The sequence below is a fragment of the Triticum aestivum genome, chromosome 2D, assembly GCF_018294505.1.
Source record: "Triticum aestivum cultivar Chinese Spring chromosome 2D, IWGSC CS RefSeq v2.1, whole genome shotgun sequence".
NCBI classification, from domain to species: Eukaryota; Viridiplantae; Streptophyta; class Magnoliopsida; order Poales; family Poaceae; genus Triticum; species Triticum aestivum.
Genome location: NC_057799.1, coordinates 301,525,611 through 301,597,699, shown reverse-complemented (window position 1 = coordinate 301,597,699; position 72,089 = coordinate 301,525,611). Strand labels below are relative to the sequence as shown.

Here is a 72,089-nt window from a genome sequence, read left to right as displayed (position 1 = left end):
TCACTGAAAGGGAATATTTGAATAAGCTCAGAAGAGAAGAGAGGTAAAAGATCTTTCTGAAAATGAAGTTTGAAGAGAAAATCTTTCCTATGGGCTTGCCAATTTCTAGGGGTCACGTCCTACAGTCAACATCTGCTCTGATACCATCTTGTAGCGACCCGACCTCAGACGGTCAAGTCTCTGTGCTTAAGTGTCATCCCTGGATCGGTATGCTGACACAAACAGTACTCGAGGGTTTATAACAGAGGTAAATCACATGTATAAAGTAACGTAAATACTATTACCTCAATCCAAATAGCGGAAGTAACAACAAGGTTGTGGATTCCCATCAACACCAACGGCAAAGTTGAGTGTAGAAATCGTAACCCTAACATATCACTTACTCGTCGTAAGAATCTTGCAACATGAGACGTTGCAGCCACAAAGGGTCAGTACATTGAATGTACTGGCAAATTCACACTATAGAGCAATGATGAATAAAGGCTATCACTACATGCATATTTGGCTGGTGGAGGCTCTATGGTTATAATGTTTTTGCGAAAAGCCAATTTTTTCCTACAACAAAAGAATATGTTTTATTTAACTATCATGGTGGTTGAAACATCATTGAGAAGGTTCCTCCAACTCAATCCCAATTAAAGTAATCATTAACATCCCAACAAATTAATTTAGAGTGATGAGATCAATATGATAATCCAAGAACCAGATACTCAAGATGTCCATAATCGGGGACACGGCTAACCATGATTAGTTTGTACACTCTGCAGAGGTTTGCGCACTTTTCCCCACAAGACTCGATCTCCTCTGTTGGATTTCTCGCACTACATTGTGTTTGAGAAACGGATGACCGAGACACAGTCTTTCAGAAACATTAACTCTTTACTCTGGGTGGACAGTTACACCTACTTTCCCCTACATCTGCTAGCCCACCACTGAAAGAGGTCATGCAATATACTCAACTATGCTAGAGCCCATAATAGCTTGTGGCTGCACACGGAAGTTTCTAGCATGAATAATGTTATGATCCCTTTGAGCCTAGGTGGCATTCCATAGGGTGATCACACGGGTCCTTCGGGATCCCCTTGGGCAAGCACTGGGTTCTCCAGGTGCCCGGTCAGACCACTGGGTGCTCCAGGGTGCCCCTACCATTCCACTCAGATGTGTATTAAAGTAGCCACCTTAAGTTAACCATTAAATAATAACTCTCACATCTGTCATGAATCACTCAACCAATCCACGTCTACGAGCTTAGCAGAATATTTTGAGCATAACGTAGAAGTAACTCCCAAGGTTTGAATGCAGGACAATAGGTTCCTACCTCATCAACTACTTCCCAATAACCACATGTTATGAAGTCCTAACCATGCAGTGTTCGAGGGTTGAAACTAATGCATAAAAGTTGGGTATGAAAGAGATATGATCAAAGTGTGAACTTGCCTTGTATTGTTGATGAAGATGATTCGCACTTATAACTCCTAATAGTTCTACTCGTCTCACTTCGGTCAATCTAGCGTAAGCAAGCAATAATAACCACACATAAGCAATCACTCAAAAGATGGGAAAGAACGAAGAAGACAGTTCGGAAAACATCAAAACCTAGCAAATAACTCTTGCAACATAAAACAATTTCTAAAAGTACCAAAATTATGTGAATTTGGTCTTATCAAAAAGTTTAGGTCAAGAGCTTCGATTTGCAAAAAGAATCAACTCAAACGGAGTTATAAAACTCAAGTTATGATCAAACGAAGTTCAAATTCAAATCTGATCTAATTCAAATTTTAAAATTTTAAAAACATGTTTAAGTTGTTTTATAGATAGAGGGGATCGTAACAAAGAAGCGGGCGTTGGTTTCGTTGGATTTGGTTAAACGAGCAAAAAGTTGCGAGGGTTTGAAGATAAGGGACTAATTAGTAAATAAAATATTCATGGATGGGTCCCTTGCCAAAATCTAAAATAAAAAGAAAAATCCTATCGAACGAACGTTCGCTACAGAGACTAACCTAGCGAAAACTGTTCGTTACAAACCTAAACTAGTGAGTGTTCGCTATATAACTAAACCTAATAATAAACCGATCAAAAAACTAAACCGAACAAAAATAAAACCGGACGGACCTAGCAGTTGTTTGTCGAAAACCGGCAGAGACGAACGGCGAGCTCCGGCGATGGCGCGACGCCAGTGAGGCAGCGGCGGTGCTGGCAGAGGGGTGGCGCGGCGTGGCAGCGGCAGTTAGCGGCGGCGCGGGCGGCGTCGGCAGCGAGGCGGGGCGGCGGACTAGGCAGCGGTGCGGCGCGCTTGCGGCGGTGGCGGTTGTGGCAGATCTCGCCGGCGGAGGCGAGGCGAGGAGAGGCGAGGGGAGAGGAGGGAGGCCGGGGTGGGCTATTTATGGAGGGGGCGGCCTCGGAGGCGTGGGAGAGGGGCAAGAGAGAGGCGGCGCGAGGAGACCGTGGCGAGGACGGCGTCCATGGCGGCGGCGGACTCCCGAGCGGAGTCCCGCTCGGGGACGGTGGCAACGGGCGACATGGGCTGGGTCGTGGCCTGGCCTGGGAGCTGGGCCGGCCCAGTCGGTCCGCGAGGATTTTGTTGTTTTTTAAATTTTTGCAGACAAAAGAAATAATAAAACGATATAAAATAAATATACTATAGGCATATAGTATATCAGAATTTTCAGAAAAAGCTTTTCTACGACATGAACATTTTTCTAAAGTCAAATAAAATCCACACAAATTTAAATAAAGCAAAGAGTGCTACTTTTGCAATAAAATCCAATAAAAATCATTTTAAAAATACCAAAATTATTTCAAATTTATTTCTCTCCAATTTTCTGATGTAGGGAATCATTTTACCATATTTTCCATATATTTTATTTTTGGAGAAAAATAATTTGAATAAAAACCAAATAACCCCAAATTGAAAAAATTCCAATGGGACTTTAAATTTAATTCTTTTAAAACTTCCAACTCATATTTCATATGTTTTGAAGAAGTCATTTTATCCTCTCTCGTGAAAATCATTGAGTTGCTTAAAGTTTCTGAATTTGAAAATAGTTCCAAATGAAATTCAAATATTTTCAAATACCCTTTTCATTTAATTAAATGGAAGAAGTCATATCATCTTCACTCAAGGGATTTGTGATGAAAAGAATTTGAATTCATGGAGATCATAAATGCAAAAATGAAAGTTTGGGGAAGTCCTTTTATTCCCTCTCATTTAACTTTCAAAAAGTTTCGAATTTCACTCACTTTCAGTCAATCAATCAAGCAAACAATCAAAACTATCTATCTAATATAACATTCCAAAATTTAGAATTTTGGGATGTTACAATCCAATATACTCACGTGTTGGATGAATTAAGATCTTATATTATGGGGCGGAGGGAGTATATATAGGCCATGGGATGAAACTAACCTCGATGGAAAACAACAGGCGTTCCCAATATTGTCCTATGTAAGTACATCGAAAGGCATGTTAAGCACAACAGCCTAAGCCGACCGATCTCGGGTAGGGGGTCCTGAACTGTGCGCCTGAGGATCCAAGGTAACAGGAGACAAAGGGGACACGATGTTTACCCAGGTTTGGGCCCTCTTAATGGAGGTAAAACCCTACTTCCTGCTTGATTGTCTTTGATGAGTATAGGGGTTACAAGAGTTGATCTACCTCGAGATCGTAATGGGTAAACCCTAGAAGTCTAGCCTATATGAATTATGATGATTGCTACCTCTTGAGCACTGCGTTGGTTTTCCCTTGAAGAGGAAAGGGTGATGCAGTAAAGTAGCGTAAGTATTTCCCTCAGTTTTTGAGAACCAAGGTATCAATCCAGTAGGAGACCACGCTCAAGTCCCACGCACCTACACAAACAAATAAGAACCTTGCAACCAACGCGATAAAGGGGTTGTCAATCCCTTCACGGCCACTTGCAAAAGTGAGATCTGATAGAGATGATAAGATAATATTTTTGGTATTTTTATGATAAAGACTAAAAGTAAAGAAAGCAAAATAAACGGTAATAGAAATAACTTGTTGACGGGAGATTAATATGATGGAAAATAGACCCAGGGGCCATAGGTTTCACTAGTGGCTTCTCTCAAGATAGCATAAGTATTACGGTGGGTGAACAAATTACTGTCGAGCAATTGATAGAATTGAGCATAGTTATGAGAGTATCTAGGTATGATCATGTATATAGGCATCACGTCCGTGACAAGTAGACCGACTCCTGCCTGCATCTACTACTATTACTCCACACATCGACCGCTATCCAGCATGCATCTAGAGTATTAAGTTCATAAGAACGGAATAACGCTTTAAGCAAGATGACATGATGTAGAGGGATAAACTCATGCAATATGATATAAACCCCATATTTTTATCCTCGATGGCAACAATACAATACATGTCGTTTCCCCTACTGTCACTGGGATCGAGCACCGCAAGATTGAACCCAAAGCTAAGCACTTCTCCCATTGCAAGAGAGATCAATCTAGTAGGCCAAACCAAACTGATAATTCGAAGAGACTTGCAAAGATAACCAAGCATACATAAAAGAATTCAGAGGAGATTCAAATATTGTTCATAGATAATCTTGATCATAAACCCACAATTCATCGGATCTCGACAAACACACCACAAAAGAAGATTACATCAAATAGATCTCCAAGAGAATCGAGGAGAACTTTGTATTGAGATCCAAAGAGAGAGAAGAAGCCATCTAGCTAATAACTATGGACCCGAAGGTCTGAGGTAAACTACTCACACATCATCGGAGAGGTTATGGTGTTGATGTAGAAGCCCTCCATGATCGATGCCCCCTTCGGCGGAGCGCCGGAAAAGGCCCCAAGATGGGATCTCACGGGTATAGAAGGTTGCGGCGGTGGAAATAGGGTTTTTGCTCCGTATCTGATGTTTTCGGGGTACGTAGGTATATATAGGAGGAAGAAGTAGGTCGGTGGAGCTACGAGGGCCCCACGAGGGTGGAGGGCACGCCTAGGGGGGTAGGTGCGCCCCCCTGCCTCGTGGCCTCCTCATTGATTGCTTGACGTCCACTCCAAGTCCTCTGGATCACGTTTGTTCAGAAAATCACGTTCCCGAAGGTTTCATTCTGTTTGGACTCCGTTTGATATTCCTTTCCTTCGAAACACTAAAATAGGCAAAAAACAGCAATTTGGGCTGGGCCTCCGGTTAATATGTTAGTCCCAAAAATAATATAAAAGTGTATAATAAAGCCCATTAAACGTCCAAAACAGAATATATAATAGCATGGAACAATAAAAAATTATAGATACGTTGGAGACGATCAAGCATCCCCAAGCTTAATTCCTGCTCGTCCTCGAGAAGGTAAATGATAAAAACAGAATTTTTGATGTGGAATGCTACTTAGCATAATTTTCAATGTAATTCTCTTAATTGTGGCATGAATATTCAGATCCGAAAGATTCAAGATAAAAGTTTAATATTGACATAAAAATAATAATACTTCAAGCATACTAACAAAGCAATCATGTCTTCTCAAAATAACATGGCCAAAGAAAATTATCCCTACAAAATCATATAGTCTCGCTATGCTCTATCTTCATCACACAAAGTATTTAATCATGCACAACCCCGATGACCAGCCAAGCAATTGTTTCATACTTTTGATGTTCTCAAACCTTTTCAATATTCACGCAATACATGAGCGTGAGCCATGGACATAGCACTATATGTGGAATAGAATGGTGGTTGTGGAGAAGACAAAAAAGAAGAAGATAGTCTCACATCAACTAGGCATATCAATGGGCTATGGAGATGCCCATCAATATATATCAATGTGAGTGAGTAGTGATTGCCATGCAACGGATGCACTAGAGCTATAAGTGTATGAAAGCTCAACAAAAGAAACTAAGAGGGTGTGCATCCAACTCGCTTGCTCACGAAGACCTAGGGCATTTTGAGGAAGCCCATCATTGGAATATACAAGCCAAGTTCTATAATGTAAAATTCCCACTAGTATATGAAAGTGACAACATAGGAGACTCTCTATCATGAAGATCATGGTGCTACTTTGAAGCACAAGTGTGGTAAATTGTCCCTTCTCTCTTTTTCTCTCATTTTTTTATTTGGGCCTTTTCTCTTTTTTTATGGCCTCTTTTTTCTCGTTTGGAGTCTCATCCCGACTTGTGGGGGAATCATAGTCTCCATCATCCTTTCCTCGCTGGGACAATGCTCTAATAATGATGATCATCACACTTTTATTTACTTACAACTCAAGAATGACAACTCAATACTTAGAACAAAGATATGACTCTATGTGAATGCCTCCGGCGGAGTACCGGGATATGCAATGAATCAAGAGTGACATGTATGAAAATTATGAACGGTGGCTTTGCCACAAATACGATGTCAACTACATGATCATGCAAAGCAATATGACAATGATGGAACGTATCATAGTAAACGGAACGGTGGTAAGTTGCATGGCAATATATCTCGGAATGGCTATGGAAATGCCATAATAGGTAGGTATGGTGGCTGTTTTGAGGAAGGTAATGGTGGGTGTATGGTACCGGCAAAAGTTGCGCGATACTAGAGAGGCTAGCAATGGTGGAAGAGTGAGAGTGCGTATAATCCATGGACTCAACACTAGTCATAAAGAACTCACATACTTATTGCAAAAATCTATTAGTTATCGAAACAAAGTACTACGCGCATGCTCCTAGGGGGATAGATTGGTAGGAAAATACCATCGCTCGTCCCCGACCGCCACTCATAAGGAAGACAATCAATAAATAAATCATGCTCCGACTTCATCACATAACGGTTCACCATACGTGCATGCTACGGGAATCACAAACTTCAACACAAGTATTTCTCAAATTCACAACTACTCAACTAGCATGACTCTAATATCACCATCTTCATATCTCAAAACAATTATCAAGTATCAAACTTCTCCTAGTATTCAACGCACTTATAAGAAAGTTTTTACTAATCTTGGATGCCTATCATATTAGGACTAATTTCAGAATTTAAGCAAATTACCATGCTGTTTTGTAGGACTCTCAAAATAATATAAGTGAAGCATGAGAGAACAATAATTTCTATAAAATAAAACCACCACCGTGCTCTAAAAGATATAAGTGAAGCACTAGAGCAAAAACTATATAGCTCAAAAGATATAAGTGAAGCACATAGAGTATTCTAATAAATTCCGAATCATGTGTGTGTCTCTCAAAAGGTGTGTACAGCGAGGATGATTGTGGTAAACTAAAAAGCAAATACTCAAATCATATAAGAAGCTCCAAGCAAAACACATATCATGTGGTGAATAAAAATATAGCCCCAAGTAAAGTTACCGATAGACGAAGACGAAAGAGGGGATGCCTTCCGGGGCATCCCCAAGCTTAGGATTTTGGTGGTCCTTGAATTTTACCTTGGAGTGCCTTGGTCATCCCCAAGCTTAGGCTCTCGCCAATCCTTGTTCCATAATCCATCAAATCTTTACCCAAAACTTGAAAACTTCACAACACAAAACTTAACAGAAAATTCGTGAGCTCCGTTAGCGAAAGAAAACAAAACACCACTTCAAGATACTGTTATTAACTCATTCTTTATTTATATTGGTGTTAAAACTACTGTATTCCAACTTCTCTATGGTTTATAAACTCTTTTACTAGCCATAGATTCATCAAAATAAGCAAACAACACGCGAAAAACAGAATCTGTCAAAAACAGAACAGTCTGTAGTAATATGTATCTAACGCAAACTTCTGTAACTCAGAAACATCTACCAAAATAGGACGACCTGGATAATTTGTTTATTGATCTACTGCAATTGTAATAGGTATTTTATCACGTTCTGGTGATTTTAAACAATTGTTTTCGTGAACAGAAAGTTTCTGGAATTTTCAGCAAGATCAAATAACTATCATCCAAGAAGATCCTATAGGTTTCACTTGGCACAAACACTAATTAAAACATAAAAACACATCTAACCAGAGGCTAGATCAAAGATTTATTACTAAACAGAACCAAAAATCAAGAAAATAAAATAAACTTGGGTTGCCTCCCAACAAGCGCTATCGTTTAACGCCCCTAGCTAGGCATAAAAGCAAGGATAGATCTAAGTATTGCCATCTTTGGTAGGCAATCCATAAGTGGCTCTCATAATAGATTCATAAGGTAATTTAATCTTATTTATAGGGAAGTGTTCCATGCCTTTCCTTAACGGAAATTGGAATCTAATATTCCCTTCGTTCATATCAATAATTGCACCAATCGTTCTAAGGAAAGGTCTACCAAGAATAATAGGACATGAAGGATTGCAATCTATATCAAGAACAATAAAATCTACGGGCACATAGTTCCTATTTGCAACAATAAGAACATCATTAATTATTCCCATAGGTTTCTTGATAGTGGAATCCGCAAGATGCAAGTTTAAAGAACAATAGTCAAAATCACGGAAGCCTAGCAAATCACACAAAATTTTTGGAATCGTGGAAACACTAGCACCCAAATCACACAAAGCATAGCATTCATGATCTTTAATTTTAATTTTAATTGTAGGTTCCCACTCATCATAAAGGTTTCTAGGGATAGAAACTTCCAACTCAAGTTTTTCTTCATAAGACTGCATCAAAGCATCAACGATATGTTTAGTAAAGGCTTTATTTTAGCTATAAGCATGAGGAGAATTTAGCACGGATTGCAACAAGGAAATACAATCTATCAAAGATCAATTATCATAATTAAATTCCTTTAAATCCAAAATAGTGGGTTCATTGCTATCTAAACTTTTAACCTCTTCAATCCCACTTTTACCAACTTTTGCATCAAGATCTAAAAACTCCGAATTTTTGGGACGCCTTTTAACTAAAGTTGACTCATCTCCAGTCCCATCATTATCAAGATTCATATTGCAAGACAAATATTTAATAGGATACACATCAATAACTTTTAGATCTTCATCTTTATTCTCATAAAAACTAGAAGAACACGCCTTCACAAAGCAATCTTTCTTAGCACGCATCCTAGCGGTTCTTTCTTTGCACTCATCAATGGAAATTCTCATGGCTTTGAGAGAATCATTGATATCATGCTTAGGTGGAATGGATCTAAGTTTCAAAGAATCAAAATCGAGAGAAATTCTATCCACGTTCCTAGCCAATTCGTCAACCTTAAGCATTTTTTCTTCAAGCAAAGCATTGAAATTCTTTTGTGAATTCATAAAATCTTTAACACTAGTCTTAAATTCAGAGGGCATCTTACTAAAATTTCCATAAGAATTGTTGTAGGAATTACCATAATTATTAGAGGAATTACTAGGGAACGGCCTAGGATTAAAGTTTCCTCAATACGCGTTGTTACCAAAATTATTCCTACCAACAAAATTCACATCCATAGATTCATTATTATTCTCAATAAAAGTAGATAAAGGCATATCATTAGGATCAGAAGAAACACTCTTATTAGCAAACAATTTCATAAGTTCATCCATCTTTCCACTCAAAACATTAATTTCTTCTATCGCATGCACTTTTTTACTAGTAGATCTTTCGGTGTGCCATTGAGAATAATTAACCATAATATTATCAGGAGTTTAGTAGCTTCTCCTAAAGTGATTTCCATAAAAGTGCCTCCCGCAGCCGAATCTAAAAGATTTCTAGAAGCAAAATTCAATCCGGCATAAAAATATTGTATAATAATCCACAAATTCAAACCATGAGTAGGGCAATTACGTATCATTAATTTCATCCTCTCCCAAGCTTGTGGAACATGTTCATGATCAAGTTGCTTAAAATTCATAATATCTTTTCTAAGAGAGATGATCTTAGCGGGAGGAAAATACTTAGAGATAAAAGCATCTTTGCATTTATTCCATGAATCAATACTATTTTTAGGCAAAGACGAAAACCAAGTTTTAGCACGATCTCTAAGAGAAAACAGAAATAGCTTTAATTTAACAATATCATTATCCACGTCTTTCTTCTTTTGCATATCACACAAATCAACAAAGCTATTTAGATGGGTAGCGGCATCTTCACTAGGAAGGTCGGCGAATTAATCTTTCATGACAAGATTCAGCAAAGCAACATTAATTTCACAAGATTCAGCTTCGGTAAGAGGAGCAACCGGAGCTAAGAAAATCATTGTTGTAGGTATTGGAAAAGTCACACAATTTAGTATTGTCTTGAGCCATCGTGACGAACGATCCAACAAACAAGCACACACAAGAAGCAAGCGAAAAGGGGGCGGACGGAAAAGAGGGCGAATAAAACGGCAAGGGTGGAGTGGGGGAGAGGCAAACGAGAGGCAAATGGCAAATAATGTAATGCAAGGGATAAGAGTTTGTGATGGGTACTTGGTATGAATTGACTTGTGCGTAGACTCCCCGGCAACGGCGGCAGAAATCCTTCTTGCTACCTCTTGAGCACTGCGTTGGTTTTCCCTTGAAGAGGAAAGGGTGATGCAGTAAAGTAGCGTAAGTATTTCCCTCAGTTTTTGAGAACCAAGGTATCAATCCAGTAGGAGACCACGCTCAAGTCCCACGCACCTACACAAACAAAATAAGAACCTTGCAACCAATGTGATAAAGGGGTTGTCAATCCCTTCACGGCCACTTGCAAAAGTGAGATCTGATAGAGATGATAAGATAATATTTTTGGTATTTTTGGTAATAGAAATAACTTGTTGACAGGAGATTAATATGATGGAAAATAGACCCGGGGGCCATAGGTTGCACTAGTGGCTTCTCTCAAGATAGCATATGTATTACGGTGGGTGAACAAATTACTGTCGAGCAGTTGATAGAATTGAGCATAGTTATGAGGATATCTAGGTATGATCATGTATATAGGCATCACGTCCATGACAAATAGACCGACTCCTACCTGCATCTACTACTATTACTCCACACATCGACCGCTATCCAACATGCATCTAGAGTATTAAGTTCATAAGAACGGAGTAATGCTTTAAGCAAGATGACATGATGTAGAGGGATAAACTCATGCAATATGATATAAACCCCATGTTTTTATCCTCGATGGCAACAATACAATACGTGTCGTTTCCCCTACTGTCACTGGGATCGAGCACCGCAAGATTGAACCCAAAGCTAAGCACTTCTCCCATTGCAAGAAAGATCAATCTAGTAGGCCAAACCAAACTGATAATTCGAAGAGACTTGCAAAGATAACCAAGCATACATAAAAGAATTCAGAGGAGATCCAAATATTGTTCATAGATAATCTTGATCATAAACCCACAATTCATCGGATCTCAACAAACACACCACAAAAGAAGATTACATCGAATAGATCTCCAAGAGAATCGAGGAGAACTTTGTATTGAGATCCAAAGAGAGAGAAGAAGCCATCTAGCTAATAACTATGGACCCGAAGGTCTGAGGTAAACTACTCACACATCATCGGAGAGGCTATGGTGTTGATGTAGAAGCCCTCCGTGATCGATGCCCCCTCCGACGGAGCGCCGGAAAAGGCCCCAAGATGGGATCTCACGGGTACAGAAGGTTACGGCGGTGGAAATAGGGTTTTTGCTCCATATCTGATGTTTTCGGGGGTACGTAGGTATATATAGGAGGAATAAGTAGGTCGGTGGAGCTACGAGGGGCCCACGAGGGTGGAGGGCACGCCCAGGGGGGTAGGCGCGCCCCCTGCCTCGTGGCCTCCTCGTTGATTGCTTGATGTCCACTCCAAGTCCTCTGGATCACCTTTTGTTTAGAAAATCACGTTCCCGAAGGTTTCATTCCGTTTGGACTCCGTTTGATATTCCTTTCCTTCGAAACACTGAAATAGGCAAAAAAACAGCAATTTGGGTTGGGCCTCTGGTTAATAGGTTAGTCCCAAAAATAATATAAAAGTGTATAATAAAGCCCATTAAACGTCCAAAACAGAATATATAATAGCATGGAACAATCAAAAATTATAGATACGTTGGAGACGTATCAATGATCTCTAGGGACTAAACCCTCCGGTTTATATATACACCGGAGGGGCCTAGGGTTGTACAGACTTGATGCGGCTTGAAGCTACGTCGGTATTTCCCCAAAGAGGAAGGGATGATGCAACATAGCAGTGGCAGGTATTTCCCTCAGATGTGAAACCAAGGTTATCGAACTAGTAGGAGAACCAAGCAAGACAACATAAACAGCCCCTGCACACAGATAACAAATCCTTGCAACCCGACGTGTTAAAGGGGTTGTCAATCCCTTCCGGGTACGGCGCCTCAAGATAGGCAAACGGACGTGAGATAAATTGTAGGAGATTGATAGATCTAACGCCAAATAAAATAAATAAGAATAAATTGCGGAAAGGTATTTTTGTATTTTTGGTTTAACAGATCTGAAAATAAAAGTAAACGAAAATAGATCGCAAAGGCAAATAATATGAGAAAGAGACCCGGGGGGCTTATGTTTCACTAGTAGCTTCTCTCGAGAAAAAGAGCAAACATGGGTGAACAAATTACTGTTGGGCAATTGATAGAACTTCAAATAATCATGACGATATCCAGGGAATGGTGATTACCTAGGTATCACGTCCGAGATTAGTAGACCGACTCCTGCCTGCATCTACTACTATTACTCCACACATCGACCGCTATCCATCATGCATCTAGTGTATTAAATTCATGGAGAAACGGAGTAATGCAATAAGAACGATGACATGATGTAGACAAGATCTGTCTATGTAGAGATAGACCCCATCGTTTTATCCTTAGTAGGAACGATACATACGTGTCCGCTCCCTTTCTGTCACTGGGATCAAGCACCGTAAGATCGAACCCACTACAAAGCACCTGTTCCCATTGCAAGATAAATAGATCAAGTTGGCCAAACAAAACCCAAATACCGGGGAAGAAATACGCGGCTATAAGTAATCATGCATAAAAGAGATGAAAGAAACTCAAATACTTTCATGGATATAAAAAGATAGATCTGATCATAAACTCAAAGTTCATTGATCCAACAAACACACCGCAAAAGAGTTACATCATATGGATCTCCAAAGGACAATTGTATTGAGAATTCAGGGAGAGAGAGAGGAAGCCATCTAGCTACTAACTACGGACCCTGAAGGTCTACAGAAAACTACTCGCGCATCATCGGAGAGGCACCAAAGGAGGTGGCGAACCCCATCCGAGATGGTCTCTAGATTGGATCTGGTGGTTCTGGACTCTACGGCGGCTGGATCAATATTTCGTCGACTCCCCTAGGGTTTTGGGAATATTGGGGTTTTTATAGAGCAAAGAGGCGGTCCGGGGGGCCCGAGGTGGGCACAACCCACCAGGGCGCGCCTGGGCCTCCTGGCGCACCCTGGTGGGTTGTGCTCTCCTCGGGGCACACCCCCAGGCGCAGCCAGGGCCCATTATGTTCCTTCTGGTCCAAAAAATCTCCGTAAAGTTTCGTTGCATTTGGACTCCGTTTGATATTGATTTCCTACGATGTAAAAAACATGCAGAAAACAGCAACTGGCACTTGGCACTATGTCAATAGGTTAGTACCAAAAAATGATATAAAATGATTATAAAACATCCATGATTGATAATATAATAGCATGGAACAATCAAAAATTATAGATACGTTGGAGACGTATCAAGAGTCGGCTTGTAGAAGAAGGAAATTACATATCCAGACGCCAATCTTGCCATCCACGCATAGGAGAGTCCTATCCGGACATGGAGAAAGGTCTTCTACCTTGTATCTTCACGGCCCATCAGTCCGGCCAATGTCACATAGCCCGGACACCCGAGGACCCCCTAATCCAGGACTCCCTCACACCCCTTGATCCATAGATTGATCTAGCCTGACCGGCTCTATTGTCCATGTCCTGGCGTAAGTCGTAGGTGTAGCCCGGAGCCGCTAACTCTTTGCCTCGATGGTGAGGTGACGAGGGCTGGTGTTCGGCATAAGCAGTCGCTTTGTCTCGTCCGCGTGGTGGTCGGTCTGGTTCATCAGCGTGATTATATCTTGACGGTATTGGCTCAAGGGCCTCGTCATTGAATTGTGGTAGTAGCCGACGCTTCGAATAACTCTTTTTTGGGCGCTCGAGGTCGTATTCCTCGGCAGCTAGGACCTGGGTCCATCTGTTGTTGAGCGTATCCTGTTCGGCTTGAAGTTGATGTTTCTTTTTTAGGCTCCTCGCAGTTGCGATTAGCTTTCGCTTCAAGTGCTCTTGATCGAGGGGTTCCTCTGGCACGATGAAGTATTCATTTCCGAGGATGACATCCTCCTCGGAGACCGGTAGATAGTTACTATCCTCCGAATCCTCATTCCCGACAGGCTCGTCGGTGTTAACATGTCCCTCCTCCCATTCATCCTGCTCGGACGCAGGCTCGGCGGGGTCTTCGGGATCTTCGGCATCATCCGGAGTGTTGTTGTATCCGGTGCCGGTATTGCTTTCCATTTCGCGATGCGATTTTGAGCGGCGCCACTGACGTCGACGTTTTGATAGTGCCTCGACGGGCTTGTCCTCAATCGGATCCTTCCTGCCGTCGTCGTCGTCCTTTTTAGGTGTATCCACCATATACACGTCGTATGTGGAGGTGGGCATCCAACGCCCGGTGATAGGAGGATTCTGGCCTGGTTCATCTCCGACATCGTCGTCCATACCGTCGATGTCTTCGGAGGTGTAATCTAGCATGTCGGTCAAGTCCTCAACTATGGCTATTAAGTGAGTGGTGGGTGGGACGTAAAATTCCCTGCTCTCAGCCCCTAGTCCGGGCTAGGCGTGGTTCGGAGGTGATACTTCCGTAATGGTGAGAGATCGCATTAAGTCCAGGGCTTCGTTTAGGAGCGAAGGCTGGACGGGGAACTGGGGACCTGCGGAGCTGGGCATGGTAGACTCTACCTGGCCGTGCTCACTGGACGCAGACCTTGAGAGTTCAGAGTTGGCGTCTAGAGGTGAGTTCGGCTCCCCGGTGATAGGGAGAGTCCTGTTTGATTCCAGGCTTGCCGAAAATACAGTCGCCTCTGAGTCTTCGGCAGAGAGCTCCATAGTAGGAGAGAGTCCGGTGGATTTCAAACTCCCATCTTCGGATGAGGTGGTTTGTTCTGGATCTAAGGATAGGGCAGGGATGACTCTTGACTCTTGAACGGAGCCAGATGGCGGATCCGACAGGTTTCCTTCTTGGGGGCGAGGAGCGGTCGGTACCGAGATCCCTTCGAAGATCAAGTCTCCTCGAACATCAGTGATGTAATTCAGATTTTCGAACCTGATCTGATGACCAGGGGTGTAACTATCGATCTGTTCGAGGTGGCCAATTGAATTGGCCCGCAGAGCGAAGCCGCCAAACACAAAAAGTTGACCGAGGAGAAAAGTTCCCCGGAAACAGCATCGTTGTTGATGATCGAACGGGCCATCGAACCTTCTGCCGACGACACAGTGGAACTCTCAATGAAAGCACCAATGTCGGTGTCAAAACCGGCCGATCTCGGATAGGGGGTCTCGAACTGTGCGTCTGAGGATCGAAGGTAACAAGGGACACAGGGAACACGACGTTTACCCAGGTTCGGGCCCTCTTAATGGAGGTAAAACCCTACGTCCTTCTTGATTGTATTTGACGAGTATAATGGTTACAAGAGTTCATCTACCTCGAGATTGTAATGGCTAAACCCTAGAAGTCTAGCTTGTATGAATTCTGATGATCCGTACAGACTAAACCCACCGGTTTATATATACACCGGAGGGGCCTATGCTTGTACAGAGTCGGCTTGCAGAAGAAGGAAATTACATATCCGGACGCCAATCTTGCCATCCACACATAGGAGAGTCCTATCCGGACATGGGGGAAGGTCTTCTACCTTGTATCTTCACGGCCCATCAGTCCGGCCCATATCACACAGCCCAGACACCCGAGGACCCCCTAATCTAGGACTCCCTCGATGGTCGTGATGGCGTGGTCGAACTCCCGCCCCCTTTTGTGCGCTGGCAAGTGCGCAAGCTGAACTGTGTGGCGTTTTTCTGAACTTGGCATTATATGCCAGCGCTGGCGTATGCCGGCATGAACTTCGGGCGACGACATGGCCACTGACATGACCTAAGGCCGCGAGTCTTTTTCAAAATTTGCGTGCGGACATTGTCGGGGTTTTGGTGCGACATATGCCAACGGGTGGCTTATCATGGTGGGGGATAGTAAGACGTCGCCGGTGCCAGGAAGCGGGATAAGGCGTAGGCACGTACGCCGGCGAACTTTACCCAGGTTCGGGGCTCTCCTAGGAGATAACACCCCTAGTCCTGCTCTGCAGGGTCTCCACATGATCACTATCTCAACAAGTAGCTACAGGTTGCTCCTTGAGCTATTTGCTAGAGGAGGAAGAAGGGCAAGGCTAGCTCTTTCCTCTCTCTACGTGTGTGGGTGTTTGCAGATCTGAACCCTTTGCATGGGTGCCCTGGGGGGTTTATATAGGCCTAGCCCCCAGGGGTACAATGGTAAACTAGCCGGGCGTAGGCCCAGGCCGTCAGCGTCTCTTGTGGCCGGCCTCTCCGCTGGCTGCTGGGGCCCGCCGACTGGTGGGCCCCGCCGGCTGTCTCGTACTTGGCTGACAGGCCGCGCCCGCCGCTCGCGGGCCTTGCCGGCTGCTCATCACTGTAGCCGTGCTTCTAATGACTCTTGCTTTGTCGGGGAAGGCGTGGCTACAGTCCCGCCGCCTGGCGAGCGTTCACTTTAGCCACCCCCCATCTCTTCTGGTTAATGGCACACAAACTCCTAGGACAGGGGAGGGCCGCCTTCTGGGTGCCGGCCTCCCCCTTGGCCGAATGGCCGAGGCTAGCCGCCTTCTGGTTACTCGCGGGCAGGTAGGGCCCGCCGTCTGCAGGCCGTACCGACAGCCCGTCGTGGGAGCATGGTCCCTTCTGACTTGGGTGATGTCACGGGCGGAGGGGCCACAGTGCCGCGCCGTGCGGGAGATCTCCGGCTGGTACGGCGCACTGTGGCCATGACCCGCCCCAGATTCGAGGGTGGCAGGCTTCGCTGTAGCCACGCCCCGTCCCGTCGTGCTTAAGAGGGTGCAGACTTTGAGGGCGCCTAGGGTCGCCTGCTAGGAGCCGGCCTCTCTGGTGGCCGCTTTCTAGGAGTCGGTCCGCTTCGTGGCCGTCTTCTGGGGTACTCCGCCTTCCGCCAGCCAGCCGTTGGACCAGCCGGCCACGAGAAGGCGGCGACCAAGCTTTGAGGCTTGAGGGGCGCAGTCGGCCCCGGTGTCTTGAAATGTCATGGGGGCAATTGAGGCAACCCATGGCCAATAACTCCAACAGTAGTCCCCGAAGCTGGTGGGTCGCCGCGGCTGACAAGGCGGGGTGCCCCTGCAGCTTCCTATTCTGAGTAGCCTTGTTTGCTCATCTTGACCGTCTTCTGATACGCCGACTGCTAGGAGTCGGATGCGGCAGATGGCCGCTTGATGAATTTTGAACCGTCAAGGCGGGAGCCAGGTGGAGCGCTAGCTAGGCATCTAGGCCTGCCGCCCGCCGCTCGCACGCCACACGGCGTCAGCCAGCCGGGCCGGCCTGCCAGCCCACGAGCGTGACGGGACATGCGGTAGGCCGGGCCCGCCACTACCAGGCCTCGGCACGCGCGCGGATCCGCTGCAGCCGAGGCGGGGCGGTTGGGATCCCTCGCGCCATTACCATGCGCCCTTACCGCGCGGTAAATGCTGGGTCATGGGGACATGGGCGCAGTTAATCCCATGACCCCACGCCCCGCCCCCTCGACTTCGCAGCCAGGGGCTATAAATCGGGGAAGGAGGGGAGCGGCCAAGGCACGCGTGCTCTCCTCTCCCTCGCCTCCTCTTGCTTCTTCCTCTTCTTCGCCACCGCCGCACTTGCGCTCCGTCGAAGTGCTACCGCGGCTCGCCGTCGCCTTCGAGCTTCTCCTCTCTAAGCCCTCTCTCTGCTTCGTTGCGGGCTCGCGCGCTCGTCACCGCCCCTCATCTTCGTCGAGCTCGAGTTACCCTAGCGCACCCCGGCGACTAGGACGGCTCCAACATCCACGAAGATCACCTCACGTTCCTCCGCGACACACGGCTGCCCGGAGAGGGCTACGTCGAGGCGCGCGTGCCGCCTGCCGCCGAGATCTCGCCGGCGCCGGAGGAAGGCGAACGCGTCATCTTCCGCTCGCATTTCCTCCGTGGCTTCGGCCTGCCGGCGAGCGGCTTCCTCCGCTCATTCATGACCTTCTGCCGACTCCAGCCGCACCACCTCACGCCAAACACGGTGGTGCTGCTGTCGGCCTTCGTCACCCTCTGCGAGGGGTATCTTGGCATCCTCCCCACCATCGAACTCTGGGGAGCCTTCTTCTACACCAAGCTCGGCACCGCCGTCAAGGAGGAGGCGGCCCAGTGCGGAGCATTCGTCGCTGTGCGGCGCCCATGTGCTAGAAACGCCTTTCCTGCCATCAAGCTGATACAGGTGGTCAAGCTATGGCTCCAACCTCCGATGGTGTCGGCATAAGTTTCCAACTTCTCTTGTGTCTTCTCTTATTCTTTTATCTTGATGACTCCTTCTGATACTCATTTTTACTTTTTCTTTTGAGCAGGGCCCCGCTCTCTCTTGAGCGATCAAACTCCGCCTCCGTCATCAGGCGGCAGAGGGCTCCACTAACAACCGCCGTATAGACCCGACTGCCGATCTCCGGGAGGCGCAGGAAAGGAATGCATGGGAGGTGTGGGAGGAGAAAGAAGCCGCCGCCAAGAAGGCGGAGGCCAACAAGGCGGCGCAAGCGGACGCGGACGCTGCGGCCAAGGCCCAAGAAGACGCTATGGCCAAGGAAGCGGCGGAAGATGCCTCATGCCAGCAGATCCCGCAGCTCATCACCCCCCCCCCCCGCGCGCTCTGCGCCACCAACGCCAGAGTTCTCGGCGCCAGCTGGGGGAGCCAGCGATGAGCAGCCAGTCATGGAGAGGGAAGGCGGCGATGCCATCTTGTCAGAGGTGGAGGTGCCTCCGCAACCGCCGACTGCGGATGCGCGGGGCAGCCAGCCGGCCGCCCCATTGGTGACGCCAGCCGGAGGCGAGCTGGTGGTGGGCTCGGCTCCCACGTCCCGCACTCTAGTGCGCCATTGTGTGGAGAAAGCGGCATCGGCGCCGAGGCCGATGGAGGTCGGGAGCGCCAGTTCGTCGGCCCCTGAAGCCGAAGCCACCAGAGCCACGCCGGTAGAGTGGGTGCGCGGGGGGCGGGACGAGCGCCTTGATCAAGGCAGCACAAGACGTCCAGGCCGATTTCAAGGCCGAAGCCGCTGCCCTCTCGCAGTGCATGAAGGCGTTCGTGAAGACACGGGCCATCGTCCGGGTACGTTATTTACTTCCTGCTTTTGATTCTTGTAATCTTTGGTGGGGGCGCGCCAGCGCACCCACTGGGTGTAGTCCCCGAGTTCTAGGCCGGCTGCTGAGCAGGCGGCCTGGAACTTCATAGTAGGTTCTGAGCTCTGGCTCACTTCTCTTTCTGTTGCTTCGTTGCAGGACTACCACAACATCCGCGCAGCCACCTTCAACGCCAATGTCCGGGAGCTGGACCGACGAACCGCCGACTTGACGGAAAGCCGGAGTAAGCATTCCATCTTCTCTCTCTGCGGGGGCGCGTCAGCGCACCCGCGGGCTGTAGTCCCCGAGATGCGGGCCGACTGCTGAGCAGTCGGGTCGGATCTTCCGGCAATTGTTTTTCTTTCTTCTCGATTGTTGATATCTTTTCTTTCTTGTTCTTGCAGGAACCAACGCCGTCTTGCAGCACCAACTGGGCGAAGCCAACACCGCACTGCGTGCCAAGGAGGATGAGTGCAACAGGGTGGCCCAGGAGCGCGACCGCTTGGCCAAGGAACTGAAGGACCAGGCGGAGCGTCACAAGACAGCCCTGAAGCAGGTAGAGGACAACGAAGCCATAATTCCTGGCTGAGTTTGAAACCGAGCGCTCTGGTTGGGTTGAGACGGAGGCGGCACTGACCGCTGGCTATGGCTAGATCGAAGACATAGTTGATGGTGAGCTTTCTTCTCTTCTCTCAGCTGCTGGCTGTCGAGCGAGCCAGTTTCTAGCTTCTGACTCCTGACTTCTTGTTTGCTTGTGCAGACTTCTTCCACGGCCATTCCGCCGTTGCTAATCAGGCCATTGAGGCTCACCGCTAGGCGCGAAGGGCGGAGGGCGCGAAGATTGCTGCCGACGCCCCTCGGACCCTTGGCGAGCAGTTCCTTAGCATTCAAGCTCGTCTCCAGTCGGCCCACAGGATGCTCCGCCGGCTGCAGCGTGCTGGGGCTCAGGCAGTCTCCGCCCTCTGGCCAGACAGGCAAGCCCCACGCACGCCCAGCCGGACCGCCGACTGGTTGGAAGTGGCCGCCGGCCGTCTTGAGGCGTGGAAGGGCTCCGCGGCCCAAGCAGGAGCGCGGCGGGCCTTGGAGTTCGCCAAGGCGTGGTATCCTGGGCTAGATCTAGCCTAGTTGGCCACGTTTTAGCAGGAAGCCGGCGCCGAGCTGGTGGCGGTGGAGCGTGACCTCACTATTCACGCAGCAGCGATTGCCGAGTACACCAACACTGCTGACTTCGTCCCTGAGCTGAACGAGAATGGCGCCGAGGCGCCGCCAGAATGGTTCGGACTGAACCCGGATGATGGCGAAGATTCGGCAGAGGAGATCGCCTCCAGCGACGAAGGGGAAGACGAGGAAGACGAGGATGATGAAGACGACGCGCCGGAGGTCGGAGCGGGCGGCCAGCCTCAACTCGACCGCGCCTCCAGCACCGAGCCGCGTGCAAGCACGCCGACTGTTGTTGAAAGCGGCCAAGCCGACACTCGCCAGCCGGCCACTCCACCAGCCGGCGCCCCCGACTCCACCAACCTGCCGGACTCGCCTGCTGCTCCTTTGGTCTAGGCCGCCAATTTATCGTGGCTTTTCCTGCTTAGTAGTCCTCTCAACAAACTTTTGTTAAATTGGCACAATTCCACCCGCGGGGTGTACTCAAACTATGTTGAATATTGGCCGAGGGCCTTTTGGTATGTAAATTATTTCCTGCACATGCTGTGCTTTTGCCGAGTTCTGACTTTTCTTGCTTTTTGTTCCTTGGCTTTTTCCTTTGCTGCCCTCCCATGGTCTCCTACTTGCCAGCCGGACAGCCACTCTGCGGACTGCGGCCTGGTCAAGTATTTCACCTTTGTGGGAGGACAAGTACTTTGGCCGATTGGAAAGTTGCAAGCTAAGTAGGAAGCCGGTCGGCCGGCTGCTGAGGCGAAGGGTCGGCTTGTCCAATGTCGATGTTTAGGTCCTTAGCCACTTTTCATTTGAGCACTATTTCTTGCCTTTAACTCTTGCCAAGCGAACAGCCGCTCTGCGAGCTGTGGCTTGTGGCAAGAGAGGGCTTAGGTGCTTGCACATTACTTGTCCGACTACAGGAAACATCGACATAGTACAAGGCGGCAAACCCCCGGGCCGACTAGTCGAACTCGGTTCCAGGCAGAGGAATGAAATAACACATTCATAGGCATAACACTTATCATATAGATAAAAAAGGGGTAGCCCTCGAGTGCTCCTCAAGGGGCCCAAAGTCTTTGTACTTAATACAAAAGGTAGCATGGTACATACTGCATCAACTGTAAAATCTTCGAAGGAGATTTGCATTACATGGGCGCTCTGTTTCCTTGCCGGAGTCGTCCCTCTTGCGTGCCCTGGGCTTCTGAGCATCGATCGGGTAGTAGGAGTCATTGCACAAGGCTTTGCTGATGATGAAAGGGCCTTCCCAAGGGGCCGAGAGCTTGTGCTGGTCGGCTGTTCGCTGGATCAGCCGGAGCACAAGGTCTCCCTCTTGGAAGGATCTTGGCTTGACCTTCCGGCTGTGGTAGCGGCGTAGACTCTGCTAGTAGATGGCGGACCGACTGAGTGCCAACAGCCGGCCCTCTTCCAGCAGATCGACACCGTCTTCTCGTGCTTCCTTTGCCTCTGCCTCCGTGTACATGGTGACGCGAGGTGAGTCGAACTCGATGTCAGTTGGGATGACAGCCTCGGCACCATATACAAGGAAGAAGGGTGTGGAGCCGGTTGACTTGTTCGGAGTGGTGCACAGACTCCAGAGGACAGCCGGCAGCTCATCGAGCCAGCAGCCGGCCGATCGCTCCAAAGGATCGCCCAGTCGGGGCTTGATTCCGGACAAAATGAGGCCATTTGCTCGCTCAACCTGGCCGTTTGACTGTGGGTGGGCAACGGACGCTAAGTCCAGTCGGATGCCCTGCGTCGCACAGAAACGGGCCAAGGCGCCCTTGGCAAAGTTTGTGCCATTGCCGGTGATGATGTTGTGAGGTACGCCGTACCGAGTGGTGATGTCTGCGATGAAAGTCACAGCAGTCGGACCGTTCAACTTCTTGATTGGCTTTGCTTCTATCCACTTGGTGAATTTGTCCATGGCAACGAGCAGATGAGTCATGCCGCCGCGTACTGTCTTGAACGGTCCCACCATGTCCAGTCCCCAGACGGCAAAAGGCCAGGCAAGGGGAATGGTCTTGAGTGCAGAAGCCGGCAAATGCTGCTTGGAACTGAACTTCTGGCATCCCTTACACCTCTTGACCAAGTCTTTGGCATCTTCTAGAGCAGTCGGCCAGAAGAAACCATGGCAGAAAGCTTTGGCGACAAGTGATCTTGAGGCCGCGTGGTGGCCGCACTCACCTTGATGGATATCCTTGAGGATTGCTTGGCCCTTCTCCGGCTCTACGCAGCGCGGGTACACACCAGTGACACTGCGCCTCACGAGTTCCCTGTTTACGATGGTGTATGTTGCTGCCCGACGTTGCACCTGTCGGGCCGAGATCTCATCGGTTGGTAGCTCTTTGTTCACCAGAAACTTGAGGATAGGCTCTGCCCGTGATGGTGCTTGAATTTCTTCTACCGCAACTATGGCCACTTGTACGAGGGAGGTTGGGTTGGGAGGTGGCGGGTTGGAGTCGGCCGCCGCTTGCGGTGTCGTTGAAGTCCCCGAGCCGACTGCTGAAGTCCCCGAGCCGACTGCTGCAGTCCCCGGGTCGGGGTCTGAAGTCCCTGGGCCGGGTGCGACTGCTGCAGTCCCCGAGCCGCCTGCCGAAGTCCCCGAGCCGACTGCTGCAGCCTTTGAGTCGGATCTGACTATTTCCGGAGCAGCCGGCACGAAGATAGACTCTGATTCTGGGGAAGGCTTGATCGACGGCTTGCGGAGGCACTAGAGGGAGATGCTGGCTGGTATTGCTTGTCGGGTGGAGCCGATCCGCGCCAGGGTGTCAGCTGGCTCATTTTTGTTCCATGGTACATGAAGGAACTCGCACCCTTCAAAATATCCGCTGAGTTGCTGGACGAGGAAGCGGTAGCTTGCCATGTTTGCATCCTTGGCGTCCCAGTCGCCAGATGACTGTTGGACCACCAAGTCGGAGTCACCGTAACACAGAATCCGGCGAATGCCGAGCTCTTTGGCAAGCCGGAGTCCGTGTACTAGTGCCTCATACTCGGCCACATTGTTGGAGGCGGCAAAATGGATCTGTAGTGTGTATCTGAGCTTGTCACATTTTGGGAGAAGTGAGGATGATGCCGGCTCCCAAACTGGTGCGCATCTTCGAACCATCAAAGTGCATTCGCCAATGGGTGGAGTCCGGCGCTGGCGGCAGGTACTGGGTCTCGGCCTAGTCGACGAGGAAGTCGGCCAGTGCTTGGGACTTAATGGTGGTGCGGGGCTGGTAGAAGATGGTGTGGGGAGCCAACTCGATGGCCCATTTGGCCACTCAGCCTGAAGCATCTCGGCTGCCTATGATCTCAGCAAGCGGGGCAGTGCAAACAACCGTGATGGGGTGCTCTTGAAAATAGGGTTTTAACTTCTTGGCGGTGAAGTGCACGCCGTAGCACATCTTCTGGTAGTGGGGGTAGTTCTACTTGGAAGCCGACGGCACTTCACTCAGATAATACACCGGTCTCTGGACCGACAGAACCTTGCCGTCTTCTTTGCGCTCAACTACTATGACTGTGCTGACCAAACGGCTGGTGGCGGCGATGTAGAGGAGCATGGGCTCTTTAGCAGCCGGCGCGGCCAGGACAGGCGGCATGGTCAACATCTTCTTCAGCTGGAGAAAAGCCTCATCCGCCTTGTCATTCCACTCGAAGTGAGTGGTTTTCTTCAGGAGTTGGTATAGGGGAAGGGCCTTCTCACCTAGCCGACTGATGAAGCGGCTGATGGATGCCAAGCAGCCGGTGAACTTCTGGACATATCTCAGTCGGGTAGGCTTCTCCATCCTCTCGATGGCCTTAATCTTCACAGGGTTGCACTTGATGCCGCGTTCAGAGACCAGGAAGCCGAGGAGCTGGCCGGCTGGTACTCCGAACACGCACTTCTCTGGGTTGAGCTTGATCTGAAATCGGCGCAGATTTTCAAAAGTCTCCTTGAGATATTCTAGGAGGGTCCCATGCTTCTCCGTCTTCACCACAACATCGTCCACATAGACGTGGGCGTTTCTGCCGAGCTGCTTGAGGAGGCACTTCTGCATGCAACGCTGAAACGTGGCGCCAGCATTCCTCAAGCCGAACGTCATCGTCAGGTAACAGAAGGTTCCGAATGGTGTGATGAACGAGGTCTTCAGTCTATCAGCCGGGTTCAACTTGATCTGGTGGTACCCTGAATATGCATCCAAAAACTCAACAGCTCGCATCCGGGTGTGGAGTCTATCACTAGGTCAATCTGTGGCAAGGCAAATGGATCTTTGGGGCAAGCTTTGTTGAGGCTGGTATAATCAATACACATGCGCCACTTGTTGTTCTTCTTCAGTACAAGGACTGGGTTTGCCAGCCAATCCGGATAGAACACTTCCATAATGAAGTCGGCTGCTAGGAGCCAGGCTATCTCTTCACCAACAATTCTTCTCTTCTCTTCCAACAGGCGGCGGAGGGGTTGCTTGACCGGCTTGGCGTCAGGTCGGACGTGTAGCTTGTGCTCGGGGAGATCCGTCGGAACACCCGGCATGTCCTTAGAAGACCATGCAAAGATGTCCCAATTCTCACGGAGGAAATCGACGAGCTCGCTTTCCTATTTGCTGTCGAGGTTTGTACCTACGACAGCGTGCCTCTCCGGGTGCTCGGGGTCCAATGGTATCTTCTTTGTCTCTTTGGCCGGCTTGAAAGATCCCTCAGCTTCCGACTCCTTGGGATCTGGGGACATGTCCGGCTGCTTGCCAGCCATGGCCACAACCCGGTCAAGGAGCCGCTTCTCGGCAGCGATCACAAGGGACTCGGCCAGCCGGCTACTAGCGGCCGCATAGGCGGATGACTTCTTGTAATCTCCGGAGACGGTGATAATCCCTTTGGTGCTTGGCATCTTCATCTTGAGGTAGGCATAGTGCGGTACCACAATGAATTTGGCCAAGGTAGGTCGGCCAAGCAATGCATGGTAAGGGCTCTCGAGATCAACTACTTCAAACCAGACGGGCTCTCGGTGGAAATGATCTTTATCTCCAAAGAGGACATCTATCTTGATCTTGCCGATTGGTGAGTGGGAAAGGCCGGGTACTATGCCATGGAAGACGGTCCGACTGGGCTGGAGCTGCTTCTGCTTGATGCTCAACTTCTCCATGGTGTCGCGGTACAGGATGTTGATGTTGCTACCGCCATCTATCAGGACTCGGGAGAACCGAGTAGCTCGCCTCTCCGTAGCAAAGGTGGCATCCAACACCAAAGCATAAGAACCCGGAGAAGGCATTACTTCCGGGTGATCGGCTCGGCTCCAACTGATTGGCTTTTCTGACGAGTGCATGAACTCCGGGGCTTCAGAAGCTATAGCGTTCACCTCTCGGGACTGCTGGCGTCGGCTGCGCCTGTCATCGGCCACACTGGTGAAGACGACATAGGCTCGTTGCTCTTCTGGGTACTCGTCTTGGATGGCAGCAACTGGCCGGGCCGCCTGCTGCGGAGGAGGAGGCGGCAGCGGCTGGCCAGCAAGCAGAGAAGGCAGTAATCCTTCGCCCTTGGAGATCCGGGTGAGCCAGTGACACTTCCGAGTGATGTGATTGGATGGCTTTGCGCCGCTATGGAACTTGCAGGGTGCATCGAGGGTTTGCTCATAGGAGAAGGCGGGCAACCAATTTGGCTTGCCGCCCCTCTGACGTTTAGGAGTGGGTTGCCCCTCCGGCTGCTGGTCTTCGACTGTCGCCACTTGCCGGCTGGTGGAAGCCGGCTGCGGTGCCTTGCGCTTGTTGTCGTTCTGCTGCTGGCGCCGACTGGTGTCACCAGCCGGAGTCCGAGGGGCCTGAGGAGCCACTTTGCCAGATGCATCAACTTGAATCTCCGTCTTCATGGAGGATTTGGCCGTGGCGTACTTGTCCGCTATGATCAGCAGCTCGTCGAGGGTTGCCGGCTCATCGCAGAGAAGTCGGTGCTTAAGCAGGATGCCTTCTCTGCACCCGGCTGTGAAGTACTCGATAGCCTGCACCTCGTGCACGCCTTCGCAAGAGTTGCGTAGCTCGGCCCAACGCGTGAGGTAGTCGCGAGTTGATTCGGTGGGGCCTTGTACACACAAAGAGAGCTGGCGGGGCTTGGGCGGCCGCTTGTACGTGCTGGTGAAGTTGCGGACGAAGGCTTCAGTGAAATCTACCCGGTTGTTGATGCTGCGGGGCTTCAGGCTGTCCAGCCATGTCCGGGCGGTGCCCTGGAGCATGAGCGGAACATACTTCACGGCAACGCGCTTGTTGTTGTTTGCTATGCTAACGGCCGTGGAGTAGTCGACCAACTAGTCTTCTGGCTTCACGGAGCCGGTGTACTTGGGCGTGTCTCTTGGGAGCGTGAACCCTTTGAGGAAGGGCTCGTCGCGGATGCGGGGGCCGAAGTAAGGCGGGCCCAGCGCGTCTTCTTCTTCTAGCGCCAGGGATCGATTGAGACGGTCGATCCGGTGGTGGGCATCATTCTCTCCGATTCCTTCTCGGGGGCCAAGCCGGCCACCGAGACTCGGATGATCAACAAGCGGCGGGGAGACGCGCCTTTCTCTGCGCAGAGGGGGCTGATAGTCGCCTGGTCGTTCCACCGCTCGTGGGCGGCCGTCTTGGTCGCGCTCGATGGAGATGTGCGTCCGGCTGCGGCTTGCAGCCGGCTCCTTGTCTCGTCGTCCGCGGGCGCCGTCAGTCGGTGTCCGGGATGTCGCGCCGTGCTCTCGGCGAGGAGGCGGGTCGTCGTTCCGCCGGTTGGGCTCTTCGGTGCGGCAGCCGGCTCCTTGCTGTTCGGCAGCCGCGTCAATGAGCCGCTGGACGCGCTCCGTCATGTGGCGATGCTCGTCGCCCTCGAGGTTGTCCAGCTCGTCTGCTGCCGCCTGGGCAGCTTTTATGTTTTCCATGGGCGTGGCGTAGACAGGGCGGTCTGCCCCGAACATGCTGGCAATGGCCGCGCCGTGTTGCCGGACCGTGCCGATGCGGCTGGGCCCGCCAGGAGCCGGCGTGCCACCAACAGCGCGGTCCATCTCGCACTGGTAAGCCTCCGAGAGGCGTCTCATGCTGGCCAGCTTCTTGGCGCTATCGAAGAGCGCCTAGCGATGCGCTTCCAGCGCCTCGCCATCAGCGTCTTCGGGAATGGGTGCGGCCAAGTCCCGCAATGCCGCGTGCAGCGGGTCCTGGCCGTCACCACCAGAGTGCTCGCCATGGCTAATGACAAGCCCTTCTGTGACGGTACTGCCGCCGCTGTCCGAGCGAGGAAGCGGATCATCGATGACCACCACGTTGGTGGGGAACGCGTCGAGGGATGCCGTGTCGGAGTCGACACGCATCGGGTCGGTGGAGCCGATCGACTCCAAGTCGAAGGCCGGCTCGTTGGCGATGTGGAGCTGGTCGAGGAGGCTGACGAGGCGGCTCTCGGGGTCGTCTGTGCCTGCGTCGGATGCAGGCTTGTCGGAGAGGCGGATCTCGCCAACAAGGTCAGTGAGGCAGCTCGCCGCGCAGGCGACCTCCGCGCCATGCAGCGCGTCGCCGCAAACGCCATCTAGCGTGCCGGGCTGGCTGCGCTCGCCAGGAAGGAAGAGGGTTCCCGTCCAGAACAGATCTCCGGACGACGGTGCACCTAGCCCCACGGTGGGCGCCAAATGTCGGGGTTTTGTTGCGACATTTGCCAACGGGTGGCTTATCATGGTGGGGGATAGTAAGACGTCACCGGTGCTATGAAGCGGGATAAGGCATAGACACGTACGCCAGTGAACTTTACCTAGATTCGGGGCTCTCCTAGGAGATAACACCCCTAGTCCCGCTCTGCGGGTCTCTGCATGATCACTATCTCAACAAGTAGCTACAAGTTGCTCCTTGAGCTGTTTGCTAGAGGAGGAAGAAGAACAAGGCTAGCTCTCTCCTCTCTCTACGTGTGCGTGTGTTTGCTAAAGATCTGAACCCTTTGCATGGGTGCCCTGGGGGGTTTATATAGGCCTGCCCCCAGGGGTACAATGGTAAACTAGCCGGGTGTAGATCCAGGCCGTCAGCGTCTCTTGTGGCCGGCCTCTCCGCTGGCTGCTGGGGCCCGCCGACTGGTGGACCCCGCCGGCTGTCTTGTACTTGGCCGACAGGCCGCGCCCGCCGCTCGCGGGCCTTGCCGGTTGCTCATCACTGTAGCCGTGCTTCTAATGACTCTTGTTTTGTCGGGGAAGGCGTGGCTACAGTCCCGCCGCCTGGCGGCCGTTCACTGTAGCCATTCCCCATCTCTTCTGGTTAATGGCGCACAAACTCCTAGGATGGGGAAGGGTCGCCTTCTGGGTGCCGGCCTCCCCCTTGGCCGACTGGCCGAGGCTAGCCGCCTTCTGATTACTCGCGGGCAGGTGGGGCCCGTCGTCTGGAGCCCGTACCGACAGCCCGTCGTGGAAGCATGGTCCCTTCTGACTTGGGTGATGTCACGGGCGGAGTGGCCACAGTGTCGCGCCGTGCGGGAGATCTCCGGCTGGTACGGCGCACTGTGGCCATGACCCGCCCCGGATTCGAGGGTGGCAGGCTTCGCTGTAGCCACGCCCCGTCCCGTCGTGCTTAAGAGGGTGCAGATTTTGAGGGCGCCTGAGGCCGCCTACCAGGAGCCGGCCTCTCTGGTGGCTGCTTGCTAGGAGTCGGCCCGCTTCGTGGCCGTCTTCTGGGGTCCTCCGCCTTCCGGCAGCCGGCTGCTTGGACCAGCCGGCCACGAGAAGGCGGCGACCAAGCTTTAAGGCTTGAGGGGTGCAGTCCGCCCCGATGTCTTGAAATGTCATGGAGGGCAGATGAGGCTACCCATGACCAATAACTCCGACAGACATGAAATGGGTCACGGCCGTTCGGCGCACCGCCGACCCAAATCTTAAAGAAGGCGGACGCCGAGCGGGCGGCGGACCGATCCAAACGAAGGCGGACAAAAGCATCGTTCGTTTGGGTCGGCGCGTTGGAGTTGCTCTAATTGGCGAAAAATTGAGAAACACTCATGGTGATATAATTGGCGCATTTGTTAGTACTCCAACACAGGTGCACGACACCAACCATCCTGCTACTAAAAATTCGCTTGTTGATCATGGATTTGATGAGGGAAATTCAATATACAGCAGGTTCGCGTGTTAATCATGCGCCGATGTACACCGACGCCCAATGAACGCGCATGTGGCTGCCTTTTACTTTGACTTATGCGGATGCCCCTAGGCTGTAGCAAGATCCGCTCGGCTGTCAACATCTTGGCCTGGCACTCGGCAGTTGGCAAATGCACATGCATCCAACATGGTTCCGGTATGAAAATGACAAGCAAGCATATATTCCACCTTTCACCCAACTGTTTACATGGGACGGGGGCGCTCAAATGACCCAAAAGTCAAGTTGAGAGCGTCGGATACATCGCGAACCACTTTCTGAAGAAATGCAATGCAATTGTTTTATGAGGGTAAGAAACGCAAAAGGAAGAAGTAAACGTCCAGCTTTTCACCGCGTCTCTGGTCATGGTGCAAGAAAGCTACACGGAGTGGAGGGGGTGCAGTGTAGAGAAGGGCAAGGTGAGATGCCTGCGTATGCGTATGACAACAAGTGAGCCAAAAGCAAAGTCAAAGGCCAAAGGCCACGCGAGCGCAACAACCACCCGTAAAGAAAAGAAAAGCAGCGCCCAAATAAAAGGAGTTCCTCATCCTCCACGCGCGCAAATACAAAACTCAAAAACAAAGGGAGATCACGGGACGCAAGAAAGGAAAGCTCTGCGTCGCTGCGCGCCGTGAAGCGCCGCACACCGACACCCCCTGCCCCCACTTACCAGCCTGACACCCACGACGCGTTCTCTCTCTCTCTTCAAGTAGCAGTGAACCCCACTCATGTTTCTCACTCCTCCGCCTTCTTCCCAAAGAAAAGAACGCACCACCACCGCAAACGCGAGCAGCAACCGCACCTAATCCAGAGCCAGCTACAACCCGCCGCCATGGGCGCGCCGATCTTCGGCGCCGTCCTCCTCTGCCTGGTACTCGCCGCGGCAGCGGTGCCGGAGCAGCAGCCCACATTGCCCTCCTCTTCAGCGGCCAACAGCTCCACGGGGGTGAACTCCAACTCGGTGCTGGTGGCGCTGCTGGACTCGCACTACACGGAGCTGGCGGAGCTGGTGGAGAAGGCGCTGCTGCTGCAGTCCCTGGAGGACGCCGTGGGGCGGGGCAACGTCACCATCTTCGCGCCCCGGAACGAGGCCCTCGAGCGGGACCTCGACCCGGAGTTCCGCGCCTTCCTCCTTGAGCCCCGCAACCTGCGCTCCCTCCAGCGCCTGCTCCTCTTCCACGTCCTCCCCTCCCGCCTGCACTCGCACTCCGCCTGGCCCGCCTCCACCGCGCGGATGACGCTCTCCGGCGAGCACCTCCAGCTGTCAGCCGACGGCCAGAAGATGCTAGTCGGCACCGCGGAGGTCACGCGGCCGGACGCGGTGGTGAGGCCCGACGGGGTCATCCACGGTATCGAGCGGCTGCTGGTGCCGCGCTCAGTTCAGGAGGATTTCAACCGCCGCCGCAGCCTGGCTGCCATCTCGGCCGTGCTCCCCACGGGCGCCCCCGAGGTGGACCCCAGGACGCACAGGCTGAAGAAGCCCGCGCCGCCCGTGCCCCTCGGCGCGCCGCCCGTGCTGCCGGTCTGGGACGCCATGGCCCCCGGCCCTTCCATTGCTCCGGCGCCGGCCCCCGGCCCCGGATCCGGGAAGCACCACTTCGACGGGCACAGCCAGGTCAAGGACTTCATCCAGACGCTGGTCCTGTACGGCGGGTACAACGAGCTCGCGGATATCCTGGTGAACCTGACGTCGCTGGCGACGGAGATGGGGCGGCTGGTCTCGGAGGGTTATGTGCTCACAGTGCTGGCCCCCAATGACGAGGCCATGGCACGGCTGACCACGGACCAGCTGAGCGAGCCCGGGTCGCCGGAGAACATCCTCTACTACCACATGGTCCCCGAGTACCAGACGGAGGAGAGCATGTACAACGCCGTGCGGAGGTTCGGGACGGTGAGGTACGACACGCTGCGGCTGCCGCAGAAGGTGACGGCGAGGGAGGCGGACGGGTCGGTCAAGTTCGGGCACGGCGAGGGGTCCGCCTACCTCTTCGATCCGGATATCTACACCGACGGGAGGATCTCTGTGCAGGGCATCGACGCAGTGCTCTTCCCGCCGGTGGAGGACACGGCCAAGAGCGGCGGCGCCTCGCCCGTGAGGAAGGCCCCCGCCGTCACCGGCACGGCCAAGCCCAAGCTCCGACGAGGTCAGTACAGTAACTTGTGTTATTCACACTAGTACATCTTTTTTAATAGTACTATTAACATAACCTTTTTACTAATTCACATCTAGAATTTTTTTGAAGGATGTCACATCTAAGCTCCCATAAATATATAATGCAGCAACAAGGAACGAAAAAACTAAGACAAAAAATAGATCATAAACAGAATGGATATTAACTTAGATGTGACATAACTACGTTAGACGCAGAGATTGAGCAAGAATGGTCGTGTCGATGGTCAGTAGAAAAGGGTTGTGCGGGTGTATCGGTGGTGGGTCGCCGTCGCATGGCTGTTGGTTCTACTAGTCACATTCGCCATTGCCTTGCCGGGCATCCAAGCAAAGCACCTCACCAACAAAATTTGTGCTTTTAATTAACCCATTAATAATTGGCTTTAGATGTGTCACCTCACGCAGGACAGAGAGACAGAAGCTTTCAGTGGGCCCGGCGAGTTGGGTAGGCGGGCCCGCGTGTAAGGGTGAAATTAATTAATTAAGGGGTACTAGTAGGAGTAAATGCCGCAAGGGTAGAATTGAGTGAAGCACGTCATTCGATTCGGTGAAAATGGTTCGTGGCACGTTGTTCTGGTTCTGGGTGGGGAGGGGAGTAATAAAGAATCCAACGGAGGCGCGGAAGAAACCGCGTGTGCGCGCACCGCATTGTACGGGGAGACAGCGAGCGATGAGCTGTGCATTGACATCTATGTCTCAACCTCAACCTCAAGTGGTGGTGAGCTGGCCCCGCGTTGTCAGTGTCACGGGATGGATCCAGGGACAGGGAGGGCCATTATCACGACTACATACAGCTGTCTGTGCTGGCTCACCCGTGTGGTCTGGCCTCTCTGCTTTGCTTGCTTGTTGGTGCATGACACGAGACGTTTCTTCTACTCGATGAAGAAAGCCGTGATAGTGGAACGAACGATCATCCAATAAACACCTAGTGGCGCATGATTGCATGCATGCATGCTTTCTTTTTGTGGTGGTAAAAAATAATTTATTTCAAAAGAATAGAGTTACAGTCAGCGGCAAAAAATCCTCATTACACGTGGCCAGACAGCTGTGCTGTGTCAGCAACTAATAAGGCTGTTCATAGTGAGGAGTAACTTAGACTAGTGCCGTGCATATGACACTAGCCTAAGTTACTACCTTCATAATGCAAAGTAACATAATACTCCCTCCATTCCAAAATATAGTGCGCCCGCGCTTCCCGAGGTCGAACTTTGACCATAAATTTAACGAACGAGACCGACTGCGGCGGGTGAAAAAATTACATAATTAAAAACTTCTTTCGAATACGAATTCACTGATATAATTTTTGTTCCCGCCGCAATCGGTCTTGATAGTTAAATTTACGGTCAAAGTTGAAGCACGAAGATAGAGAAAGCACTACATTGTGGAATGGAGGGAGTATGTACTACCTCCGTTTCAGTTTACAAGTCCTACGCGTATACCTAGGTTGTCAATTTTATCATCCTAATATAAATTATATAACAAAGAAAAAATATTGTCTGAAAATAGAACATCTGAAGTTTATATTGGTATATTTTTTGTAATATATGACTTGTATTAGGTTGGTCAAATTGACGACCTAGGGGTACGTGCATGCCCTGTAAACTGAGAGAGAGAGGTACTACCTCTGTCCCGGTGTATAAGTCATTCGCGTAGTTCTAGGTCGATAATTTAACTATCTAAATATGTATTATATGTGACAAAAAATATATATTTAGAAACTACATCCGTGTGGAAATCTAGTGGTATATTTTTCATGACATATAACACATATTTAATTCCTCAAATCGATGACCTAGAACTACGCGAATGACTTATACACCCGGACGGAGGGAGTAGTAGTACTATCTAAGATGGCTTCATTTATTAACTTGTAGACTCATCTTGTCTTGAAAAACGCTATGTCATAGTAATATATTATGTTACCATCTCTCATTAATTACTTGCCATATAAGCAAAAAATTATTGAAATGCGCCATATTACTATAATGATTAAGTTACTCCCACTATGACTAGCCTAATAGTGTCGGTAATTACCATCTTTATTGTGTGCAAAGAAATAGAGTAATGCGCCAACAAAGGTTGCATGGCGCCGAGATGGATCATGGGTTTAGTTGGTGTCCTCTTCTTGTCACCAACTAGCACCACGTCAGTACTACTCCCTCCGTTCGGTAAAGAGTGTCATCTAGCTTCAAAATTTGTCCACAAAGGAGTATACTTCTATCTTTCCAATGCACTTTAAAGTAGAAAAAAATACTTCTCTTTCATCAGACGGTAATCAAGACCAATAACAATCTACACATGGTCTTCTTAATTTATACATGCACTTAGCTCATTGGTGGTTGGGTAATTAAAGAGGAGAGAGATGGTGGCTTGCACCTTTCTAATGCATTTTTTATTTAACTCCATAATTTGTCCTAAAATTTCTAGATGTACACTCTTCACCGGACGGAGGGAGTACCTCCGTTTCAGTTTACAAGTCCTACGCGTATACCTAGGCTGTCAATTTTATCACCCTAATATAAACTATATAACAAAAAAAAAATTGTCTGAAAATAGAACATCTGAAGTTTATATTGGTATATTTTTTGTAATATATGGCTTGTATTAGGTTGGTTAAATTGACGAAGTGAGAGAGGTAGTAACCAATGCTGAAGTGACAGTGCACCTTTAAATGGGACACAGCACCCAACACCAACGCCTGAAAATGAAAAAAAAATATTGAAGTAACTTTGCAGCTCATTAATCCTCTTCCTTTTTGCCAAAAAAAAACTCAATTGTCGGTGGCACTCATTTTATTTTCTTTTCTTTACCTTCCAATCATGGACTCTCTCCATCTTACCATCTTTTCTTCTCTTTGTCGCTGTTGCAGGGAAGTTGTTGGAAGGGGCGTGCCATGTCGCGGCTGTCTTCGGTGGGCGATCACACTTCACGAGCTGCCAGTAGATCATGGCCGATGATGGCGACCACGGATGTCTCCCTAGCTGCTTTGCTTGCCTCCTGAGGCTCAAAGATGAACATGAACCCAAGTACTAGTATCATGCTGAGTTTTGGTTAATATAAGGCTAGCGAGGAAGGGAGAGCTGGTGGTTTTGCTTGTTTGGCCATCAGGAAATTAGGAGAAAAAAAGGTGGATGGAAATTTGTTTATACGGGAGATCAGATCGACATCAGTGTATAGCAATTTTTTTCTTCTTCTTTATTTGTTTGATTTGTGGTTTAAGATGCTACATACTTTTTGACGAAACAAAGGGAATTCCCAAAACATGGGTATGTTCGTGACCACTCATCAGTTTGTTTCTCTGCATTTTGATCCTCCGTGCCTTCTACTCTATCAAATCAGCCACACTTATTTTTTAAGACGGAGACACTATATGACAAATTGTATTTTTCTTTTTTTTTTTGAATGAAAGGGGTTCCCCCTTGGTTCCATCTTCTTCATTAATGAAACCAAACAAACCAGGTTCAGGCATTAAGGCTAAAAACCTTTCAATATAAACTTTTTTAGAGATTTCAATTTGTATCTAGACATATTTTAGAGTGTAAATTCATTTATTTTGCTCTAGTCTGTATTGAAATTAGCTTTGTATGTATTTCGTATTGAAATATTTAAAATGTCTTATATTTAGGAACGGAGGGTGGCAAACCAGACACCATCAAGTCTAACAACCAGTTGAGGCTTATTATTACTGACGACAACATACATAAAACCGACAAACACCACACACATTGCTCGGTCTACATAGAAGTTTGAGATCAGGGATTGGCAGCGTTCATTCTCTGTCACACTCGCCGGCAGTGCTAGTTGCACGCAACATGAAGAAGCTCCCCACGCCGGCGGTCCTCCTCATCAGAGATGTCATACACGACCGGCGCGGCTCCATTGCCAGATGACTCGCCGTCGTGGGTGCTCCTGGGCTTCTTCGACACTTGCTCTTCGGTGTCGTCCTCTGTGTCACCGAGGTTTGTGACAACCGGAGTCACGATCCCTAGTGTTACTCTTGAGGCCCGCGCTTGGCGGAGAGTTGCGCCTCGGCGGCGAGGTGTTCCGCCACCACGTGTCGGTTGGCAAGAAGGCCAATGATGGCCGTAGCATCGGCGTCCTTGGCGGCGAGGTGTTGCTCCACCTCCCACGAACAGGGGGTGCTATTTCTTGAGCTTGCGTTCGTTTTCCCTTGAAGAGAAAAGGGTGATGCAACACAGTAGAGATAAGTATTTCCCTCAGTTAAGAACCAAGGTATCAATCCAGTAGGAGAAGAACGCGCAAATCACCAATACCTGCACAAACAATCAAACACTTGCACCCAACGTGATAAAGGGTTGTCAATCCCTTCACGGTCACTTGCAAAAGTGAGATCTGGTAGAGATAGATAAATAAAAGAGAAAATATTTTTTGGTTTTTTGGTTTATAGATATGAAAATAAAAGATTGCAAAATAGTAAATCGGAAACTAGTATGATGGAAAATAGACCCCGGGGCTATAGGTTTCACTAGAGGCTTCTCTCATGAAGGCAAATAATACGATGGGTGAACAAATTACTATCGTGCAATTGATAGAAAAGCGCAAAGTTACGCGAAAATGCAATTCAGCTTCCGGGTCCAGATGCTCCCAAAATTAGGACCACACCTATGCGCTGTGATTCCCACACTGGCAAGATGCTTCCGAAATCTGGACCACACATGTGCGCTGCGATTCCCAGACTGGCAAGTATTCACTTATGTATTTCAATTAAATAGTACAAGGCCTGGCCCACCAATCAGTTGTACGGAAGCGAATCTCCAGTGTAACGCCGCTGCAGTCCAGATAGAGCTGGACGGATCTGTTCAAACGGCGCGTCACAACTGGACCACTGGAAGTTAAACGGCGACGGTCAACACTAGATATTTATTAGTACTACCCAATCCCCCCTCCCAAACCATCGCCTTCCTCTGCACGATTCAGTTCATGCGAAATGACATAGTTCAACATTAATAGCAAAGCTAATTCATCTGCCACGCTTGAGTGTCAACCTTTTTTAGGACAGCCCCACCAAGCAGTGGACACTAAGCAAAATACACCGTGGCATGAACACAAAAACCATGCATTTAATTGTAAAAACCTAGCCAACTGGTCGATTGATTTGTTTCCTAGTCTAGCACACGTGACGACGCTTGGGGCTAGACATTTCTTCTTCGCTCTCTGATTCTTCGTTTGTCACCCAAACCATCACAACCTCCTCATAATCTTCAATAACCAGCTTCTCCGCCTCGACAAGATGTGGCTCGACATCGGGATCATGCTGTGCTACAACTTCTTCGGCGTGCTCAACGTCGTCTTGATCTACCGCTGCAGCTTCCGCGAGTGCTTTGTGTAGATCGAACTCCGCCGGCGGTGGCACTTGCGTCCATAAAATCAAAATAACTCTGCTCAGCCTGAAGCGCAAAGTGCAGTATTTCACAGCTATCCTGAATCTCGCGAACCTAGCCTGAATCGTCCTGGCCCAAGACGATTACCTCCTGGTCCGCTTGCAGATATGATTCAGTGACAGCATTCTCCCCCTCAAGCCCATGGCTATCTTCACCATTCCACTAGTAACGAAATAGATTGAAGCTAAGCATTTTGTAATAGGGACAAATCTAGAAAAGTGAGAGCAGATGCAGATGAACTTGGGTACATACCATGTAGAAGGTGGAGCTGTCAGCGCTCCATGCTAAGCCTGATGTGAGCACACCAGAGCTCGGCCAGCTGATTGAGGGAGCCAACACAGATTCTAGGAATTCTTTTTGTGAATGGAACCTTATCTACGTCTCCAAAAAAACCTTGCTATTATTCTGCACCCTGAAAACGAACCCTTGGTCTTTAGCGGCAGCAAATACATCAATTGTCTTCCTCACATCATCCTCTGCTTGCTCCTTGTTAATCTTGCCGCATAAGTTGCGAGTGTCCTTTTGGTAAATGGAACCTTATCGACGTTCCCCAAAAAACTTGATATTATACTGTACACTTTTGTTACATTGACATTGTTCTGCCGAAGCTGCTTGACCAGATCCTTTGTGTACACATCTACATGCTCACCTTCTTCCCGCATGTCTGCGACAAACCATGTTTGTGGTTCGCCCTGTGTTCTGTAATGTACCAGCCATTATCCGATGTTCTAAGCAGTCTGATCATGGCTGGACACTCGCAGCGACATGACCTGCTGTTTCTCCTTTGTCGGTTTGCCCTGTCGGAAACATGAACATCAAACACAATCAAATTAGCTGCGGCTACTCGTTATGTTTGCCAGTAGTGTTTTCGCATCTCTCAAGTGATGACTGGAAACTAACCGAATAGCCGCAAACCACTTCTTGCATACACTTTGTCTTCTCTGCATTCAGGCGGCTTTTGCCGTACCGAATACCGAACCCATGCTCCCACGAATAAAGGTTATAAAAATCATATGCTTCATCCAAAGAATCGAAAGTTAATCCAATGGCAGGCTCAACTACATGGCCGCCTAATTTACCAGCACAACCCCTCATAGTCTGCTCGAGCGCGCCTACCCTTTCCGGGCATGGAGCTCTGTCCGGCGGTTGATTGCCGACTCTTACTCTGCAAACAAAAAAAGAATAGACCAAATTTTATTCCTTGTGATTTTCCACAACAATTAAATATGCAAGTTCCGGTACTTCCATTTTCATCTTAGGATACAACAAATCATGAAAAAAATGACAGACTATAAGACATGGCAAGACGCCTACCGGCCTGCTATCAAAATGGATAGCTACATTTCACTCACATTAATCAGGACTAACCTAGCTGTACTGAACCATTGCATTTTACGCTAAGCTAGACTAAACTGCTCGCCATTCTCAATTTTTCAGATTATCAACTGCACCCAAACAACTTACTGTAGGCAGATGCTTTTTACCTCTTTGCCCAGCTAGGGGCTTGCGGATAGGGGCGGAGCCAGCGTTGAGCCGTTGGGTTCAGCTGAACCCAACGATTTCCCCGTGGCCCTACGTGCGTACGAGTATTTCTTTGGTATGAACCCAACAGAAAATCATCGCTGAACCCATCAAACCAGGATCGCACGTACAGAAAAAGGAAGGAAAGAAAAACAGGATCCCACCACCCACCCACGTACTAGCCAATCGAAAGCCCAAAAGCCCAAGTAGAGTGCCTAGGTCTGTTCGTTCGCCAATTCCCTGTACGAATACTCGGCAGCCGCCTCTCGTCTTTCCTGATCGCTCAATGACTTCCCAAAATAACTCAACAATCTCGTCTCTCTTGCTCGGCGTTCCGTCGTGGATTGGTCGCCATATGCCAGTTATTGAGCGACAGGCCAAGAACTAATCCAAATTCGTGGTAATGAATCACAATCTCCACATCTCCTCTCTAGTCTCGTATGGCACTATAATATTGATGTTTGCCCTAGTTTTCTAATTGCTTATCCCTTATACGTTCATTGATCTATACTGTGGAACGATATTTCTCAACTAAAAATCAATTTCCAGATATAGATAACGATACAGACACATCAAGTCCAGTTGTTAGACTCAGGCAAAGTGCATCAGATACTGATGTTGCAAGCAATCCGGCTGATCAAAAAATTCTAAGAACCAATATGAGACTAGGCGAACATATCTAACCATAAGACATTACGGGATACCACCTGTGATTATTCCTAGAGCTTCATTGGAGTTGGAGATGCTTCACCAAGATTTAATCTGGAATGATTTTATGAATATGGTTGTTGACTTAGTATAGTGACAAGATGCGTACGACCTTTTGTTATTGCTGCTATCTTTTTAGGGATAACAATAAGGACAAGACTGAGAGTGAGTCATTAGAAATTAATGGTCATTTTCTTCAATGCTTACAGGAAGATGAGAAGCTTTATCTGAAGCTATGAAGTCGTTTGGTCCTGAACTGGCTATAACATGTAACAGGTATGTCATGCACTCTTTGGTATTTATGTAACATGATATATGATAAGTGATATCATATTTCCAGACATTAAGTTATTTTTAATGTTATAATCTTTGTTGTAAGATGATGTGAAGTTAAATTTTACACTTAACAAAGTGGTAGAGTCTCTCCACTGTGGCCTGGAGATCCTGAGTTCCAACCAGCTTCCTTGCAGAATTATTATGCTGGGGTAGCCTATCTTGCGTGGGTGTTGAATGTTTTCAACACGGGATACACCTGTTTTTACTTAATTAATTTATATCAAATCTTCACAGCAAAGTCAACAAATGAACCCAATGGCTAAATTTTCTGGCTCCGCCCCTGCTTGCGGATCGACCTTGCCTGTTGATTGAGCAGTCAAGAGCTTCTTCATTGTCCCTCTCGCTCTCGCTGAACCCAGACATGGCGGCGCCACCACCAGCTACAGTTCTCTCCTCGCTGGACATCCCTTCGTTCAGCATCTGCCCGTATGACCCATGGCCAAATCCGCCGACCACAGCCCCCTGGATCCATTGGCCGATTCATCGTCTCCGCGGCTAGCGGCACCAATCAACTCCATTAGGCCCGCAGCGCTTGCCTCCTCGTCGAGGAAGATTGGCAGCCTGTGGGTGTTCATCCACCCTCTGTCAGTCTTGACACTACCTACTAAATCGAAAGAATAAAATTTCGTTTGAATGCAGGGTTATCTTACTTGTCTACCGGAGAGACGGGAAAATCCATAGCCATGCCTGCGCCGTCGCAAATCTGAGAAGCTCTCCGCCGCTGCCGCCCGCCAACTCCACTTGCTCCCCTGGTCCCGATCCCCTTTTCCCCCAAAATAGAGGACGCAACCTGGTGGACAGGGATGCATCTGCGGACGGCGCGGCCTGTGGGTCCAGGAACGTACAATACTAAGGCCCTATTTGTTTGGGCTGTGGCTGAATGAGAAGCGGCCGTAGCTGGTAAAAGCTGAGAAGCAGGCTGGAGCTGGTAAAAGCTGAGAAGAGCAAAAAGCCTGTTTGGTAACTTTTTTAGGACGGCTGGTGAGGCTGTAGCTGGTAATGAAAGTCTATAATGCCCCTGAATGTTGAAGATATTATTTCAACACTGATTTATCTTATTTGAGTTGTATATTAGCACAAACATCATGCTGACCACCTAATTTAGCCGAAATTTTTGTAGTGCCGAGTATCTATCACTTAAATTTTCCATTAAATATGCAAAGACATACATACATTCACTCTATGAACAAATTGTCAAATTCCCATGTTGTCAATTTGTTCATTAGCATTACACATACACAACAATTTGTCAAATTTGTTCATAGCATTCATACACCAAGTAAACAACAAGCGTGCCTTCTACGATACAAATAAAAGACAAGCATATCACAAACTACCAAGCTTTTAGCACATCAAGCAGTAGTGTTCATCGGCGAGGAGCCTCGGCAGTGTTGTGGTTGACCACGGCCAGAGGGAGGCGCTGTCGTCGGGAAGGTTGAGGTTGAATCCGGCCGACGGCGTGGTCAAGGCAGCAGCGGGGGGAGAGGCAGCGCCGGATCTGGCCGACGGTGTCGCTGAAGCAACAGTCACGGGGGAGGCAGCTTCGGATCTGGTCGGCGGAGGCGACGAAGCAGCAGTCACGGGGAGACAACGCCGGATCCGGCCAGTGGCGTGCCCACATATGGCGGGGAGGAGGCCGAGAGCGACCTCTGGGAGTGCGGAGGAGGAGAGGAGGAAGGGAGGGGAGGTCTTGCTAGCTGGGGGATTAGCTCCGGCCGCCGGGGTGGCCGGAGATGGCGGTGGCGGCGGCCCCAAACCCTAGCGACGCCTCGTCTGTTCTTCCTCTCCTTAGCTCGGGGGCGTGCGCGATGGAAATTTTTGAAGGGGCACAAGGTATAAGTATTGGTGGCATTTTTTATGTAATTTCGGGGAAGTGGAGGGGCAGGCTTTTGCGGGAGGGATGAGAAGCCAGCGGAGCTGCGGGAAGCTACTCTGGACGTGCTTTTACCTCGTTGTGCAATTTGGAGATGTGCTTCTCGGAAGCCTGGTAGTAGGAAATAGCTGTTTGGCTGGGCTTGAGCTTTTAGGGGGCTAGAAGCAGCGAAAGCTAAAGCCCAAGCCCAAGCAAACAGGGCCTAAGCATCTGCGGACGGCGCGACCTGTTTGAGAAACGTCTGCTCGCTCACCCGCCGTTAACGGAGCGCCGCGCGCGAAGCCCCTGCCGTTAACTGATGCTCTACGTACAGGACCCCATGCGTGTGTATTCCCTCTTATTCTGGACTAGTATATCAAATTGGATAATGCCTGGCACAGATCCAACAACGCAAACCCACGACCCAGATTTCAGGATCATCTGGACCCAGGAGCCAAAACACCCCTCCTAAAGTTATGACGATATCCAAGGCAATGATTATGTAATATAGGCATCACGTCCGTGTCAAGTAGACCGAGTCCTGCCTGCATCTACTACTATTACTCCACACATCGACTGTTATCCAGCATGCATCTAGAGTATTAAGTTCATAAAGAACGGAGTAACGCCTTAAGTAAGATGACATGATGTAGAGTAATAAACTCATGCAGTATGATATAAACCCCATCTTTTTATCCTTGATGGCAACAATTCAATACGTGTCTCGCTGCCCCTACTTTATCACTATGTGAAATCACGCAAGATTGAACCGAAAGCTAAGCACCTCTCCCATTGCAAGAAAACCAATCTAGTTTGCCAAACCAAACCGATAATTCGAACCGAAATACAAAGATATCAAATCATGCATATAAGAATTTAGAGAAGATTCAAATAATATTCATAGATAAGCTGATGACAAATCCATAATTCACCGGATCTTGACAAACACACCGCAAAATAAGATTACATCCGATAGATCTCCAAGAACATCGAGGAGAACATGGTATTGAGAATTAAAGAGAGAGAGAGAGAGAGAAGAAGCCATCTAGCTACTAGCTATGGACCCGTAGGTCTGTGATAGACTACTCACACTTCATTGAAAGGGCTATAGAGTTGATGTAGATGCCCTCCGTGATCGAAGCCCCCTCCGGCAGGATGCCGGAAAAGGCCCCAAGATGGGATCTCACGGTAACAAAAGGTTGCGGCGGTGGAAAAGTGTTTTTGTGGATGCTTCTGGTGTTTCTGGAATATATGAGAATATATAGGAGGAAGTGAAGGAAATATGCCCTAGAGGCAATAATAAAGTTGTTATTTATATTTCCTTATATCATGATAAATTTTTATTATTCATGCTAGAATTGTATTAACCGGAAACTCGATACATGTGTGAATACATAGACAATACATAGTGTCCCTAGTATGCCTCTACTAGACTAGCTCGTTAATCAAAGATGGTTAAGTTTCCTGACCATAGACATGTGTTGTCATTTGATGAATGGGATCACATCATTAGGAGAATGATGTGATGGACAAGACTCACCCGTTAGCTTAGCATAATGATCGTTAAGTTTTATTGCTATTGCTTTCTTCATGACTTATACATATTCCTTTGACTATGAGATTACTCAACTCCCGAATACCGGAGGAATACCTTGTGTGCTATCAAACATCACAACCTAACTGGGTGATCATAAAGATGCTCTACAGGTATCTCCGAAGGTGTTTGTTGGGTTGGCATACATCGAGATTAGGATTTTTCACTCCGAGTATCGGAGAGGTATCTCTGGGCCCTCTCGGTAATGCACATCATGATAAGCCTTGCAAGCAATGTGACTAATGAGTTAGTTGCGGGATGATGCATTACGGAACGAGTAAAGAGACTTGCCGGTAACGTGATTGAACTAGGTATGAGGATACCGACGATCGTATCTCACGCAAGTAACATACCGATGACAAAGGAAATGTCGTATGTTGTCATTGCGGTTTGACTGATAAAGATCTTCGTACAATATGTAGGAACCAATATGAGCATCCAGGTTCCGCTGTTGGTTATTGATCAGAGATGTGTCTTGGTCATGTCTACATAGTTCTCGAACCCATAGGGTCCGCATGCTTAGTATTCGATGACGATTTGTATTATGAGTTATGTGTTTTGGTGACCGAAGATTGTTCGGAGTCCCGGATGAGATCACGGACATGACGAGGAGTCTCGAAATGGTCGAGAGGTAAAGATTGATATATTGGACGATAGTATCCGGACACCAGAATGGTTTCGGAGTGTTTCAGGTATTTATCAGAGTACCGAGGGGTTACCGGAACCCTCGGGGAAAGTAATGGGCCACATGGGCCATAGGGGAGAGAGAGGGCAGCCCATGGGGAGTCCGAATTGGACTAGGAGTCCAAGTGGGGCTCCTCCCACTTGGCGCACCCCCTTGGCCGACCCCTTCCCTCTCCCTCCTCTATATACGGGGGCAAGCGGGCACCCCAAAGCACATCAATTGTTTCTTAGCCGTGTGCGGTGCCCCCCTCCACCGTTTACTCCTCCGGTCATATTGTCGTAGTGCTCAGGCGAAGTCCTGGGCGGATCACATCACCATCACCACGCCGTCGTGCTGACGAAACTCTCCCTCGACATTTTGCTGGATCAAGAGTTCGAGGGACGTCATCGAGCTGAACGTGTGCTGAACTCAGAGGTGTCGTACGTTCGACTACATCAACCGCGTTAAACTAACGCTTCCGCTTTCGGTCTACGAGGGTACGTGGACACACTCTCCCCCTCTCGTTGCTATGCATCTCCTAAACAGATCTTGCGTGATCGTAGGATTTTTTTTGAAATTGCATGCTACGTTCCCAACAGTGGCATCCGAGCCAGGTCTATGCGTAGATGATATGCACGAGTAGAACACAAAGAGTTGTGGGCGATCATAGTCATACTGCTTACCACCAACATCTTATTCAGCGGTATTGTTGGATGAAGCGGCTCGGACCAACCTTACATGACCACGCTCATGAGACCGGTTCCACCGACAGACATGCAACTTGTTTTCCATAAAGGTGGCTGGCGGGTGTCTGTTTCTCCAACTTTAGTTGAATCAAATTTGACTACGGCCGATCCTTGTTGAAGGTTAAAACAACACATTGGCGAAACATCGTTGTGGTTTTGATGCGTAGGTAAGAACGATTCTTACTAGAAGCCTGTAGCAGCCACGTAAAACTTGCAACAACAAAGTAGAGGACGTCTAACTTGTTTTTGCAGGGCATGTTGTGATGTGATATGGTCAAGACATGATGTGATAAACGCTATTGTATGAGATGATCATGTTTTGTAAAAGTTATCGTCAACTGGCAGGAGCCTTATGGTTGTCGCTTTATTGTATGAAATGCAATCGCCATGTAATTTCTTTACTTTATCACTATGCATTAGCGATAGTTGTAGAAGCAATAGTTGGCGAGACGACAACGACAAGCCGGTGACGATGGAGATCATGACGGTGCTTTGGAGATGGAGATCAAAGGCACAAGATGATGATGGCCATATCATGTCACATATTTTGATTGCATGTGATGTTTATCTTTTATGCATCTTATTTTGCTTAGTATGACGGTAGCATTATAAGATGACCCCTCACTAAAATTTCAAGGTATAAGTGTTCTCCCTGAGTATGCACCGTTGCGACAGTTCGTCGTGCCGAGACACCACGTGATGATCGGGTATGATAAGCTCTACGTTCACATACAACAGGTGCAAGACAGTTTTGCACGTGCAGAATACTCGGGTTAAACTTGACGAGCCTAGCATGTACAGACATGGACTCGGAACACCGAGACCGAAAGGTCGAACGTGAATCATATAGTAGATATGATCAACATAGAGATGTTCACCATTGAAAACTACTCCATCTCACGTGATGATCGGACATGGTTTAGTTGATATGAATCACATGATCATTTAGATGACTCGAGGGATGTCTATCTAAGTGGGAGTTCTTAAGTAATATGATTAATTGAACTTAAATTTATCATGAACTTAGTCCTGATAGTTTTTGCATATCTATGTTGTAAATCAATGGCCCGTGCTACCATTCCCTTGAATTTTAATGCGTTCCTAGAGAAAGCAAAGTTGAAAGATGATGGTAGCAACTACACGGACTGGGTCCGTAACTTGAGGATTATCCTCATTGCTGCACAGAAGAATTACGTCCTTGATGCACCGCTGGGTGCAAGGCGTGCTGCAGGAGCAACTGCTGACGTTATGAACGTCTGGCACGCTAAATCTGATGACTACTCGATAGTTCAATGTGCCATACTTTACGGCTTAGAATCGGGACTTAAAAGACGTTTTGAACGTCATGGAGCATATGAGATGTTCCAGGAGTTGAAGTTAACATTTCAAGAAAATGCCCGAGTTGAGAGATATGAAGTCTCCAACAAGTTCTACAACTGCAAGATGGAGGAGAACAGTTCTGTTAGTGAACACATACTCAGAATGTCTGGGTACCATAACCACTTGACTCAGCTGGGAGTTAATCTTCTGGATGATAGTGTCATTTACAGAGTTCTTCAATCACTGCCACCAAGTTATAAAGGCTTTCTGATGAACTATAATATGCAAGGGATGAACAAGACGATTCCCGAGCTCTTCGCAATGCTCAAGGCTGCGGAGGTAGAAATCAAGAAGGAGCATCAAGTGTTGATGGTTAACAATACCAGTAGTTTCAAGAAAAAGGGCAAAGGAAAGAAGGGGAACTTCAAGAAGAATAGCAAGCAAGTTGCTGCTCCGGGAAGAAGCCCAAGTCTGGACCTAAGCCTGAAACTGAGTGCTTCTACTCCAAAGGGACTGGTCACTGGAAGCGGAACTGCCCCAAGTATTTGGCGGATAAGAAGGATGGCAAAGTGAAAGGTATATTTGATATACATATTATTGATGTGTACTTTACTAATGCTCGTAGTAGCGCCTGGGTATTAGATACTAGTTCTGTTGCTCATATTTGCAACTCGAAACAGGGGCTACGGATTAAACGAAGATTGGCTAAGGACGAGGTGACGATGCGCGTCAGAAATGGTTCCAAGGTCGATGTAATCGCCGTCGGCACACTACCTTTACATCTACCTTCAGGATTAGTTTTAGACCTGAATAATTGTTATTTGGTGCCAGCGTTGAGCATGAACATTATATCTGGATATTGTTTGATGCGAGACGGTTATTCATTTAAATCAGAGAATAGTGGTTGTTCTATTTATATGAGTAATGTCTTTTATGGTCATGCACCCTTGATGAGTGGTCTATTTTTGTTGAATCTCGATCGTGGTGATACACATATTCAAATATTCAAACGATGCAAAGTCAATAATGATAGTGCAACGTATTTGTGGCACTGTCGTTTAGGTCATATTGGTGTAAAGCGCATGAAGAAACTCCATGCGGATGGGCTTTTGGAATCACTTGATGCTTGCGAACCATGCCTCATGGGCAAGATGACTATGACTCCGTTCTCCGGAACAATGGAGCAAGCCACTGACTTATTGGAAATAATACATACTGATGTATGCGGTCCGATGAGTGTTGAGGCTCGCGGCGGGTATCGTTATTTTCTAACCTTCACAAATGATTTGAGCATATATGGGTATATCTACTTAATGAAACACAAGTCTGAAACATTTGAAAAGTTCAAAGAATTTCAGAGTGAAGTGGAAAATCATCGTAACAAGAAAATAAAGTTTCGAAGATCTGATCGCGGAGGCGAATATTTGAGTTACGAGTTTGGTCTTCATTTAAAACAATGTGGAATAGTTTCGCAACTCACGCCACCTGGAACACCACAGCGTAATGGTGTGTGCGAATGTCGTAACCGTACTTTATTAGATATGGTGCGATCTATGATGTCTCTTACCGATTTACCACTATCATTTTGGGGTTATGCATTAGAGACAGCTGCATTCACATTAAATAGGGCACCATCTAAATCCGTTGAGACGACACCATATGAACTGTGGTTTGGCAAGAAACCTAAACTGTTGTTTCTTAAAGTTTGGGGTTGCGATGCTTATGTGAAAAAGCTTCAGCGTAATAAGTTCGAACCCAAATCAGAGAAGTGCGTCTTCATAGGATACCCAAAAGAAACTGTTGGGTACACCTTCTACCACAGATCCGAAGGCAAGATATTTGTTGCTAAGAATGGATCCTTTCTAGAGAAGGAGTTTCTCTCGAAAGAAGTGAGTGGGAGGAAAGTAGAACTTGATGAGGTAATTGTACCTTCTCTTGAATTGGAAAGTAGCTCATCACAGAAAACTGTTCCTGTGATGCCTACACCAATTAATGAGGAAGCTAAGGATGATGATCATGAAACTTCAGATCAAGTTACTACCAAACCTAGTAGGTCAACTAGAGTACGTTCCGCACCAGAGTGGTGCGCTAATCCTGTTCTGGAAGTCATGTTACTAGACCATGACGAACCTACGAACTACGAGGAAGCGATGATGAGCCCAGATTCCGCGAAATGGCTTGAGGCCATGAAATCTGAGATGAGATCCATGTGTGAGAACAAAGTATGGACTTTGGTTGACTTGCCCGATGATCGGCAAGCCATAGAGAATAAATGGATCTTCAAGAAGAAGACTGATGATGATGGTAATGTTACTTTCTACAAAGCTCGACTTGTTGCGAAAGGCTTTTGACAAGTTCAAGGAGTTGACTACGATGAGACCTTCTCACCCGTAGCGATGCTTAAGTCTGTCCGAATCATGTTAGCAATTGCCGCATTTTATGATTATAAAATTTGGCAAATGGATGTCAAAACTGCATTCCTTAATGGATTTGTTAAAGAAGAATTGTATATGATGCAACCAGAAGGTTTTGTCGATCCTAAAGGAGCTAACAAAGTGTGCAAGCTCTAGCGATCCATTTATGGACTGGTGCAAGCATCTCGGAGTTGGAATATACGCTTTGATAGTGTGATCAAAGCATATGGTTTTATACAGACTTTCGAAGAAGCATGTATTTACAAGAAAGTGAGTGGGAGCGTTGTAGCATTTCTAATATTATATGTGGATGGCATATTTTTGATTGGAAATGATTTAGAATTTCTGGATATCATAAAAGGATACTTGAATAAGAATTTTTCAATGAAAGACCTTGGTGAAGCTGCTTATATATTGGGCATCAAGATTTATAGAGATAGATCAAGACGCTTAATTGGACTTTCACAAAGCACATACCTTGATAAAGTTTTGAAGAATTTTAAAATGGATCAGTCAAAGAAAGGGTTCTTGCCTGTGTTACAAGGTGTGAAGTTGAGTCAGACTCAATGCCCGACCACTGCAGATGACAGAGAGAAAATGAAAGTCATTCCTATGCCTCAACCATAGGATCTATCATGTATGCAATGCTGTGTACCAGACCTGATGTGTGCCTTGCTATAAGTTTAGCAAGGAGGTACAGGAGTGGATCACTGGACAGCGGTCAAGAACATCCTGAAATACCTAAAAAGGACTAAGGATATGTTTCTCGTTTATGGAGGTGACAAAGAGCTCGTCGTAAATGGTTACGTTGATGCTAGCTTTGACACTGATCCGGATAACTCTAAGTCGCAAACCGGATACGTATTTATATTGAATGGTGGAGCTGTCAATTGGTGCAGTTCCAAGCATAGCGTCGTGGCGGGATCTACATGTGAAGCGGAGTACATAGCTGCTTCGGAAGCAGCAAATGAAGGAGTCTGGATGAAGGAGTTCATATCCTATCTAGTTGTAATACCTAGTGCATCGGGTCGAATGAAAATCTTTTGTGACAATACTGGAGCGATTGCCTTAGCGAAGGAATACAGATTTCACAAGAGAACCAAACACATCAAGAGATGCTTCAACTCCATCCGTGATCAAGTAAAGGAGGGAGGCATAGATATTTGCAAAATACATACAGATTTAAATGTTGCAGACCCCTTGACTAAGCCTCTTCCATGAGCAAAACATGATCAGCACCAAGACTCCATGGGTGTTTGGGTGTTAGAATCATTACAATGTAATCTAGATTATTGACTCTAGTGCAAGTGGGAGACTGAAGGAAATATGCCCTAGAGGCAATAATAAATTGTTATTTATATTTCCTTATATCATGATAAATGTTTATTATTCATGCTAGAATTGTATTAATCGGAAACTTGATACATGTGTGAATTCATAGATAATACATAGTGTCCCTAGTATGCCTCTACTAGACTAGCTCGTTAATCAAAGATGGTTAACTTTCGTGACCATAGACATGTGTTGTCATTTGATGAACGGGATCACATCATTAGGAGAATGATGTGATGGAAAAGACCCACCCATTAGCTTAGCATAATGATCGTTAAGTTTTATTGCTATTGCTTTCTTCATGATTTATACATATTCCTTTGACTATGAGATTATGCAACTCCCGAATACCGGAGGAATACCTTATGTGCTATGAAACATCACAACGTAACTGGGTGATCATAAAGATGCTCTACAGGTATCTCCGAAGGTGTTTGTTGGGTTGGCATAGAACGAGATTAGGATTTGTCACTCCGAGTATCGGAGAGGTATCTCTGGGCCCTCTCGGTAATGCACATCATGATAAGCCTTGCAAGCAATGTGACTAATGAGTTAGTTGTGGGATGATGCATTACGGAACGAGTAAAGAGACTTGCCGGTAACGAGATTGAACTAGGTATGAGGATACCGACGATCGAATCTCGGGCAAGTAACATACTGATGATAATGGGAATGACGTTTGTTGTCATTGCGGTTTGGCCGATAAAGATCTTCGTAGAATATGTAGGAACCAATATGAGCATCCAGGTTCTGCTGTTGGTTATTGATCACAGATGTGCCTCGGTTATGTCTACATAGTTCTCAAACCCGTAGGGTCCGCACGCTTAACGTTCGATGACGATTTGTATTATGAGTTATGTGTTTTAGTGACCGAAGATTGTTCAAAGTCCCGGATGAGATCACGGACATGACGAGGAGTCTCGAAATGGTCGAGAGGTAAAGATTTATATATTGGAAGATAGTATTCGGACACCGGAACGGTTTCGGAGTGTTTCGGGTATTTATCAGAGTACCGAGGGGTTACCGGAACCCCCGGGGGAAAGTAATGGGCCACATGGGCCATAGGGGAGAGAGAGGGCAGCCCACAAGGGGGTGGGGCGCGCCCCCCATGGGGACTCCGAACTGGACTAGGAGTCCAAGTGGGACTCCTCCCACTTGGCGCGCCCCTAGGCCGGCCCCCTTCCCCTCCCTCCTTTATATACGGGGGCAGGGGGCACCCCAAAGCACATCAATTGTTTCTTAGCCGTGTGCGGTGCCCCCTCCACCATTTACTCCTCCGGTCATATTGTCGTAGTGCTTAGGAGAAGCCCTACACGGATCACATCACCATCACCGTCACCACGCCGTCGTGCTGATGAAACTCTCCCTTGACACGTTGCTGGATCAAGAGTTCGAGCGATGTCATCGAGCTGAACGGGTGCTGAACTCGGAGGTGCCGTATGTTCGGTACTTGATCGCAAAGACGTTCGACTACATCAACTATGTTAAACTAACGCTTCCGCTTTTGGTCTACGAGGGTACGTGGACACACTCTCCCCCTCTCATTGGTATGCATCTCCTAGATAGATCTTGCGTGATCGTAGGAATTTTTTTGAAATTGCATGCTACGTTCCGCAACAGGAAGATCTAGGTCAGGGGGTCACCAAGGGACCCACATGGTAGGGGGCGCGCCCTCCACCCTTGCCGCCGCCTCATGGCTCTTCTGACTTGCACTCCAAGTCCCCTAGGTGTCTTCTGGTCCAAGAAAAATCATCGTGAAGTTTTATTCCTTTTGGACTCCGTTTGGTATTCCTTTTCTACGAAGCTCGAAAACAAGGAAAAAACAGAAACTGGCATTGGGCTCTAGGTTAATAGGTTAGTCCTAAAAGTAATATAAAATAGCATATTAATGCATATAAAACATTCAATACAGATAATATAATAGCATGGAACAATCAAAAATTATAGATACGTTGTAGACGTATCAAGCATCCCAAGCTTAATTCCTGCTCGTCCTCGAGTAGGTAAATGATAGAAACCGAATTTTTGATGTGGAATGCTACCTAACATATTTATCCATGTAATTTTCTTTATTGTGGCATGAATGTTCAGATCCATAAGATTCAAAACAAAAGTTTAATATTGACATAAAAACGATAATACTTCAAGCATACTAACAAAGCAATTATGTCTTCTCAAAATAACATGTCCAAAGAAAGCTATCCCTACAAAATCATATAGTCTGGCTATGCTCCATCTTCATCACACAAAATATTCAAATCATGCACAACCCTGATGACAAGCCAAGCAATTGTTTCATACTTTTGATGTTCTCAAACCTTTTAAACTTTCACGCAATACATGAGCGTGAGCCATGGACATAATACTATAGGTGGAATAGAATATGGTGGTTGTGGAGAAGACAAAAAGGAGATAGTCTCACATTAACTAGGCGTATCAACAGGCTATGGAGATGCCCATCGATAGATATCAATGTGAGTGAGTAGGGATTGCCATGCAACATATGCACTAGAGCTATAGTTTATGAAAGCTCAAAAGAAAACTAAGTGGGTGTGCATCCAACTCGCTTGCTCACGAAGACCTAGGGCAATTTGAGGAAGCCCATCATTGGAATATACAAGCCAAGTTCTATAATGAAAAATTTCCACCAGTATATGAAAGTGACAACGTAGGAGACTCTCTATCATGAAGATAATGGTGCTACCTTGAAGCACAAGTGTGTAAAAAGGATAGTACCATTGCCCCTTCTCTCTTTTCTCTCATTTTTTATTGGTGGGCTTCTTGGCCTCTTTTTTTTAAAGTCTGAAGACTCATCCCAACTTGTGAGGGAATCATAGCTTCCATCATCCTTTCCTCACATGGGACAATGCTCTAATAATGATGATCATCACACTTTTATTTACTTACAATTCAAGAATTACAACTCGATACTTACAACAATTTATGACTCTATATGAATGCCTCCGGCAGTTTACCGAGATGTGCAATGACTCAAGAGTGACATGTATAAAAATTATGAATGGTGGCTTTGCCACAAATACTATGTCAACTACATGATCATGCAAAGCAATATGACAATGATGAAGCGTGTCATAATAAACGAAACGGTGGAAGTTGCATGGCAATATATCTAGGAATGGCTATGGAAATGCCATAATAGGTAGGTATGGTGGCTGTTTTGAGAAAGGTAATAGGTGGGTGTATGGCACTGGCGAAAGTTGCGCGGTACTAGAGAGGCTAGCAATGGTGGAAGTGTGAGAGTGCGTATAATCCATGGACTCAACATTAGTCATAAAGAACTCACATACTTATTGCAAAAATCCATTAGTCATCGAAACAAAGTACTACACGCATGCTCCTAGGGGGATAGATTGGTAGGAAAAGACCATCGCTCGTCCCCAACCGCCATTCATAAGGAAGACAATCAATAAATAAATCATGCTCCGACTTCATCATGTAACGGTTCACCATACGTGCATGCTGCGGGAATCACAAACTTCTCATAGTATTAAATGCACTCTATATGAATTTTTTTATTATATCCCTCTTGGATGTCTATCATATTAGGACTAAATTCATAACCAAAGAAAATTACCATGCTGTTTAGAGAGACTCTCAAAATAATATAAGTGAAGCATGAACGTTCAATAATTTCTACAAAATAAAGCCACCACCGTTCTCTAAAAAGATATAAGTGAAGCACTAGAGCAAAATTGCCTAGCTCAAAAGATATAAGTGAAGCACATAGAGTATTCTAATAAATCACGATTCATGCGTGTCCCTCTCAAAAGGTGTGTATAGCAAGGATGATTGTGGCAAACTAAAAAGTAAACACTAAAATCATACAAGACGCTCCAAGCAAAACACATATCATGCGGTGAATAAAAATATACCTCAAGTAAAGTTACCGATAGACGAAGACGAAAGAGGGGATGCCATCTGGGGCATCCCCAAGCTTAGGCTCTTGGTTGTCCTTTAATATTACCTTGGGGTACCTTGGGCATCCCCAAGCTTAGGCTCTTGCCACTCCTTATGCCATAGTCCATCAAATCTTTACCCAAAACGTGAAAACTTCACAACACAAAACTCAACAGAAAATCTCATAAGATCCGTTAGTATGAGAAAACAAATCACCACTTTGGGTGCTGTTGTGAACTCATTCTTTATTTATATTGGTGTAATATCTACTGTATTCCAACTTCTCCATGGTTCATACCCCTCGATACTACCCATAGATTCATCAAAATAAGCAAACAACACATAGAAAACAGAATATGTCAAAAACAGAACAGTCTGTAGCAATCTGGACACTTCGAATACTTCTATAATCCCAAAAATTCTGAAAAATTGCGACAGCAGAGGCAATTTGTATCTTAATCTTCTGAAAAAAGAATCAGTGTTTTGTCGCGCTTCTATTAAAAATGAGAATTATTTTACTGGGCACAAAAGTTTTTGGTTTTCACCAAGATCAAATCAACTATCACCGTAAGCCATCCCAAAGGTCTTACTTGGCACAAACACTAATTAAAACACAAAAACACATCTAACCAGAGGCTAGATGAATTGTTTATTGAAAAACAGAACAAAAAAAGCAACAACAAAAATAAAATCGGGTTGCCTCCCAACAAGCGCTATTGTTTAACGCCCTTAGCTAGGCATAAAAACATAGATCTAGGTATTGTCATATTTGGTGTGCAATCCATAAGTAGCTCTCATAATAGACTCATATGACAACTTTATTTATTTATAGGAAAGTGTTCCATGCACTTCCTTAACGAAAATTGAAATCTAATGTTTCCTTCTTACATATCAATAATTGCACCAATGGTCCTAAGGAAAGGTCTACCAACAATAATAGGACATGTAGGATTGCAATCTATATCAAGAACAATGAAATCTACGGGCACATAATTCCTATTTGCAACAATAATAAAATCAATCCTTCCCATAGGTTTATTTATAGTGGAATCCACAAGATGCAAATTTAAAGAACAATCATCAAATTCACAAAAACCTAACACATCACGTAAAGTTTTTGGAATCGTGGAAACGCTAGCACCCAAATCACACAAAGCATGTCACTCATAATCTTTAATTTTAATCTTAATAGTAGGTTCCCACTCATCATAAAGTTTTCTAGGAATAGAAACTTCCAATTCAAGCTTTTCTTCAAAAGATTTCATCATAGCATCAACGATATGTTTAGTAAAAGCATTATTTTGATTATAAGAATGAGGAGAATTCAACATGGCTTGCAACAAGGAAATACAATCTATTAAAGAACAATTATCATAGTTAAATTCCTTGAAATCCAAAAGAGTGGGTTCATCGCTACTTAAAGTTTTGACCTCTCTAATCCCACTTTTATCAATTTTTGCATTTAGATCTATAAACTCCAAATCATTGGGACGCCTTTTAAATAAAGTTGACTCATCTCCAATCCCATCTTTATCAATATTTACATTGGAAAACAAAGATTCAATAGGAGTCACATCAATCATTTTAAGATCTATCATTATTTTCACAAAAACTAGAAGAACACGCTTTTACAAACCAATCTCGCTTAGCACGCATCTTAGCGGTTCTTTCTTTGCATTCATCAATGGAAATTATATAGCTTTAAGAGACTCATTAGAATCATGCTTGGGTGTAATAGATCTAATTTTCAAAGAATCAATCTCAAGAGAAATTCTATCCATGTTCCTAGCCAAATCATCAATCTTAAGCAATTTTTTCTTCAACCAAAGCATTGAAACTCTTTTGCGAACTCATAAATTATTTAACACTATTCTCAAAATCAGAGGAATCTTATTATAATTTCCATAAGAATTTTTGTAGGAATTACCAAAATTATTAGAGGAATTACTAGGAAACGACCTAGGATTAAAATTACCTCTATATGCGTTATTACCAAAATTGTTCCTACCCACAAAATTCACATCCATAGATTCATTATTATTCTCAATTAAAGTAGACAAAGGCACATCATTAGGATCAATAGGAGCACTCTTGCTAGCAAATAATTTCATAAGTTCATCATCTTTCCACTCAAAACATTAATCTCTTCAATCGCATGCACTTTTTTTACTAGTAGAAGGTCTTTTGGTATGCCATTGAAAATAATTAACCATAATATTATCTAGGAATTTAGTAGCTTGTCCCAAAGTAATTTCCATAAAAGTACCTCCCGCAGCCGAATCTAAAAGATTTCTAGAAGCAAAATTCAATTTGGCATAAAAAATTTGTATGATCATCCACAAATTTAAACCATGACTAGGGCAATTTCGTATCATCAATTTCATCCTCTCCCAAGATTGTGCAACATGTTCATGATCAAGTTGCTTAAAATTCATAATATCATTCCTAAGGGATATGATCTTAGCGGGAGGAAAATACTTGGAAATAAAAGCATCTTTACACTTATTCCATGAATCAATACTATTTTTAGGCAAAGATGAAAACCAAGTTTTAGCGTGAACTCGTAGTGAGAACAGAAATAGATTTAATTTAACAATATCATTATCCACATCTTTCTTCTTTTGCATATCACACAACTCAACAAAATTATTTAGATGCGATGCGTCATCTTCACTAGGAAGGCTGGAAAATTGATCTTTCATAACAAGATTCAGCAAAGCGGCATTAATTTCATAAGATTCCGCATTAGTGGCGGGAGCAATCGGAGTACTAATAAAATCATTATTATTAGTATTGGAAAATTCACAAAATTTGGTATTCTCTTGAGCCATCATGGCAAAGCAAGCAATCTAACACACGAGCAAACAAAAAGCAAATGAAAAAGACGAATGGAAGAAGGGCGAATAAAAAGGCAAATCTTTTCGAAAATCATTTTAGAAGAGTGGGAGAGGAAAACGAGAGGCGAATGTCAAATAATGTAATGCAAGAGATGAGAGTTTTATGATGGGTACTTGGTAGGCTTGATGTAGATCTCCTTGGCAACGTTACCAAAAATTGGCAAGTTGACAGGAGACTAATCTTGACTTGGGGTAGATCTCCCCGACAACGGCGCCAGAAATTCCTCCTGCTACTTCTAGAGCTTGCATTGGTTTTTCCCTTGAAGAGGAAAGGGTGATGCAGCACAATAGAGATAAGTATTTCCCTCAGTTAAGAACCAAGGTATCAATCCAATAGGAGAAGAACGCGCAAATCACCAATACCTGCACAAACAATCAAACACTTGCACCCAACGCGATAAAGGGGTTGTCAATCCCTTCACGGTTACTTGCAAAAGAGAGATCTGATAGAGATAGATAAATAAACAATCAAATATTTTTGGGATTTTTGGTTTATAGATCTGAAAATAAAAGATTAAAAAATAGTAGATTGGAAACTAATATGATGGAAAATAGACCCGGGGGCCATAGGTTTCACTAGAGGCTTCTCTCATGAAGGCAAATAATACGATGGGTGAACAAATTACTGTCTAGCAATTGATAGAAAAGCGCAAAGTTATGACGATATCCAAGGCAATGATTATGTAATATAGGCATCACGTCCGTGTCAAGTAGACCGACTCCTGCCTGCATCTACAACTATTACACCACACATCGACCGCTATCCAGCATGCGTCTAGAGTATTAAGTTCATAAAGAACGGAGTAACGCCTTAAGTAAGATGACATGGTGTAGAGGAATAAACTCATGCAATATGATATAAACCCCATCTTTTTATCCTCGATGGCAACAATTCAATACGTGTCTCACTACCCCTACTTTGTCACTGGGTGAAATCACGCAAGATTGAACCCAAAGCTAAGCACCTCTCCCATTGCAAGAAAAACCAATCTAGTTGGCCAAACCAAACTGATAATTCGAACAGAAATAAAAAGATATCAAATCATGCATATAAGAATTTAGAGAAGATTCTAATAATATTCATAAAGAAGTTGATCATCAATCCACAATTCATCGGATCTCGTCAAACACGCCGCAAAAGAAGATTACATCGGATAGATCTCCAAGAACATGGAGGAGAACATGGTATTGAGAATCAAAGAGAGAGAAGAAGCCATCTAGCTACTAGCTATGGACCCGGAGGTCTGTGGTAAACTACTCACACTTCATCGGAAGGGCAATAGAGTTGATGTAGATGCCCTCCGTGATCGAATCCCCCTCCGGTAGGATGCCGGAAAAGGCCCCAAGATGGGATCTCATGGGAACAGAAGGTTGCGGCGGTGGAAAAGGGTTTTCGTGGATGCTTCTGGTGTTTCTGGAATATATGTGAATATATAGGAGGAAGATCTAGGTCAGGGGGTCACCAAGGGGTCCACATGGTAGGGGCATGCCCTACCCCCTGGGCGCGCCCTCCACCCTTGCCGCTGCCTCGTGGATCTTCTGACTTGCACTCCAAGTCCCCTGGGTGTCTTCTGGTCCAAGAAAAATCATCGTGAAGTTTTATTCCGTTTGATATTCCTTTTCTGCAAAGCTCAAAAAAAGGAAAAAACAAAAACTGGCACTAGGCTCTAGGTTAATTGGTTAGTCCCAAAAATAATATAAAGTAGCATATTAATGCATATAAAACATCCAAAACAGATAATATAATATCATGGAACAATCAAAATTACAGATACGTTGGAGACGTATCACAGGGGCACCATGACGCCGCCACCATGTACCGCCCCGCCGGCATGGGGTTGCTCCCCCTCTTCCTCCTCCTTCGATGAGGTCCAACCGGAAGCCTCATCGTCGTCTTTGTCTTCCAAGCTCGAGGAATCGTTCGGCACGACGACTGCTGGGAGGTGGAGTCTTCTGTTGCGAAGCAGAGTCAGTGCACGGTTTGTATCCTTATAGGAGTCTTCAAGTTGTCTAATGACAAACTTGGAAGAAGTAGTTTTCATTCGACCATCCAGGTCATTCAGTTCGGCAATGAGGTTGTTGATTTCAACGGAATCTTCTCTCATTTCTTGAACAACTTCAGTTGCCTGTGAAACAACTTTAGGAGGGATTGGCAAAGATGCCACTTCACCATCGAATGGATTGTCTACAAACTTAGCAAGGTTATCCATGGAGAACACATAATTGTAACAGTGAGGTGCACCAGACGGGGCATTGGAGCATGTTGCACTTGAACTTGCTCTGATGGAGGCATAGAAGCCAATGGCAGCATCGGTGTCGGGGCAAAATTGGCAGCCATTTCCTTCGGCGCAGAATCTTGAGGAGCAGTTTGCTTGGTGGTTGGAGCCTTCATTTTCTTCATTTTCTTCTTTGGAATTGGTTCGCCTGGCTTGGCAGTGCCGACAGGAGCATCAACTACCAAATCCTTCAAGTTGATAGCCTCAGTATACGGAGTTGTATCCACAAAATCTATTATGGTGACTGTGGTCGGTGGAGTTCTTCTAGCAGCAATTTTCTTCGGCGGTGCAGTAGGAACCTTTCGAACCAGAAGATCAGGCAGCACCTTAGAGGTTGTGATGTTCACTTTCTCGCTGAGAGTAGCTTCAACCTCATCCTTAGTGAGCGGAGGATCATATTTGTCGGAAGAATTGCTTTCGGCATTTTTATCGGTTTGTTCAGCCGGCCTCTTCTTCGGTGCACTCTTTAGCTTTGCACTGGGATCATGTTTGTGTTTGGAGTGACCTTCATATTTTCCTTCAGCCTTTTTCTTCTCAACATCATCTTTGACAAGGCGACAATTTTCTTCTTCACGAGCCCTTTCCTTTGCAGCCTTCTTGTTGGAAATATGCCCTAGAGGTAATAATAAAGTGGTTGTTATTATATTTCCTTGTTCATGATAATCGTTTATTATCCATGCTATAATTGTATTGACCGGAAAATGAAATACATGTGTGGGTTGATAACCCACAAGTATATGGGATCGCAACAGTTTTCGAGGGTAGAGTATTGAACCTAAATTTATAGATTCGACACAAGGGGAGCCAAAGAATATTTGAAGGTATTAGCAGCTGAGTTGTCAATTCAACGACACCTGGAGATTAATTATCTGCAGCAAAATGATCAGTAGTAAAGTAGTATGATAGTTTTGATAATAGTAGCAGCAGCAACTGTAACGGTAACAGTGATAGAAGTAGTTTTGTAACAAGTGCAACGGTAACAATAGCAGTAGTAACTTAGTACGAACAATATAAGATAAATTCGTAGGCATTGGATCGGTGACTTGTTGGATGATATTCATCATGAGACAGTTATAACCTAGGGCGATATGGCACTAGCTCCAGTTCATCAATATAATGTAGGCATGTATTCCCTAAATAGTCAAATGTGCTTATGGAAAGAACTTGCATGACATCTTTTGTCCTACCCTCCCGTGGCAGCGCGGTCCATATTGGAAACTAAGGGATATTAAGGCCTCCTTCTAATAGAGAACTGGAACAAAGCATCAACACATAGTGAATACACGAACTCCTCAAACTACGGTCATCACCGGGAGTGGTCCCGATTATTGTCACTCCGGGGTTGCCGGATCATAACACGTAGTAGGTGACTATAACTTGCAAAATCGGATCTAAAACATGGATATAATGATGATAACATAAACGGTTCAGATCGGAGTTCATGGCACCCGGGCCCAAAGTGACAAGCATTAAGCATGGCAAAGTCATAGCAACATCAATCTTAGAACATAGTGGATACTAGGGATCAGGCCCTAACAAAACTAACTCGCTTACATGATGAATCATCCAACTCCTCACCAAACAGCGAGCCTACGAAGGAATTACTCACTCCCGGTGGGGAGCATCATGGAATTGGCGATGGAGAAGGGTTGGTGATGACGAAGAACGAAGATCCGCCTCTCCGGAGCCCTAAACGTACTCCAGATCTGGCCTCCTGATGAAGAACAGGAGGTGACGGCGGCTCTGTCTCGTGGATCGCGATAATTCTTTCTCCCTGATTTTTTTCTGGAAAAATAGGATTTTATAGTATCGGTTTCAGGGTATGCGGGGCCACCAGGTGGGGACAACCCACCTGGGTGCACCAGGAGGGGGGGCGCCCTGGTGGGTTGTGCCCACCCAGGTGCCCCCCTCTGGTGGGTCTTGGGTCCAGAAATTCTTTTTTATTCTATTAAAATTTCTCGCAAAGTTCCGTTCCATTCCGAGAACTTTTATTTCTACACAAAACAACACCATGGTAGTTCTGCTGAAAAGAGCATCGGTCCGGGGTTAGTTTCATTCAAATCATGCAAATTAGAGTCCAAAACAAGAGGAGAAGCGCTAGGAAAAGTAGATACGTTAGAGACGTATCAACTCCCCCAAGCTTAAACCTTTGCCTGTCCTCAAGCAATTCAGTTCATAAACTGAAAGTGAAAAAGAAAAACTTTTACGAACTCTTTTACTCTTGTTTGCATAAATAAGCTTAAACAACACCCAGGTTTTCAGCCAACATTATAATTAACCATGCTGACAATAACTCTTAAAGATTATATTAACTCAGATCAATGACATAATCAACTAGCGAGCAATAATAAGATATCTCAAACGACAACACGTTATCAAAACAACCATGACATAATATGACAATAGTGCTATCTCGCTAGCCCTTTCTGAAACCGCAAAACATAAATGCAGGGCACCTCCAAAGTTCAAGCAGCGACTAAACATTGTAATTCATGGTAGAAAAGATCCAGTCATGATGCACCTAGCATTAGCTACACACAATGCATAAGTCATGACAGCTGTGCTCTCAGGTTCTGGCGCTTGTTTTAGAAGGTGATGACACAACATAAAAGTAAATAGATAGTCCCTTCGCAGAGGGAAGCAGTGATTTGCAGAGGTGCCAGAGCTCAATTTTTTAAACAGAGATAAATGATACTTTGAGACATGCACCCTTCTCATTTACTTCACGACCATCAGTTATCAATATCTTCCATGCTAAGCACGCTAGTGGCGGTTCCCAAGCGATAAAAGTAAAGGTTTTGACTCCATTGGGAGTTTTTATTTGATATGTGAGAGATTAACTCTTTTTGTAATTTGGGACTGGGCATCCCTATTACCGCCCTTTTCTCGTGCGATGGCGAGTGAATAAACACTCGACCTGAGAATAACCCGCTTAGCATGAAAGATACCGACCACCTCCTGTCGTTCCATGAACGATCCAGGCACACAAAAAGGATAGTTATTAGAAGTTTTTAGAGGTGGCACATGCAAATTTACTTAGGACGACAGGGTAATACCGTATATAGGTAGGTATGGTGGACTCATCTGGAATAACTTTGGGTTCAAGGTTTTTGATGTACAAGCAGAATTCCCACTTAGTACAAGCGAAGGCTAGCAATTAGATTGAGAAGCGGCCAGCTAGAGAGCAACAACGGTCATAAACATGCATTATGCATAAGTAACATTGGACACTAGCATGAGTAGGATATGAACATCATGAACATAAATATCATAGAGGCTATGTTGGTTTTGATTCAACTACATGCATGAACATGTGCCAAGTCAAGCCACTCGAACATTCAGAGGAGGATACCATATCATCATACTACATCACAATCATTTTAACGCAATGTTGATATCCAAGATAAATCATTATCCACTCCTAGCTACTTATGCATGGCATGAGAAACTATAATCTCCAATTGTCATTGCAAACATGTTTAATCATAATGGGTTGAATCATGGATACTAGGTTAAACATATTTACACAAATAGAACAAGTCGAGTTCATACCTGTTTCTCTCTGCCACGGCCAGTTCATCGAATATCGTCATTATTGCCTTTCACTTGCACGACCGAACGATATGAAAATAATAATAGTGCAAGAGTGCCATGGACTAAGCTGGAATCTGCAAAACATTTTATTCAACAGGAGAAGACAAGGTAAAATGGGCTCTTTATTAGATCAACAATTATTCATATGAGAGAGCCACTCAACATTTTCATCGTGGTCTTCTCCTTGATACGATTCGAATAAAAAGAAAAGAAATTCAGAGAAACACACTGAAATATTTTTGGAGTTTTTGGTTTTTCTAAAGGTTTTTCAAACACACAAGAAGAAAGCAAGAATAAATCTAAGCATGGATGATACAATGAAAAAGTGTGAACGCCGACAACTGGAATGAAATATGTGAACATGAATGTAATGTCAGTGAGAAACACGTACTCCCCAAAGCTTAGGCTTTTGGCCTAACTTGGTAAATAGTCAGTAGCCTGGATAGTAGTTGGGGTACCGAGGAGCGGGCACCCACTCATCCCACTACTGAGGCTCTTCCTCCTCCTCTGCAGCAGCCTGGTTGTTCCGGTAGGCGATGATGTCGGCAGGCATAATCCTATATCCGCCCCTGACAACAGGATCAAACTAAGCAGGAGCAGGCAATGGAATAATATCACGAGTTTCAATGCTAAAAACCAGGTTATAAGGAACAGGGATGCCAGGGGAATTGTTATCAGTGAAATGGCGGCGATCCATGGTTGTGCGGTCTAGGTAAACCTTGGTCAGAGGGTAATCATGATGGCGTATCTCAACATTAAAGTGAGCCGCCAAACGTGTAGCGAAAATCCCGCCATGTATTTTACCCTTGGACTTATTAATGTGGAGGCGACGAGCCACAATAGCTCCCAAGCTATAAGTGTTGCCGCCCTCTAGTGCATGACGTAAAGTAGCAAGGTCTGGTGAACTGAGTGCACCCACCTTCTCTCTAGCAAGCAATCATTTTGCAATGAAAAGAGCAAAGTAATGAACAGCAGGAAAATGCAAGCCAGCGGCAGTGATAGCTGACACCCCTCTCTCATCTCCCACTGTCAAGGTACGATAAAAGGCCTCAAACTCAGCCGACCTAGGCTCTACTAAGCTCCCGTCAGAAGGGATCATGCATATGTTACAAAATTCAGTAAGTGGTATCTGATGGTTTTCAGCATATAAATCAAACTGTACTTCAGGAGGATTATTCTTAGAAAGGAAATTAAAACTTTGAACAAAGATGTTTGTGAGGATTTGATGCTGTTCACACTCATCTGCGATGAAGTCGGTGAGGCCGGCATTAGCAGCATATTGTGTGAACTCCTGGAGGATTCCAGCCTCTTCCATGAACTGGTATGTGGCTATTCGCACGGTCGTACCTCCGCCAACCTCCGAGGATGGAGATCACTGTCAGATGACTCCCCAATAACACCCTTGGAGTTCTTCTTGGAAGCAAACTTCCTAAAGATATTCATCTTTTTCCTATGAACAAAAAATTCTGAAATTTTTAGTCCATAAAATTTTCCAACAAAACTTCACAAAATTGATAGCACCTACTCATAGGGATACATAAGGCCATAGCAAGCATTCAAACTACTTAGAACTCTAAGAATTCAACATGCAAGCTCATCTACAGCAGCAACAAGAGTAGATAATTATTCAAAATATAAACCACTAAAACAAAAACTAATTGGACAAACGGTGGAGTCACATACCAAGCAACAATCCCCCGAAACGGTTTCGAAAACGGAGCTTCGAGCAAAGAGATCGAAATCCGTGGGTTTGAGAGCAAGAATACAGGAGATAGAGCAATGGAGAATTTTTTCTGGAGGTAAGTGATGATGTGGTGTGAAGGGATAAGTGAGGGGGCCTACGTGGGGACCACAACCCACCAGGGCGCGCCTGGGGGTCCTGGCGCGCCCAGGTGGGTTGTGCCCACCTGGTGCACCTCCCTCTGATATTATTTGCACCAGAAATTCTTAAATATTCAGAAAAAATGTATTAAATTTTCAGAGCATTCTGAAAACTTTTATTTTTGGGTCATTTTTATTGCACGGGAAATTCAGAAAACAGACAAAACATGGCATTTTATTTTATTTAACTAATAAAAACAGAAAACAAAAAGTAGGGACAGAAGGTAGTGCTTACTAAATTCATCAACTTCATACCTCTAAAAAATGATCCATTAATAAGGTTGATCAAGTCTTATTAATAACCACTTCTGATTAGCATGAAACCGAAGAACTTTTGTAAATCACTAAGTTACCTCAATGGGGATATGAATGTCCCCAACAATAAGCATTTCATATTTCTTTTTAACAGTAGGTAGAGGTATTTGAAAACTTCCAATAGTGATTGTCGGAGATTTTTCAATAACATTAATACCATTCACTTGGAATTGTTTCTTCGGAAAGTGCACCGTATGCTCATTGCCAAGAATATGAAAAGTGACTTTGGGTCGACAGAGAATTCATAATCCTTATCATCAATAAAGATAGGTGAGGTAGCAAACTTAGGATCACATTTCATTCTAGCATTCAGAGATTTTTCTTTATACTTGCATAATAATTTCTCTAGATCATGTCTATCCTTACAAGCAAGTATATCTCTAGTTGTCTCCTCATTCATAACATAACCTTACGGTACCTTAGGCAATTCATATGTAGGAAGGCTAGTTCTAGCAGGTGTTTCAGGAGTTTCAGTTTCAAGCTCATCATCAGATTCAACAATATCATGTTGTATTACTCTTGCAATTTGTTCATCATGAAAATCACCAAGTGGCACATCATCATTATCAAGCAAGGTACTAGAATCATCATAAGCATTATCCATAGCAGAAGTAGCATAATCAAAAAGTTGCAACATACCAGAATTGATAGCATGTGGTGGTGTTGCAAGTTTACTTATAACAGAAGGTGAATCTAAAGCAGAACTGGATGGCAGTTCCGTACCTCCCCTCGTCTTTGAGGGGAAAATCGTAGTCTTAGCATCCTTCAGATTCTTCATAGTGATAAATTGATAATAATCCCAAATGACTCAACAAATATAGCTATGCTCCCCAGCAACGGCGCCAGAAAAAGGTCTTGACAACCCACAAGTATATGGGATCACAACAGTTTTCGAGGGTAGAGTATTCAACCCAAATTTATAGATTCGACACAAGGGGAGCCAAAGAATATTTGAAGGTATTAGCAGCTGAGTTGTCAATTCAACCACACCAGGAGATTAATTATCTGCAGCAAAATGATCAGTAGCAAAGTAGTATGATAGTTTTGATAATAGTAGTAGCAGCAACGATAACGGTAACAGTGATAGCAGTAGTTTTGTAACGAATGCAACGGTAACAATAGCAGTAGTAACTTAGCAAGAACAATATAAGATAAATTCGTAGGCATTGGATCAGTGACTTGTTGGATGATATTCATCATGAGACAGTTATAACCTAGGGCGATACATCACTAGCTCTAGTTCATCAATAAAATGTAGGCATGTATTCCGTAAATAGTCATACGTGCTTATGGAAAGAACTTGCATGACATCTTTTGTCCTACCCTCCCGTGGCAGCGGGGTCCATATTGGAAACTAAGGATATTAAGGCCTCCTTTTAATAGAGAACCGGAACAAACCATTAACACATAGTGAATACATGAACTCCTCAAACTACGGTCATCACCGGGAGTGGTCCCGATTATTGTCACTCCGGGGTTGCCGGATCATAACACGTAGTAGGTGACTATAACTTGCAAGATCGGATCTAGAACATGGATATAATGATGATAACATAAACGGTTCAGATCTGAGTTCATGGCACCCGGGCCCAAAGTGACAAGCATTAAGCATGGCAAACTCATAGCAACATCAATCTTAGAACATAGTGGATACTAGGGATCAGGCCCTAACAAAACTAACTCAATTACATGATGAATCTCATCCAACTCCTCACCGAACAGCGAGCCTACGAAGGAATTACTCACTCCCGGTGGGGAGCATCATGGAATTGGCGATGGAGAAGGGTTGGTCATGATGAAGAACGAAGATCCCCCTCTCCGGAGCCCCAAACGGACTCCAGATCTGGCCTCTTGATGAAGAACAGGAGGTGACGGCGGCTCCGTCTCGTGGATCATGATAATTCTTTCTCCCTGATTTTTTTCTGGAAAAATAGGATTTTATAGCGTCGGTTTCAGGGTCTGCAGGGCCACCGGGTGGGGACAACCCACCTGGGCGTGCCAGGAGGGGGGCGCGCCCTGCTGGGCTGTGCCCACCCAGGTGCCCTCCTCTGGTGGGTCTTGTCTCCAGAAATTCTTGTTTATTGTATAAAGATTCCTCGCAAAGTTTCGTTCCATTCCAAGAACTTTTATTTCTGCACAAAAACAACACCATGGTAGTTCTGCTGAAAACAGCGTCAGTCCAGGGTTAGTTTCATTCAAATCATGCAAATTAGAGTCCAAAACAAGAGGAAATGCGTTACGAAAAGTAGATACGTTGGAGACGTATCATGGGTACATAGACAACAACATGTCCCTAGTGAGGATCTACCGGAGTAGCTCGTTGATCAAAGATGGCTATTGTTTCCTAGTCATAGACATGAGTTGTCATTTGATAATGAGATCACATCATTAGGAGAATGATGTGATGGAAAAGACCCAAACTATGAACGTAGCATATGATCGTGTCAAGTTTATTGCTATCGTTTTCTGCATGTCAAGTATATGTTCCTATGACCATGAGATCATGCAACTCACTGACACCGGAGGAGTACCTTGTGTGTAGCAAACATTGCAACGTAACTGGGTGACTATAAAGGTGCTCTATAGGTATCTCCGAGGGTGTCTATTGAGTTGTCATGCATCAAGACTGGGATTTGTCACTCCGTATGACGGAGAGGTATCTCAGGGCCCACTCGGTAATACAGTATCACAATGAGCTTGCAAGCAATGTGACTAATGAGTGAGCCACGGGATCTTGTATTACGGAACGAGTAAAGAGACTTGCTAGTAACGAGATTGAACTAGGTATGGAGATACAGACGATCGAATCTTGGGCAAGTAACATACCATATACAAAGGGAACTACATACGGGATTAGCCGAATCCTTGACATTGAGTTCGACCGATAAGATCTTCGTAGAATATGTGGGAACCAATATGGGCATCCAGGTCCCGCTATTGGTTATTGGCCGTAGAGGTGTCTCGGTCATGTCTGCATAGTTCTCGAACCCGCAGGGTCTACACACTTAACGTTTGGTGATGATATAAGTATAATTGAGTCATTATGGTGGTTACCGAAGGTTGTTCGAAGTCCGGGATGAGATCCCGGACATGACGATGAACTCTGGAAGGGTCTGGAGGTGAAGATTGATATATTGGTTGAAGGGTATCGGAGTCCGGAAGTGTTTCGAGGGTACCAGGTGATGACCAGCATGACCGAAAGGGGTTTCGGGGGCCCCGGCAAGTGTTAGGGGGCCCCATGGGCCAAGGGGAGGGGGCAAACCAGCCCACTAAGGGGTTGTGCGCCTCCCTCACCCTTTTCCACATGACCAGGAGAGGTGGGGGGCGCCCCCCTCTAGGGTTCCCTCCACCCGGCTTGGGGGCCAAGTCACCCTAGGGGATATCCCATCTACCCTGGCCGCCGCCCACCCAAGGGAAACCCTAGGGGTGCCACCCCCTCCTCCCTTCCCCTGTATATAGAGGTAGAGAGAGGGCAGCCGCACTCTTGAGCACAACTCCGCGCCACGATGTTGTCCCTCCTATTCCTCGTATCCCTCTTCCTCTCCATAGTGCTTAGCGAAGCTCTGCTGAGATTCCGCCGCCACCACGCCATCGTGCTGCCGGAGGACTCGAGCTACTACTTCACCATCGCTCGCTGGATCGAGGAGGTGAATGCGTCATCAAGCCGTACGTGTGTAGAACGCGGAGGTGTCGTCCGTTCGGCACTTGGATCGGGAGTTCGCGTGATGGATCGGGAGTTCGCGAGACGAATCATGATTGGATCGCGAAGACGTTTGACTACATCAACCGCGTTTCTTAATGCCTCTGCTTAGCTATCTACAAGTGTATGTAGATGCAATCTCTCCTCTCATAGATGGTCATCTCCTAGATTGATCTTGGTGAGCGTAGAATTTTTTTATTTCCCATGCAACGTTCCCCAACAGTGGTATCAGAGCTAGGTCTATGCGTAGATGACATCATGAGTAGAACACAAAGGGGTTTGTGGGCGTTGATATTCAGATTGTTTCCTTCCTTGGTCTTTTCTTGATTCAGCGGTATTGTGGGATGAAGCGGCCCGGACCAACATTACATGTCCACGTACATGAGACTGGTTCCATCGACAGAGATGTGACTTTGTTGCATAAAGATGGCTGGTGGGTGTCTGTCTCTCCCACCTTAGTTGAATCGGATTCGACAAAGGCGGTCCTTGTAGAAGGTTAAATAGCGACTTGCATATCACCGTTGTGGCTTTGTGTAGGTAAGAATCGTTCTTGCTAGATACCCATAACAGCCACGTAAAACATGCAACTACAATTAGAGGATGTCTAACTTGTTTTTATAGGGTATGTTGTGATATGATATGGCCAAAGACATGATGAAATATATTTGATGTATGAGATGATCATGTTTGTAATAGTTTATATCGACTTGCATGTCGATGCATACGGCAACTGGCAGGAGCCATAGGGTTGCCTTTAATTATTGTATGACCTGCATGTCAATCTTTAAGCACTATGTAATGCTTTACTTTATCGCTAAGCGGTAGAAATAGTAGTAGAAGCATGGTTGGTGTGACAACCCCGATGGCGACATGATGATGGAGATCATGGTGTCATGCCGGTGACGATGGAGATCATGTCAGTGCTTTGGAGATGGAGATCAAAAGCACGAGTTGATGGCCATATCATGTCACTTATGATTTGCATGTGATGTTAATCCTTTATGCATCTTATTTTGCTTAGGACGACGGTAGCATTATAAGGTTATCCCTCACTAAAATTTCAAGATAAACTTGTGTTCTCCCTAGGTGTGCACCATTGCGAAAGTTCGTCGTTTCGAAGCACCACGTGATGATCGGGTGTGATAGACTCTACGTTCGCATACAACGGGTGCAAGCCAGTTTTGCACATGTGGAACACTTGGGTTAAACTTGACGAGCCTAGCATGTACAAACATGGCCTCGGAACACAAGAGACCGAAAGGTCAAACACGAGTCATATGGTAGATATGATCAACATGGAGATGTTCACCATTGAAACCACCTCATCTCACGTGATGATCGGACTTGGGTTTGTGAATTTGGATCGTGTTACACTCAGACAACCGGAGGGATGTTGATTTGAGTGGGAGTTCTGAGGTAATATGATTAATTGAACTCATTTATCATGAACAATAGTCTAAGTTATTTGTGCAAACTTATGTTGTAGATCAATGGCTCGCGCAGTAGCTCCCTTGAATTTCAATGTGTTCCTAGAGAAAGCTAAGCTGAAAGATGATGGAAATAACTTTGTGGACTGGGCCCGTAATCTGAGGATTATCCTCACGGCTTCCAATAAGTCTTATGCCCTTGATGCACCGCTTGGTACGCCACCCCCTCCAGTGATTGTGGACGTTGTGAACGCCTGGCAGTCGCGTGTTGATGACTACTCAATAGTTCAGTGCGCCATGCTGTATGGCTTAGAGTCGGGACTTCAAAGGCGTTTTGAATGTCATGGAGCGTATGAGATGTTCCAGGAGTTGAAGTTTATCTTTGAGAAGAATGCCCGGATCGAGAGGTATGAGACCTCCGATAAGTTCTATGCCTGCAAGATGGAGGAGAACGGGTCTGTCAGTGAGCACATACTCAGAATGTCTGGGTACTACAACCGTCTGGCTGAGTTGGGAATTGAGCTCCCGCCAGAGGCTGCCACTGACAGAGTTCTTCAATCGCTGCCACCTAGCTACAAGAGCTTTGTGTTGAACTATAACATGCAAGGGATGATCAAGTCAGTCTCCGAGCTGTTCATGATGCTGAAAGTCGCTGAGTCAAACATCCAGAAGGAGCATCAAGTGTTGATGGTGAATAAAACCACTAGTTTCAAGAAGAGCAAGGGAAAGAAGGGAAACTTCAAGAAGGGTGGCAAAGCAATTGCTCCTCCCGTGAAGAAACCCAAGGCTGGACCCAAGCCGGAAACTGAGTGCTTCTATTGCAAGGAAACTGGCCACTAGAAGCAGAACTGCCCCAAGTATCTGGCCGACAAGAAGGGGCCCAATGTCAACAAAGGTATATATGATATACATGTTATTGATGTGTACCTTACCAACTCTCGTTGTAGTGCCTGGGTATTTGATATCGGTTCGGTTGCTCACATTTGCAACTCAAAGCATGAACTATGGAATAGACGGAGGCTGGCGAAGGACGAAGTGACGATGCGCGTGGGAAATGGTTCCAAGGTTGATGTGATCGCCGTCAGCACACTCGCTCTTCGATTACCATCGGGATTAGTGATTAACCTGACTAATTGTTATTTAGTGCCTGCACCGAGCATGAACATTATATCTGGATCTTGTTTAATGCGAGACAATTACTCATTTAAATCAAAGAATAATGGTTGTTCTATTTATATGGGTAATATCTTTTATGGTCATCACCCATTGTGAGGGGTTTATACTTATTGAATCTTCATAGTGATGATACACATGTTCATAACATTGATGCCAAAAGATATAGAGTTGATAATGATATTACCACTTTCTTGTGGCACTGTCGCTTAGGTCATATTGGTGTAAAGCGCATGAAGAAACTCCATGCTGATGGACTTTTGGAGTCACTTGATTTTGAATCATTTGACACATGCGAACCATGCCTCATGGGCAAGATGACTAAGACCCCATTTTCTGGAACAATGGAACGGGCAAGTGACTTGTTGGAAATCATACATACTGATGTTTGTGGTCCGATGAGCGTTGACGCGCGCGGTGGATATCGTTACTTTCTCACCTTCACTCATGACTTGATGTAACATCCCAAATTTTCAATTTGGTATGTTATACATAGATCATCATTGCATATCATGTTTTATTGCATTTTGACAAATCCTCGATAAATCCTAAGCAACTCAAGGACCCTCGGAGAGAGTTGGGGATTTTCTCGAATTTTCGTATTTGATTTTCATCAAATAATAAGACGAGGATTTTGGTTTTAATTATTTTCTCTCCGGAAAAATATTTCATTTAAACAAATAAATGAGAGGAGAAAATATGACTTCTCCAAAACAATTGAAATACTGGAGGAAAATGTTAAAATCATTTATTGGAATTTATTGGATTTTATTTGCAATTTTTATTGCATTAAAAATATTGCATGTTTTCAAAATATTTATTTTGTGTTAAAAAATGTTCCACCCTATTCTAGATTTTCTAACTAGACGGGGAAAATTTATTTTATATTTTTCTGACTTTTATTTATTTTTCTACGAATTATTTTCCGCGGAACGAATTTTTAAAAAAAAGACGCGCGCGCCCGCTGGGCCGAGCCCAGGCCGCCGGCCCACCCCGCGCCTCTCTCCTTCCCCAGCACGACGCCGCCGCAGCCGTGTCCATGGCGGACACGGGAAGCCCCGCCGCCCTTGCCCCTCCCCCAAGCCACCTCCGGCTTCCCCCCCCTTTATATACCCCCCCTCTCTCTCGCCTCTCATCTCGCTCGCCGCCGCCGCCGCACTTGCCCTCGCCGCCGCCGCCGGAAGCCCGAGCCGCCGCCGCCGCCGTTCGTCGCCGGAGCCGCCCCCTCGCCCTCCCCCGCACCCCGCCGCACCCCGCGCCCCGCCGGAGCCCCGCCGGAGCACTGCCCCGACGAGGTACTGCCTCGCTGCCCCGTTCGTCGTTGCCGGTTTTTTTGTTAAAAAAAA

General features: G+C 46.4%; 1 protein-coding gene across 1 annotated transcript; it reads left to right on the top strand.

The window, feature by feature from the left end:
- Positions 1-30,159: 30,159 nt before the first annotated feature.
- Positions 30,160-34,954, top strand: LOC123052836 (fasciclin-like arabinogalactan protein 15). The gene is made up of 2 exons (XM_044476187.1): positions 30,160-31,647; positions 34,543-34,954. The coding sequence occupies exons 1-2, from the start codon at positions 30,336-30,338 to the stop codon at positions 34,614-34,616; spliced, it is 1,386 nt and encodes a 461-aa protein (XP_044332122.1). The 5' UTR covers positions 30,160-30,335; the 3' UTR covers positions 34,617-34,954.
- The last annotated feature ends 37,135 nt before the right edge of the window (positions 34,955-72,089 follow it).

Bases quoted from the DNA above. Each gene is read 5' to 3' on its own strand.
- LOC123052836 (XM_044476187.1), top strand. From the start codon at position 30,336: ATGGGCGCGCCGATCTTCGGCGCCGTCCTCCTCTGCCTGGTACTCGCC. The intron at 31,648-34,542 runs GTCAGTACAGTA...TCGCTGTTGCAG, and splicing joins CAAGCCCAAGCTCCGACGAG to GGAAGTTGTTGGAAGGGGCG.